The following is a 70,727-nucleotide window of genomic DNA, read 5'->3' as shown; positions in this document are numbered from 1 at the left end:
CTAGAATGAGCGACACAATCACCCTATACACAAGAATTCTTCTAGCCACTCAAGACCTTCATAGCAAAAAGATGGACCATGGGGGTCCGGCGAAGTCAGAGCTCGAGAAGGCAGGTAGAAGAGAAACATAGCTAAATCGTTAAGCTGCTCTCACCGGGAGCAGATAGGCATTTTATAGCCAGTCTAGAAGGATGAATCTAAGTGCCCGTGAAGCGATGATGCTCTTATAAAAGTTGTGAAGCATGGTCTCATGAGCTGACATAGGCAGTGACAAACAGTAGACCCTAGATCAAGATTCTCTACCCGTGACTGTAGACCCATCAAAGATGAAGACGTGATAATTTTGGAATAAAATTACTTTTATTCCAAAATTGGGGGGTATGTGTTTACACCAGAATTTGGAAGAAGAGTTGTAGGGATTTGGAAGCTCCTAAAAATCATGTCATCAAGGAATCAGCTGCGTGGAGATCGGAGCTAGTTGATTCGAACGCACCAGAATCGGCTTTCTTCATATAGCGTCAGCAGATGACGACAGAGGCTACGATCGGCGTTGGGACGAGACATGCTGGACTCTACAAAAAGGGAAAGATTAGAGTCCAAGTTATCTTAAATTAGGAATGTTTTCATTATGCCAAAGATTATATTGAGTCATATTCGAATAAGGATCATGTTTAGACTCCGGGTATAAATATCAAATCTCGGCTATTGTAAAGATCATCAACCAATCAAATACAAAGTCAATTACTTTTTTCAGCTCCGGCCACCCCTTAGGAGTAGGAGTAGAGTATATCTCGGCGAGTTCTTCAGCAAGTACGGCTGCATCAATTCGGTCGACCTCCACTGCTTGCCTGTAAGTACCATCATGGTTTATACATTTGTTCATATGACTGCATCGATCTGATTGACCCCCACTGCAACTCTGGTATAGGCTAGTTATCGACTCTTGTCTAATTCAAGTATGGCCTGTGTGATTCTGCCTCACACCCCACTGCTTGAATTAGATCAAGGTCAAGTTATCGGCTCTACCTTAGCATGGCAGTCTTTGGTAGATTCATTAAGTTACCGATATTGCTTATTGCTTTCATTATTTTTCTAATTACAACAATATCATTCTGCCCGATTGAGATTGATCTGGATTGGCCTTACATCTTGTTTAACTCATCGTTTGCTAATTTAAAGCTGATCTAATCTACATCTTAAGCGATGAGTTATGTTTTATTAGCTGTTTTGCGTTAATCTTAATCGTGCATAGCATGTGGTTAAGGCATGTCCGATCTTGAGTAGATCTATTAGCTGATGAAAACCGTTCCATGGCCCGTCATCGTGGCTAGTGGGATTCTACCTCTCACCCCACTGTTGGCACCATGGAGTGGGGATCGTTAGTTGGTAGACCCGTTCCTGAGAAGGCATGACCTTAATTGTGCGATATGCCTGAATCGGCTATTTAGCCGATATCGAATGCTTTCACGAACAATTCGCATTACAAGATCGTTGAAGTAGAGATAAGTTGAAAGATATGTTAGCCCCATGATCTTGTTATTGTATTACAGCTTGCATGATTCTGCCTCATGCCCCACTGATATTAGTAATGAGTTAGGGTCATCGAGTCTATTATTGTTTCTATGGCCTGCATGATTCTGCATCATGCCCCACTGGTCATGATGATAGATGAGATCTAACATGTTCATTAGATTTATCATTATTAATTGGTTAAGTGATGTTGAATTGTTTCTTTATATAAAAAGGAGTTCGATTACTTATAATCATTGGCTCAGTACAAACCGATCACTGCTGATACCTTATTGCCATTGATTAATATTTGCTTAAATAACATTTATCTTGAATGATAACCGATTCTTCTTATACAACCCCATGAGCTTTAACCGATTCATTCTTGTAAATATGTTGGGATCGACTATTTAGTCGATCTCCTCTCATATCGGCTCTTAGAGCCACACATTCAGAACTGTCTGGCAACACCGGCATGTTCCGCCCTTAATTACTGATGAGCTTTCTCTCCTTGTCAATTGTAGGGTCAAATTGACTGGCACATCTCGAGAGAATTGTGCAGGATCGACTACCCTTGCGCTGAAGCTAGGCGAGTCTGCTCCATCGAGCGGACCCTTCTGGCTTGCTGCGTGTGTCCTCGGCACATAGACAAAAATTTTGTGTCGGCACCTACAACAACGGGAAATAAAACCCTGAGTACTCAATTGTACTTAGCAAGACTTACTTGACATGAGGAAGAAAAGACTCTAAGGATATGCAAGGTTATCTGACTTGTGGGTTTATTGCATCTGCAGGAGCATTACTAAATGTGCGTCCTTATATTCAATTTTTATTAACAGCCATATTAGTTCATTAACCAACCATTCTATGTAAGCACCTGTGCTACTTTCAAGCAGGTGGTAAGCAATCGGATTTCCTTTTTCTATCTTTCATCTTTTAGTTCTTACTATGGTGCTAGACCACAGACAAGCCATACCAGATTTCTCAGCGATACACTAATCAATGCCCGCAGCTAGGTATCCTGAAAACACATGCCCCGCTTGTACCCCAGGCACAAGCAAGACCAACCCACTACCCTCCTGTTGTGGGGTCTAGGTCCCCATCCAAACTAGGACTCCAAGCCCCCACCCCAGAGTCCCGGACTCAGTGCGGTGCAAGGACCTCCTACCTAAAAACCACCCTGATAGTTGGTCTAGAAAGAGCCGGAACCCATAACAAGAGAGTAACAAGTCTTCACTACGCCCATACCCAAGTATGTGCTTAGGATAATAAATCTGTGACTTGCGTAGAGACTTATGCAACGGTCGGTCCTTAACCGACACAGACAGGGAAAACAGTGTAACCAAGCTATGTCCCATTGGCCGTAGGATAACCTCTTACACCCACCAATACCCAAACCATATCCCTACCTAGTCACCATTTTTCCTTTCCACCATTTATATTTGCCAAGTGATAACAATACAGCAATATATTTCCTATCTCTCACGAGTGACATGCAATCACTCGACTTCTACCAAAGTCCTATAGCATAGCATTCTACATGATTCTATAATACTTGTAAGACTCATAGGATAAAGATATATATGTGCAAGTGGATTTCATTCAACTCCTTAAAACTTAATCCACAAATATAATTTAAAGTGCAGAAAAGTAGCGGTTATGCACCGGGGCTTGCCTGGGTAAAATATAACCAAAAGTTAGTATTTGCATCTTCAGATCATCCACCATCAACTGAATAGAAAACTCATTGCATCATCTCCTAGAGAGAATACCATTACACCATCTTCGGATTCCCAATCATCCTTCAATTGATCCATTAATCCATTATCGTACCTATATGATATGAATTGATGCAAATGCATAGATGTAAATAATCAACGACAGCCGAAATGCTTAGAAATCTGATCATGCCTTACAAGCTAATGAGATAGCTCTAACGTTGGTCTACGTATCCCCGTCGTCAAGTAAGGTTTGTTCCCGAAACTATTTTCGTTTTACAAACCCCTAATTGTTTTTGACATTTGATTGATTAAATATATATTTACGCACTAGGGCTCATTTAGTTACCTTAAAAACTAATCCCTAATATTACAGTGAATACCTAATATTGCTAGGAACCTACTGTAAAAATTTTAGATCCAACACTATTACTAATTTATCACAATAATTCCTACAAGTTTATATTTTTACAATATTAAGTATCTCAAATTAATTATATAGCTTCCAAGAATACTATCAAACTATGTGAACAAAATATACTAATAGATAGATCATGATTTTAGGAGCCTAACAAAATTGGTTTCACTAGTTTTGGACACCTACACAATTTTATATTGATTTTACAAGTTTGCTTCAGCATTAAATTAGAAAATACATCAAAAATGAAAAAGGGCCGGCGGCAACTAAACTGGCCCAGCAGCCCCAACGTGGCCCATGACACGCAGGCAGCGGCCCATGCGTGGGCGGCACAAACCGGCCCAGCGCACGGACACGAGCGGCCCAGGCGTGGGCGGCGAGTAGGCCGGCAGCGCGACCACAGCCCAGCACGTGAGAGCAGGCCAGCCAGCGGCGTAGGCGACGCATGCGGCTAGCAGTCCAGGCGGGGCGGGTGCATGCGCGGTGCGAATGGCCACAGACCGGCCCAACGCGCGGGCGCGAGTGGCCCATGCGCGGCCTGCCCAAACCGGCCTAGCGGTTTTTGCCAAAACATCCCCAAGCTTCTACCTATTTCGTATGCTACCATTTCTACTATTCATTAGAGTCAAAAGAATTGCACCTAAACCCTTACCTTTGTTCCTATTCTCGTTTTCCCAATTCTAGGAGAGCCCGAACATGGGATGGCGCACAGGGTAGCCGGCCGGTAGCCAATCCCAGCCGAGGAAGACACGGCGGCGGCGGAGGATCACCCGTGGGGTGCGCGGGACCAACCTGCAAGCTAGGGTGCCCACAACACGGAAGAAGGTGGCCCACAGCAGCGGGGCGACGTGTGGTGGTGACGTAGCATGGTGACTAGACGTGGCTGCTGCAGGGGAGGTGGTGTGCCGGCCGACGGAGATGGTGGGACGGTGCATGGGGCACCAGCGGCACCGTAGCACGACCGAGGCATGCAGAAAGGCAGCATAGTAGAGCTCGCGCGCGCTCGCAAGAGGGGGTGCGGGCCAGGACGGTGGCATCCATGGCCACGTGGTGGCCACGGCGACGTTGGTGATGCCCGGCCAGGGCTGCGCTGGTGGGAGAGCGTGGCGGGGCTCCGACCAAGGTAGGCCTAGTGAGGAGGGGCGCAGAGGCGAGGGGAAAACGGCGGCAGGTGGAGACGCTGGCCTGGCCTGAGTGGATGCGAGCAATGAAACATCGGCGGCGCTTCTACACGGGAGAGGCAGCGGCCATGGGGCTTCGCACGCGTGCGAGGGGAAAGGGAAGAGGCGACGAACTGCGTGGCCACAACGGCGGTGCTCTAGGGCTCGGGCGCGCTCTCAAGGAGGAAAAAAAGGATGGGCGCCGGTGCAGAGCGCGAGTAGCAGCAGCAGCTCGAAGGTGACCGACCTGCTTGTCTGGTAGAGGGAAAAGTGGAGCAAAGACAAGCAGAGGCAGACAAGGATGAGCAGAGGCCTTGATGTTGCTGCAGGGTGAAACAACGGAACTGGCAGCTGGACGGTGGCGCTTAGCGGGGATGGCAGCAACTGAGGCTGAGAAAAGGAAGAGCAAAACAATGATTCGACAACGCGGCGCGACACAAATAAATTGGATGAGTGATTCCGAGCGGGGGACGCACTGGGAAAAAGGAGCAGCTGAGTCCGAGCGGCGTCGGCTAGTGGTAGAGCAGGCAGGGAGACGTCCCGTCCTCGCTGTGGATCAGTCCGCTCGCTAGTCAATAACTGAACCCCGACAGACAGCTTAACACAAGGGCGTTGTGTAGCTCTGCTAGCCACAGCAGTGTAGGTAAAATGAGCGGCTACAAACGTGCAACAACATTTGTTTTCCAAAACCCAAGTTGCGCTTTCATCTATTCGACTTGTACTTCAATTTTTTATTAAAGCCCCAAACACACGTTCTATATTATTGTTGCTCTATAAAAATCACTTTTCAAGCTGACTATTATTTATCAACACAACTACGAATGGGTTTTCCATTTTTGTTCCTTTTCAAACTAATTTTCAAACATCACAGCCATACTCGAACAAACATACTAACATACTCACGACGTTCTTACCTTGCTGATGGCATAATTTTCCTACCCACATTATATATCATTTTAACTCTCAAATATTCATTTTCCAAGCCAACTATATTTTTTTCAAACACGGCTAAAGCACTAAAGTTTGTTACTCGATATTTTAAATGCAACAAAAATCATGCTCTAAATTTTACTTAAGTAGTATATACCAGTCGTATCGTATTTTTGTTTATAAAATTTATTTTTTATGCTTAATCAAATAAACAAGCCATTCGCCATTTTATTTGCTATCAGACATTTTAAGCACTAGTCCATACGGCATACTAACTTGTAGAAACAAAATATTTAGGAACTAATTAACCCGTTGTTCAATATAATTCGCTAAAATTGACACTTTTAAACATTAGTTAAATTTTAAAATTCAAGAAAATCATTTCGATAAATCCTTTTAGGTCTAACCCTCAGTGCTAAGCAAGCTCGTAACACCAGAGGTGTTACAATTATTGTGGAAAAGCTTCAAAGAAACAGTTGTGGTGTCATCAGTGATGCATACCATAGTATAGCTTGACATGAGGCTTAAGGAATAGGCAAAATGAGGTTAAGGGAATTAGTACCTAGATTTAACAATGGTAGTCAACAACAATAACCATTTAAAGTAGTTAACTCCTAAGACAACAGGTCAAGTGTGCTGCCAAACACATTGACACTAAGTTATATGTTATAAAGGAGAAAATCCAGAATCATTTTGAAAGCATTGAGCACATAAGTACCGAGTAAGTACTTGTGGATCCGCTTACCAAAGGCTTACCACCTAGTGCATTCAGAGAGCACACAGTCAACATGAGTTTATGAGAAAGCCTATGATTTCTGGATACTAAGGGCCTAGTTGAGTATCAGTTTCAAAATAGAGATGTGCATTGTAGCTGTTAAATCCAATGGCAACTGACCATAACAATGAGGCACGATCTATTCACTGATCTGTGATAGAATGGGAAAAAGAAAAAGGAAGTTAAGTTCTAGTCATAAGGTGAGATAAGGGGGAGAATGTTAGGTTAATCTCCACGGCCAATTGGGCCCTTGATCCGTGCTCTGATCGGGGGCGCTCAGCCTTTCTACTGGCTGATGGGCCCCCATCGCGTAGCGCCGTAAAAGAATGGTGGGGGATGGGGCACAAGACACGAGGTTCACCATAGCCGCCAGCGCCCCACCGGTTTTCCTATCCCTAAGCTGATCTAGAGGACGTGCTGTAAGCGTCGGGAAGCACCATCGCCTTCGCCACTGCCACTAGACCGAGTCTACACTATTGCTACTATCGTCGCCGGCGCCATGGCTATGACTAGAGACTTGAGAGTCCGAGCGTCGCTGCGATACCATGGCCACGACATCGGTCAAGCGAGGTACATATGTTTTACCCACTAAATCTACACGTAGATAGTGCAAGATTTCCCACTACGTAAAAAACGATTTTTAGCAACGGTTTGATTTTTTTGTAGGGGCGGCTGGTGATGGAGCCGCCCCTATAGTGGCGTGCTCGGGTGCCCAGACACCATCCGCCCCTACAAATAGAACAGCAGGGGCGGCTGGTGATACGAGTCACCCCTACAAATGGGGTCTGATTTGTAGGGGCGGCTCAATCACCAGCCACCCCTAGAGTTGCTATTTGTAGGGGCGACTAGTGATTGAGCCACCCCTACAAATGCCCCCGTATACATAGCTCCGATTTGTAGGGGCGGCTCAATCACCAACCGTCCCTACAAATGACCCACATATAAAACAGCTGCAGCACCTTCATCCTCCTCGGGTCACTCACTCCAACCCATGAAAGAAAGGTGGGGAGACCTTGGGCACCTCCCAAAAATTGCTCTACTAAGGAGGGAAGGTTTTGGTCTCAAATCCTTTGGTGGAGAGGTTGTAGAAGGTAAGAAAATGCTATTCCACACTTTTTTTTGAAGTTTTAATGGTTGGTTAGTGAGTAATTAGAGTTTTGTTTCTCTCTCTCTCTTCTATGGTGCTTGAGCTACTTATGAAGCAAATTAGACCCAAGTTTTAAATATACTAGGGTAAATTAGGGAGGGGAACAAGATCATACTCTTATTTGGTTCATGTTTCTTGATTTTAGTGAACAATTAGTTAGTTTTATGGATGTTTCATGTGCATGTGGATCTAGATCTAGGGTTTGTTTTTTTTATTAATTTCATTTTTGTAAATTTATGTTTGATGAAATTGGACTAGGGTTTGTATGAAAGATATTGGGTAAAGTATAATTGTTGCTAATTGTTGTCTTTGAAATTGTTTATTGTAATCAATAAATATGTATTTTAATTATTTATGGATAAATGGCCCATTAATTAATTTTCCTCTACCATGGTGTGTTTGTATGCTTCATGTAATTATATTAGATTTATATTCATATATATCTGAGTATATACAATTATTCTCAAGTAATTATTACTTTGATTCATTTTTATATATATCTGAATAAGTAGTCCTTTAATATTTGTTTTGTTGTTGTTGTAAAAGATGGAGTACAAGAACTCTTGGATGTATGGTTCGTTAAGGTTCAAGGCAGGTTTCTGTGAAGAAGTGGATAAATTTATTGAAGCCGCGCCCCACGCTCGGCCCCCGGCGTCCTGCCCCTGCACGCCGACGACATAGGCTCCCGGTGCCCCATGCCCAGCCCCCGGCGTCCTGCCCCCTCACGCCGATGACGCAGGCTCCCGACGCCCTATGCCCGGCCCCGGCGTCCCGCCCCCGCACGCCGACGACGCAGGCTCCCAGCGCCCCGCGCCCGGCCCCCTGCCCCCGCGCACCGACGACACAGGCTGCGGCGAGAAGCAGCTGGAGGATTGCATAGTGGCCAAGTCAGTTATCTCCCGCTCTCTCTCCCTGTGCCTCTCCCTCTCTGATTTATGGATTAGATAGTTAGTCCCTTCTCTCTGCGCCGAGATTCGCAGATCTAGGAACCCATGTCGATTTGGTGACTATCCTCCCGCTGCTATTGGTAGTAAGGGTGCATGACCGAGATTTATCTGTGCTTCTCATCGACTGTCTTGCTTATTAGGACGCTAGTTGTTGCGGAGGCGATAGCTTGGATCCATACACATCCTATGGTGCTGTGAGTGATGACTTCTATTCAAAATGTTTGCTACGATTTTGTAGCTTGCTTGTACGGAGTACTGATAGATGCAGTCTTGTGCACTGTGCCGCGTGACTGAAAGAAAACTTACGGCCCTTCGCAGTCATGCCTCTGGAAATATATTGTTTTACAAAGATATAGCCAAATTTTGTTTGTGCACCTCAATCTCGTTGCGTGAAAGACAATTCATTCTGTCAAGTGCCCTGTGAGCTGGCTAGCTGAGAGGGGACTTGCTGGGCTAAATGTAGTTTTGAGTTACCATTACAAAGATCCTACTTCTTTTACAAAGAGGCAGGGTTAGAACCAGGTCATAATCCTCAACAGAAAATTAGAAACTGTTTGTCATTGAATGAAAAGGGCTGCATAATGTTTCTAGCTTGCTGGTGATGTTTCTTGTGGTTCTTATTTTTAGTAGATCAAAGTATTCATATGATGGGCTAATTGAAAGAGCATAATGGCTGAGCCTAAAACTATTGCCGGCTGAAGTAGAATGGTCTTCATTGCTCTTTTGCTGCATTTCAATTGAAAGTTCGCCTTAATATCTTATTTTTACACGTATGTCAAATCTGTTATAATAATCTGATTAGTTTGATGTCTTTAAAACCTTGTGTATACTATCTATTCTCCTACTTTTGATGCAGTGTTTGTATGTGTAATCCTTTAGTTGTTTTTAAGTTACTTTTAGTTGATGCTGAGTGGCTGAAGTTTGATTAGTATCAAGCTGCTATCAGTTGATCTCTGTGCTAACTAATCTGCATATTTGATTTCTAAATGGTGACTGTAGTCTGTATGCATATCACTTCTCCACACCTACCCTATGAACCTATTTGTGAAGATTTTATAGGTTCTAGGATTTGTTGTATTTTTTGTTTGAGTCCATGGAGGATGGAGTCAGCTTGCTTTGGCCTCACCTGGACGGGCGTCGTTTCGTCGGAGATTTTTTCTTTTTGTGTGTTGGATTTTCATTGATTGTCGTCGCTTTCTTCGCGGCCGCGGTAGACAGAGACGATGCCAGACGAGGTGGAGGAGGGGTGATGTGGGGATGTCTTTGTACGCATGACGAAGGAGATGGGGCGGGGTTGCCTGTTGCCTATTTCCTCTTACCTGTTGCCCATTTTTTTTAGAAAACTACATAACGTGAGCTTTTATCTATGCTTCCTGTTTTCTTTTTTGATCTACATGTATGGAGCTACTTAACTTATCTTCCATTGTGATGTATTGGTACTTAGCTTTTATCTACCCAATTGGTGGGGGCAGAGGATATATCTCCTTCAACTTGTATGTGCATTCTCAGAACATGACTGCAACTCTATATTTTTTTTATAATCTGCACTGCATCTTCAATATAAATATGAGTCCCTAAAAGTTGAACCTTGCCTCCAGAACTTCATCATTGTGATCATTGAAGACAGCTAACTGTCCTTGATCCTAGCTGCATTAGAACTGCATTCTTTTGTCTATTTTACTTCTGATTTTAGAGGAAATAATTCTAGATTCATCAATAAGCTATATATTTTTGAGTTATGTCTATCTCTCTGTGTCTGTCTCTCTGTTTTTCTCTTTATGTGCATTGTTTTTGATAGCTGCTCCTTTTTTTGGGGATCTCCGCGGTTGCTTAGAGTTGCTTAGAGTTGACAGCTACTCCTTTGTCTGTCTCTCTATTTTTCTCTTTTGTTAAGTTTTTTGGGGATCTCTTTTGTGCAGACCTCTATTCTCTCTTCTCTCACCTCTCTTCTCCTCTCTTCTATCTTCTCTCTTCTCTCTTGCTACTCCTAAGTGGCTGCTGCTCTTACTCTACTATTACCACTCTACTGCTACACTTACTCTACTCTACTACTTTCTACTTACTACTACTACTTGCTACTTCTAGCTACTACTACTACTACTACTGCTACTACTACTACTCCTCCTCCTACCACTACTACTACTCCTCCTCCTACTACTCCTCTTACTACTCCTACTACTCCTCCTCTTACTACTCCCACTACTCCTCTTACTACTCGCTACTCCTAAGTGGTTGTTGCTCTTACTCTACTACTACCACTCTACTGCTACACTTACTATACTCTACTACTTTCTACTTACTACTACTACTTGCTACTCTAAGTGGCTGCTGCTCTTACTCTACTACTACCACTCTACTGCTACACTTACTCTACTCTACTACTTTCTACTTACTACTACTAAGTGGTTGCTCCTAAGTGGCTGCTGCTCTTACTCTACTACTACCACTCTACTGCTACACTTACTCTACTCTACTACTTTCTACTTACTACTACTACTTGCTACTCCTAAGTGGCTGCTGCTCTTACTCTACTACTACCACTTCTTCTCTGTTTTTATTTTGCTTATATACTGCTGGTGTGTAGTGGCTGCTGCTGCTGCTACTACTACTACTACTCCTCCTACCACTACTACTACTCCTCCTCCTACTCCTCTTACTACTCCTACTACTCCTCTTACTACTCGCTACTCCTAAGTGGCTGCTGCTCTTACTCTACTACTACCACTCTACTCAACTACTTTCTACTTACTACTACTACTTGCTACTTCTAGCTACTAACTGTTGGCTGTTGTTGCTTTTTTTGCCAAATCTCCTAGGACTCGCCCAGGACTTGTTGTCCTGTCTTTTGCCATCAGCTGTTGCACTATGTTTGCTAAGCAGCTATTGGTTTTTTTTGCCAAATCTCCCCTCTCCTCTCCTCTCCTTTGTTTTGCCGATGATGAAATTGTCCAAGTCTATACATTATATGGAATATGAGCTGATGATCAAGAACTTGTGAGGAACTTGGCATCATTAGCAGCTGCCCCTACATTACCTTCTCCTCTCTTCTCTGTTATGATGCCTTGATGCTCCAAGTTCAAGATCAGATGATGATTGACATGTTTCTAAGGCCTCTACCGCTGCTACTAGTCTTTTTTTTGATATATTGTTGTTTTATAGGACTACTTTGGTTTATAGCCCTTTTTGATTTCTTATACCTTCTCGCATACCTAAAGCACACTTTCTTGCATCTATTAGAACAAAGCGTGAAATAATGTTGCGAACACTAGATAGTGCAGCCCGATGCCCGAGTATGATGAGCACCCAACCAATGAGGAGCAAGCACTAGAGGACCAGCTAACTCAGGAGCAGTTCGATAACGAGTTAGAAAAGGATCTAGAAGTGATGCTTACTCAGGAGCAGTGTGACGAGGAGGAAGGAGGAGCAGAAGGAAGAGCAGGAGAGGCTGCTAAAGGCGAAGAAGAAGAGGATGATGATGATGATGACTCAGAAGAGGGATATGAAAGTCCTGAGGATCCTTTCCCATGTGAAGCCAGAAGGAGGCCAATGGAGGAAGATTTGGACAAGGATTTTGACCCGAACGAGGAGGTAGGGAAAAGCCTTAGCTTGTAAATTTTGCTAAAGCTTTGGCTGTGTTACCTCTGCTAACACTTTGACCTGTCGTATATATAGGTCCCTCCTGAAACTCAGAAAAGACAACGTCGATGTCCATGACATCTCACTGGACAAGACAGAGTAGAAGAAAGGAGAGCAGAGGCAACAACCATAGAGACAGATCACGATGCCTCTGCTCCACAACCTCAAGACACAACCATGACTACCAAGCCTAAGAGGAAACGAGGGGATAGAAAAGGAAATCTATATCTAGATAAGGCATGCTATGTGATAACGAAGGTCGGGCCAGCAGGGGAGATCCTTGAGCTGAAGGAATTAAGAGGACGATTTCGTAATGCGATCGGAGCCCTAGTAAGAGATAAATTGAACCCAACAATCCCTAACTGGAAAGAGGTACTAGAGAACACAAAGAATGCACTATGGGATAGGCAGCTGAAGCTCAATTTTAGATTTCCGGAGGGTAAGCATGAATTGGTAAAAAAAATGCTATCAGGATGATGGGAGAGTCATTCCGACGTTGGAGGTCGGAGCTCAACACGAAGTATATCCAAAAGGGGTTAACTCCCTTCAATGAGTTTGGCAAAATAACTCCTAGTCAATAGGAAGAGCTCGTGGCTCAGAAGACTTCACCAGAGGCATTGGAGCTCAGTGCCCGTAACACCGAGCTAGCGAAGAGGAACAAACACCACCATCATCTAGGCCCCGGTGGCTACTATGCCAAGGAAGAACAGTTTAGGAAGATGGACGAAGAGGCCGCAGCTGCTGGGAATATTGATGTGACGAATTTGAAGGTACGCTCAAGGAACTGGATATATGCGAGGAGTACAGAATCATCCGGCAGTAATCTTAAGTTTGATAAGCTAGAGACCCAAGAGGCGGTATCAAGGATACTGAAATATGCTGAAGACAAGGAGAAGGGCTCATTCAATCCTTCCAAAGAAAGGGACGAGCTTAGCCTTGGCTTGGGAAACAAGGAGCACACAGGCCACACCAGGGGGCTAGGGAAACGGACGATCTGCAAGCAAGGATTCGAAGAGGACATGCACATGTACAAGAAACATGGCCGAGACCGAGAGACTAGTCTTGAGCTCCAAGTGAAGGCTCTAGTTGCGAAGGCGCTGGAGGAGCAAGGACTGTCTATGGAGCCACGGATATTAGTGACGCCGCCAAGAGAACTGGCATTAGTTGGCAGCCCTCCGAAAGTTCCTAGCAGCCAAGGTTCCACTACAGCCACAACCCCAGACGATCGCATACGGGAACCAACTAGTTGCACCTTTGTGTTTCTCAGTGGCCGGTAGAACACTGTGATGGAGGTGGCAACGGGTGTGGCACATCCTCTCGGTGGCTTACACTACAATAATAAGATACCACCGGACTACACTAGGGTCGAGGTGCATACAGTGAAGCCCAAGTTCATGCAGTGGAGGATAGACTACGCAACTCCCGAGGGGCTGGTGTTACTCGGAGATGTTATGGGGTAGTTCATCCTCTGGCACAAATGAGACATTATATTGACTGCTTCTTTGCCGCCTCCCCCTCTCCCAAATTTGGAGCGAGTTGTTGAGGTCGGGGAGATATTTTCACCGTCTCGTGACCCCCACATTCCTGAGATGCCACATTCTTCCCCACCTCCTAGCGAGCATGTGCCTGATGAGATGCCACAACCTTCTCTAGCTCGTACCGAGCAAGTGCATGATGAGATGCCATAGTCTTCTCAACAAGCACAACCCATACATGAACAACGAGTGCCTTCTGAAGAAGGCAATGCACAAGAAGATGAGGACGTGCCTGAATGGGAACTTCGAAAGAAGATTCCAATCAGCATAAGGTCAGTTTATGTTCCGATCAAAGACGTCTCGTCGGTGTCCACATGGTATTCCCATGACCAGTTTAAGCCTGAGAACCAAGTTAAAAAAGTCCCATCACGGGGTTCTGAGGAACTCCACCAAATTACAAAGCAGTATCCAAATGTTGATGCCATCGAATGGTCAAAGGATTGCCCGAAAACATATGAAAGAGGCAAGCCCTTCCTACCAAACCGGGACATCCAGCGCCTACTACTTGGAATGAGAAGGTTCCATGATTGGTACTTTCGTGTTCTCCCAACGAGCATAGATATCATACAAGCATGCTTCCCCACGGACACATTTGGAAGCCCAGCCAGGAAAATTGTCTTTAACTTCAATGACATGCACACATGCTTTCACCTAGGAGAAATGGAGATGAATCTAATTCGCACGTGATACCTGTAAGTCCTTGTCCTCCCGATATGATATGAATGTAATCTTTGAATTTTGTTGTAACTAACCCACGCCGTGATTTGTAGAATGCAAGTGCACATTGTCAAACAAATGCCAAGTGTGAAAGCCGGGTATGTAGACCCTCAAGCTATAGCCCAAACAAATTTTAATTACCCTAAACGGTGGACACTGGATGCCAAAGAGCTAGCTGCTGCAAAGACTCTTCGGGAGAAAGAGCGCATCCGTACGGCGAAACTAAGGGAAGAGTCCCTTAAGGTTGCGGCATACATTGCCATGGCTTTCAAAAATCTCTAACAACATTCTACTATATGGCTACCATACAACTTCGAGTAAGTTCAACTCTATACTTAAAGCTTTGTTCGATATATTTTATTCGATGCAAAAGAGCTTATCTAGTTCTATGATTAAATCTATGCAGCAACCACTAGATTTGTATAGCCATCGATGTCGGGAGGAGCATGGTATGGGTCTTTGATTCATTAGATAGGGACACGGTGACATACAAAGACTTCATATCGATTCTCAAGACGTATACATATCGACAATCCTCATTAGCTTATATGTTTGTATACATACTTGTAACGTTCACTTTTGGATACTAACAAGTTGTATTTGCTAAAATAATTTAAACATGGCATTTAGGTTCTATGTCACTAATCATCATGGAAGGCATGATCCAGCAAGGAAGGAAAAGCTGGCTATAAAAATATTATGTGCGGTAAGTGTAACTTACTTCTTCAGTACTCCGTTACATGGCTGTCAAAAGCATTACTTAATATTTTCATATGCAAAACACACAGTATCCCAAGCAGAGGCCTGGGAGTGTACATTGTGGATACTATATATGTTCTATGATGAGTAACACCGGTGCCTACAGGAGATACCCCTTAAGGGTAAGTTTAAACCTCTTCACCCGTAGTATAAAAACTTCGTACATGGTATGAAATACTAAACCAAAACTTGTTCTCTTGTAGTGGAGAGAAGAGAAAGGAATGAAAAGAGACCCATACAAGGATGGCCAACTCTTAGAGCTCGTCGGTGACCTTTGCAACTTCATATTGGACCAGATTGTACACGTCAGAGGCACCTACCATGACCGAGAGTCTGAGTTAGGTACAAATCCTCAGTACCAACACCTTCATGAGACTGAAAGGCTAGCTCTAGGACGTTGATAAGAATGTGTATGGAATTTGTATATTTAATGATGGATTGTATATATTCTTATGAATTGGACTTTTAATTGTAGTTTATAGAATACTCTTGTGCTTGTAGTCGTGGTCGCGGGGCGTTCGGTAACGCGAACGCGGTTTGAAACGTTGGTCGCGGGGCGTTCGGCAACGCGAACGCGGTTCGGAACGTTGGTCGCGGAGCGTTCGGCAACGCGAACGCGGTTCGGAACGTTGGTCGCGGGACGTTCGGCAACGCGATTTTAAATTATAAATTTGATTTTTTTGCGGAAAAACGTACTGTAGGGGCGGTTCTAGATTGAACCGCCCCTACAAATACCTGTTTGTAGGGGCGGCTGGTAATACGAGCCGTCCCTATAAATCGATTTGTAGGGGCGGCCGGTAATACGAGCCGCCCTTACAAATCGATTTGTAGGGGCGGCCTGGGAACCGCCCCTATAAATACATTATTTGTAGAGACGGTTCGGTAGGGGTGGCTGGCCAAATCGCCCCTACAAATGGTTACGAGCCGCCCCTAAAAATCGATTCGGTAGTAGTGTCCATCATCCATCAGTATCATGCAAGAAGATAGCCGGCCGGCCATGGTCCATGAGCCACAGGACTCCTTATTACTCTCCTTTCTCCTCTAGAGGTTCTGTCCTTTGTTTATGTTTTTTGCCACCCACAAATTCGAAACCAAAAACACAATTTTATAACGAGGAACAAGAAAAGGGGGCAAATTTAACTAAGCGATGATTTGATCCAGTTTCAAAAGTCGACAGTATTAAATTGAGTAAATGGAACGGACAGAATGAATGGTTGAGGGTAGCAACAATTTGATCGGTATGATCATGATCCACAAAAAATATATGAAAATGCAGGATAATTCCTTATTGGTTACTAGCGAGCGAAGATATGCGTGACCGGATGCATAGATAGATTGTCGTATTATTGATGGATCGACGAGGGAGATCTCAATGGGTCTGAGTCTGAGGCGGCGGCTCGTCGTGGTGGTGGACACCATTGCCATCCTCCTCCTCCTTTGCTTTCTGCTGCTCCTGCTGTTTCTTCTTGAAAAGCTTGCTATCCAGGTGCTGCTTGAATGTGCGGGGCGTGAACCTCGCGGGCTGATCTGCCGTGACGAGCTCCGGCAGCGGGCGCAGCACCACGGCGTCCGGTGGCGGCTCGGCGAAGGCGACCCAGGAGATGCGCACGGCGTCCCGGTTGACGAGGCCGCGGTGGAGGACGCTGGTGTAGCGGCCGTTGCTGAGGATCTCTAGGGCGTCGCCCACGTGCACGATGATGGTGCCCGGCTCGTCGCGCGCCGTGACCCAGCGGCCTCCGTGGAGCACCTGCAGCCCCAGCACGCCGTTGTGGAGTATGAAGGAGAGGGCGCTGACGTCCGTGTGGGCCTCGACGCCGATGGCCAGCTCGGCTGTGGGCACCTCGGGTAGTAGTTGATCTTGAACTGCAGGAGGAGGTCGAGGTCGTCCTGCTGCTGCCTCTGTTCATGTTCGTCTCCTGCCTCTGCCTGGGAGTGGGTGATGAGTGCCTTTTCTAGCGCGTCGCCGCGGTCTGGGCCGAGGAGCCCCATGGAGAGGATGGCGAGCAGCGTGGAGGTCAGCTCCCGTGTTCGGCGGCCGAAGTCGTGGGTGGCGGGGACGTAGTTGGGCAGGTGCGCGGGCCAGAGCGCGTGGTCGGCGAGCCCGTCGGGTTGCACCAGGTGGAAGAGGTAGTCCTCCCACTCGCGCTGCCCGGAGGCGTTGGTGGGGAGGCGGCTGCCGTAGCCCTGCAGGCGGCCGGCGGCGGGGTCGTTGGCGTAGGCCTCCTTGTCCTGGATGGGGAGGGCGAAGAAGGCGGCTCCGGCGGCGCGCAGGCGGTCCATGAGCTCGGCGGGGATGCCGTGGCTGGCGATGTGCACGACGCCCCAGTCGGCGGCGGCGGCGCGCACTGCCTCCACGCACGCGTCCCGCTGCTGCTGGCTGCTGCTGGCGCCCAGGAAGGGGGAGATGTCGACGACGGGGATCCGCGGCGCGGTGTGGTTGTTGGCATGGGTGCGTGCCAGGTGGAAGGCGTCCCCGAGGCCGGCTCGCTCGTTGGCGGGGCGGACGTACTCGAGCGGGATGGCGGAGAGGCCGCTCAGAGCCTCCACGCGTGCCGGCAGCTGCTGCAGCGGCGACAGCAACACCATCTAGCTAGTAATTCACTATTGCCGACTTTGGAGATTGATGGATAGATGGATGATCGTCGATGCCCGGTGCCATGCATCTCTGCTTCTTGAGATTTTATAGATAGATAGACACACACTTGCTGTTCTTCTGTACTGTAATAGCTGCAATGCAGTGTGGTGCATCGCGTGCATGCTCTGCTTTCCTTGCATGCCCTGTTGTTGTTACCTGCAATTCTTCTACAAACTAACTCAGGCTATTTCCAACGACAACATCCAAAATACAGGACATATTTATCTTTGGATAGCGCTATAGGCAAAAGGTTCAATACATATTCGTCATCTTCTTCAACAACGAGACTCAAAAGAAAATTCTTTCTGCAAATGAGTTTTCAGGAGAGATGATGCCTATATTTGTGTTGTGTCTCTCAGGCAACCCAAAATAGATATCATGTATAGATACTCTGTTGGAGACTGATTTTGAATTTCTTGCTATCTATTTTAGGTTTGGGTGTCCATATAGATTTCTCGTCGACGGCAGTCTAACGACACTCTTGTCTTCTGGTGGTTGCGATTGCGACGACGACAGGGTTTGGAGTGTTTGGTGTGCGGCACGCGCTGGTGCTGCACTCACACTCTCCGGCCCTGGCAACTGGATGGAGCCAGCTACCACCGGAACACGTGCCAATCCGACGGTCCGGCCGTCCGGGACGGCCTGGCCCGTCACAGCCGCACGCCCGCACCGGCCACACTTGTACATGTTGTCAAACTTGAGTAGCCTTAGTCCGGGTGTGGTTGTCAACTAAATATCTACTAGAAGATTCAAATAACTCAAAACTAGGAACTATAACATAGAACAAAAAATTTTAGGGATTTTTTGAAACAGTTTTAATTTTTTTCTTAGGCAAAACAAAATTTTCATAAATTTTATAATACTCCCTCGGTCCCAGAAAAAATATGATCCCATGATTTAAATCTTGTCCTAACATTAATGTAAACGTGAATTGAAGACCAGCTTTTTAGGTGGAACTCACCGATAAAAATAAGCACCACATGCAATTGGAAAAATGCCACACCGTAAGAACATTCTAGTATGGGCGCTGCTAGCGCCCGATCGTTCGGATGGACGCCGCGTCCGGACACTCGCAACTGTTGCCCGCCACGCATATGCATGCCGCTTCTGCTCGCCCACCCGCTCGCTGCTGTTGCCGCGCCTGCCGCCCAGGCCTCGCCTGCTGCTGTGGTATGCATGTGCATGCACGTGGGGGCCGCCGTGTCTACTTCGCTTCCCGCGCGCACGCGGGGACCACCTCCGTCTGCGCCTACTCCCCGCACCTGCTCATGTAACACTTTGCAACATGAAGAATTTGCTGCAATGTACGTCTGAAACAGATAAAACATTTAGAACATACGCTTGCAACATATGTGTATAACCACTACAACATATGCAATATCCAGATAAAACACTTGTAACATACATTTAAAACAGCTGAAACATTTGAAACATACACTTACAACATACATGTATAGCCCATGCGACATATACAATATTCGGATAAACACACTTGCAATATATGTTTAAAACAGCTGAAACATTTGAAACATACACATGCAACCAGCCTGTTCGCTGGTTGGTTTCTGAGCTAATAAGCCCGGCTGGTGCTGGTTTGTTGTGAGAGAAAACACTGTATCATGACTGATAAGGCCTGGCTGAAACCAACAAGTGAACAGGCTGAATATACGTGGATAGCCATTGCAACAACACCATATTTACTTTTGCAACATCCAGATTAAACATATGCAACATACATCTGAAATACATAAAACATACGGTTGCAACATGTGCTCATCTACTTGCTGCTACCTAATGGACAGGCATGGAGCCAGCAGTGGGGCTAGGGGGGCTCCAGCCCTCCTACCGCTCACGAGCAAGCGAAGCCCCGTAGAGCCGCCGTCTGAAATTTCAGCTGTAGATGTACAGGTAGAAGGGGCTGAGATTTGCTGAACCTCTTTTCTTGCTAATTGCCGTTGTTTAGCCCCTCCAAAAAAATTTCCTAGCTTCGTCCCTGCTAATGGAGGCTCGTTAACGTTGAGCTCGACGTCGGCGCGGAGCTCGTACACATGCAGAGTGGCGCGGAGGTGGTTGCCCACGGGCCACAAACCTCGGAAGTGGCTGCGGCAGGCGGATAATCGTGGCCACGGTGGGAGGCGCGTGGTCCGGAAGGACGGACGCCCTGAGGTTATCACTTAGCCCTCCGCAACGTAAGGTCTGAGTGATGCCTAGAATGGAGAGAGATGATTGAGAGTCACTCCTGCACGCTGTGGCTAGCGGAGCCAAGTTTCAGTGATGCCGAGAATTCTGGAAGCGGAGCAAGTACAGGCAGCGGTGCCCGTTTAGTAAAAAAAATACTTTATCGCTCAATCCATGCAGCTGCCGTTGTCGGCGTGTACCTGGTTTGCTTCTTTTTTTATTTGCCATGTGGGGCCGGTAGCAATGCCTCATTTGTTTCTGCATTGCAGCAGATGGAGAGCGATGCCGTTTTTCTGTGGTGGGACCCAAATTTTATTAGGCATCACTAGCACACTGGAGAAGGCCTTACGTTCTGGTATGATTAATTGCTCTTGAGTTCTGACGTGGGTTGAGAACGATACAAGAAGGGCACTTGCGTACTTTCACACTCTCACTAATCTAACTTAAAAAGTGAGATTTACATGCTTTATGGTATGAAAGGAGTATTAAACTAGATTTTAGGATCAATCCGATCGGCTGCCTTTGTTCTAGCGGCCTAGCGGGCAGCAGCCAAGAAAAAGATAGCCGATTAGACTGTGCATAACTTTTTCAAGAAAAAATATTTGTATATTTTTTGAATTATTTTTGTTAAGTTCATTGACCGCTGAACTATTAACACGACCAAGTTTACCACCCTCAAGGCTGACGTGGTGCTTCGTATAGGATGGCTGGAGTGGGCACCATGTACGCTAAACAACCATTTAGAAAGTTGTTTCTTTCGTGCGTGTTTAAAAAAAGGACTTCTTTCGTTAGCGAGCAACACACACAAATAGTGGAGAGGAAATTTTCTTTATAGAAGAAGGGAAACAAAAACAATATGTGGTAATAAAAACGGGATTTTTAACTCTTTGCCATCCTTAGGGATGACACTCCTTTGTTTGCCACCTTTGCGCGTATTCCTATATAATTGTCATCGCAAACAGTAAATCGCCTGCATTTTTACCATTTTCGCTGATGTGGCACGCCAGGTGGGCACGCTAGCGTGGCAGCGAGCCTGGAAGCCCTAACTTGACATGAGAAATGACCACGCTGCCCTCGCCTCCTTCTTTTGTCTCCAGCCGGCCTAGCCCGGGTCAAACCCAGTTCACTCCCGCAATCAAGCCTGTCTCCCCCCATTATCTTCTATGGTGACGGCGGCGCCGCCTCCCCTTCCCCTTCCTTGGACGCATGACGACCATACTAAGTACTGCCCGCACTCCCCTAAACCATATTTCCCCAATTTCGTTCCCCAATCTCGTATGCTAAGGTTTCGATTTGATTCAGGTTCGATTTGATTGGTGGTTGATTTGATTGTAGTGATGTTGCGGTAGCCCTTGTTGTTCATACGTATGCGCTAAGATGAAGTGGACTGCCTGCCCTCCTTAGTAAGTTCGATGTGCTGTAGTTTATGAGACCCCATAGTGTTTTGGAGTTGGATGTCTCCTAACTCCTACATGTTTTGTTTATGTGTTTATGATTATGTCAGGATTGATCCTGACAGTGCGTTTAGAATCATGTTAGCGTTGCTAAGTACACAGCCAATGTTGATTATGGATCTGTCGAAATGGATGACCAGGACCATGATGTTTGGATTGATCTTACCGGTCACTGCTCTATGTCTAAGTTTGTGGATGAAATGGCTAGAAAGATCATTTGGGGTAGGGACCAGCAGCTAATTCTTTGGGGGTCTAGACAAAGAAAGTAGGACAGAATGGAAGGTTACTACTGATGAGCAGTTCAGAGAGATGATAAAGGCTAGATGGGATGAGAAGGAAATGGATATGAGCTATGAAGTGCTTGACAAGGACAAGGTCTCATCCGAAAACAACAGAGATACAGGAAAGGCAAATGTGCCAAATGAGCATAGTGTTCATGCCACATCTGGTGTAACAGCAGAGCACAGATGATGCTTGTAGCAATCTAGACCATATTAAATCAGATGATGTTGTTATTGATTGGTCAGTTTTCACAATAATACCTGAGGAAGACTTGGATGGGGATGCTACTGTGTTAGTGGATGAGGAACAAATCTATAAAGCCATGGGCTTCAAAGCTGCAGATGAGGGGATAGCAGGCGGTGATGGTCCAACAGAGATTCCAGTGCTAGAGATTCCTCCTGAGTTGCTAGAAGAAATGGATGCAGCAGCTATCCCTATTGATGACAATGAAGCAATTGAACCCTAGCTTGTTTTTCTATGATAGAGACAATCCTGACATGTCTGTAGGCACACTGTATCCATTAATGTCTCAATTTAGATTGGCAGTTAAGCAACATGCTATATACTCAATGAGTTTGAGTTGGGCACTGAGAAATCTAACAAGTCAAGGTTCAGGGGATATTGTAAATCACAAGGATGCAAATGGATTAGAGCTAGAACTCAGAGAGATAACAATGTCAGGGTATATATTACTAACTATTTTTTGTAGACCATGTCACTAACTGTCGGGGACCTAATACCAGGGTACCCAATGAGGTAGGACTAATAACCATCGAACGTTGACGCTTCTAGTCAGACAAGAGCACTGCTACTCTTCTTGCCCAGGTGATGGAAGGTTGGTTCCGCCTCGCCCGACGGCTAAGGGCTGGCTTTGCCTCGCTCGACGTCCGAGGGAGGGCTCCGCCTCGCTCGACCCCCGAGGACGGGCTCCGCCTCGCCCGACCCCCGAGGGCTGGCCTCCGCCTTGCCCAACGGCTAAGGGCTGGCTCCGCCTCGCCCGACGTCCGAGGGCAGGCTCCGCCACGCTCGACCCCCGAGGGCTGGCTCCGCCTCGCCCGATGTCCTAGGATGGGCTCCGCCTCGCCCGACGATCGCACCCTGCTCCTTCCTAATGATAAGCATAGGGTACGACAGGACATTCGAGTCAAACGCAGTACTGGGGAACATGCCCTCCACGCCTACAAGAAGGTACCGTCAGTTTACGATGGGACGGGCGCTTTAGGCCCTTTCTGACGTAACAGTGCCTAAATAGTATTATAGGCGCCGACTTTTGTCCCACAGTGTAGTAGGCGCCGCCTTCAGTCCTCGGGCGTGGATACTAACACAGGCATACGACAGCCACTATGGTCTAAGATAGGAATCACCTCATCTACAGTGATGGGTGTATTGTCACTTCCCCTGTTACTCCTCGAGGGGTCACAGCTCGGCTCTCTGGCACGCCGCACCGTCCACCAGCGTAGGATGGGACACACCCACTTGCTAAAAAAGGCCAGGGCATGTCCTACGAAGATCAGCGAACATGCCACCTCTGACACAGTCTGCCGTATTAAGCAGGGTAGGCACAGGGAAAAAGGAAGATCTGGCTCCCTCGAAGGACCTTCAATACCTTTGATATTTTCCACTTTCTCTGATCTGTAACCCCTGCTCCCCCCTTGGTCTATAAAAGGGAGGGCAGGGCCCCCCACCAAAGGGGCCGACTGGGGAGAGATAAGTTCAACACACACACGATACTTCACACACGGCTGAGCAGTGACCAAGCTCTCGGCGACCTTTTTGATCATTCCATCAGAGACTTGGGACTCGTCCCTCTCTCGACCGTTTGTACCCCCTACCTCAAACCATTTTTGGTACTAATAACACGAGCAGCAGCAGCAGACTAGATGTAGGGACGTTCAGCCCAAACCAGTATAAACCTCGTGTCCTTTATGCACCATCCGGGCCTAACGCGCAACAATCATAAATTTACTAGCCGGTCTTTGTTCGAAACACCGACAGTTGACGCGCCAGGTATGGGCCTTTGCGCGTTCCAAATCAGGCCACGGATGGCTAACCACTAAATCAGCTAGGTTCCAGGCACACACGTGAGTTTCGGTGACCTGGACTTCATTGTCACACTGGGAGGAGAGTTGGCGCTGGCCCACGCGGCCGTCTAGTCTCTCCCCTCCATCAACTTCAACGACGGGAGGCTTGAGTGTCAGCCCGGCTTCTCCCTTGGACCACAGCCATCTAGGGAGGACCCACGCCGCCTCACCCTCTCTCCATAACACTCCGCATGGAGCACCCCGACCGCGTTTTCGTTCGGTCTCCTCAACGCCGCGGCGACCGTTAGCCACTTTGTGGCACAACGCACGATCTTGTCCCCCTCGAACAATGAGTTCGTAGGGATGATCGAAAGTGTTACGGAATCCCTCCACAGCCTCCTTGCGGAGGGGCCAGGATCAGACTCTGGCTCTGACTTCGGCAGGGGGAGCCATCATCCCTCCCGGGAATGTTTCATGGCGGAAACATCTGAGGGACACATCGAAAGCATTTCCACGCAGGAGACTACCCCGGGAGGCAACCACGGTGGCGCAACTGAGAGGGGGACAGCTGCCCCACCTCATGTTGGGGTGGAGCAGCTGAGAGCCCAAAAGCGGGAAATAGACGAAGCCAGACAATAGCTTGTTCAGGAGTACGAGAAGATCGACAAGGAGATCAGGCGCCGCGGAGATGGAGGGCACGCACATGCCATGGCCCGCGACGTAAACCGAAGGATCATTACCGATGATGAAACCCTTCCCTACTTTGCTTGGGCAAGCCAGAACATCGCCGCCGCAACGGCCTTGCTCCGTGGCCTTCTAGAGGCTGCAACGCCCGAGGATTGCCGGGCCAACCACGAAATCCACACGCTACTTGAGCATGCGGCAGCACAGCAGGCGGAGAGCTCGTTGTCTCGGCGACGCGAGCCCGACACCAGCCAGCGCACGCCCTCGGTATGCCCGCTAAGGATGCATCCATCCACCAAGCGCCGCAAGGTGATGGGCAGCGTGCTGCAATCCCGGTGCATCAATGTCTCGGCCACAGCACCCTCGACACCCGCAGACACACCTATAGTGACCTGAGGGAAGGAGCCCACCGCGGCTATCATCCTCGACGTGGCGGACGCTACGACAGCGGCAAGGGCCAGAGCCCGAGCCCCGGCCCCCAGGGCCTCAGGCCTTCAGCCGGCACATCCTCAACGCTGCATTCCCGCCAAGGTATCGACCACCTACTAATATCTAGAAATACTCCGGGGAGACAAACCCCGGGCTTTGGCTTGAAGACTATCGGCTTGCGTGTCAAGCCGGTGGTGCGGATAATGATGACTTTATTATCCGCAACCTTCCACTGTTCTTGGCCAATTCGGCTCGGGCATGGTTGGAACACCTACCGTCCAATGCAATCTAGAGTTGGGCGGATCTAAAGGAGATCTTCGTGGGAAACTTCCAGGGCACGTACAAACACCCTAGGAACCCATGGGACCTCAAGAACTATCGCCAGAAGGCTGGTAAGACCCTTCGTGGGTACATTCGACGCTTCTCCTAAGGGCAAGGCAAGGCGGGACGAGGGTGCCGGCGAAGGCACCTCCAATCGTTCCGCCAAAAGGAAAAACAAGAAGCAATGGTGCGAGGACCCACTCATGGCTGCTGCTGACCGCAAGGGTGGTCGGAAGCCTGCGGAGGGCGCTCTGAACCACTTCGAGAAAATGCTCGAGGGGCAGTGCCCGAACCATGCCTTCCCCGTAAAGCATCCACTCAAGGACTGTAGCCTCATGCGGAAGTTCCTGTCCGGAGGCTCCAACAAAGGGGAACAGGGGAAGGAACCTGCCCCCGCTATGAACGACGCTGAGGAGAAGGACGACAGCTTTCCAATGCCAGACGACTACTCATGATCTTCGGAGGATCAACGGCCTATGACTCCAAACATCATCAGAAGGTCACACACCACCAAGTCTACATGGCCTAGCCAGCTACACCTCTTTTTCTCCGGTGGTCGGAGTCCACCATAACCTTCGATCGGACCGACCATCCGGATGCCATCCCACACCCAGAAAGGTATCCGCTTGTCATCGACCCGATCGTCGGCCCAAAGCGCCTCACCAAAGTTCTAATGGACGGAGGCAGCGGCCTCAACATCATGTACGTAAAGACGCTCGATGTAATGGGCGTTGACCGAATGCACCTCCGCCCAATCCAAGCACCTTTCCATGGCATCATCCCTAGAAAGTAGGCCATGCCACTTGGACAGATCGATCTGCCTGTTACCTTTGGGGATCAGTTCAATTATAGGACTGAGACCCTCACCTTTGAGGTAGTAGGGTTCCCCGGAACCTTCCACGCCAACCTGGAACATCCATGCTACGCGAAGTTCATGGCCATCCCCAACTACACGTACCTCAAACTGAAGATGTCAGGCCCTCATGGGGTCATCACCATTGGCATCTCCTTCCAGTGCACCTATGAGTGCGAGGTCGAGTGATGTGGCCACTCCACGACAATCGTCGCCTCCGGGGAGCTCACCGCCCTCAAGGAGGAGGTCACCGAAGGAGCGCCCAACGCAAAGAGGTCAACTAGGTCATTTGAATCGGTTGAGGGCTCCAAGGAGGTCCTCATAGATCCTAGCAGCTCTGAGGGTAAAACGGTATGCATTGGTACCACGCTCTCCTCTGAATAGGAAAGCACGCTCGTCGACTTCCTCTGCGACAACAAAGACATATTTGCGTGGAAACCCTTGGATATGCTAGGCATTCCGAGGGAGGTCACCGAGCATACCCTAAAAATCCATCTAGGCTCCAAGCCGGTGAAGCAACGCCTACGCCGCTTCGACGAGGAAAAGCGTAGGGCCATCGGTGAGGAGATAGCGAAACTGTTGGCCTCTGGGTTCATCAGGGAAGTACACCACCCAGAGTGGTTAGCCAATCCCATCCTTGTACGAAAGAAGAATGGGAAATGGAGGATGTGTGTTGACTATACAGGCATCAACAAGGCGTGCCCAAAGGACCCGTTTCCTTTGCCACGCATAGACCAAATAGTCGACTCTACCTCAGGGTGTGAAACCCTCTGCTTCCTTGATGCGTACTCTGGCTACCACCAAATCATGATGAGAGAGTCTGACCAGCTCACGACATCCTTTATCACCCCCTTCAGATCGCTCTGCTACATCTCAATGTCGTTCGGTCTGAAAAATGCTGGGGCCACTTACCAGCGTGGTATGCTCAACTGCTTCGGGGACCTCATCGGGTGGACCATTGAGGCCTACGTCGACGACATCATAGTTAAGTTCAAACGGGCTAGCCACCTTGTCACCAATCTTGAGCAAACCTTTGCGAAACTCTAGGCAAATTGCATCAAACTCAATCTCGAGAAATGTGTTTTTGGGGTCCCGAGGGGCATGCTGCTTGGCTTCATCGTCTTCGAGCGTAGCATCGAAGCCAACCTGGAGAAAATCTCAGCCATCACAAGGATGGGCCCGATCCAGAACATAAAGGGGGTTCAACGGGTCGCAGGGTGCCTCGCCGCCCTCAGCCGATTCATCTCACGCCTCGGCAAACAAGGACTCCCCCTTTATCGACTCCTGAAGAAAGCCGACCGCTTCGAGTGGATAGCCGAGGCCTAGGAGGTGTCTGACAAGGTCAAACTACTTCTGACAAAGCCCCCGGTCCTAGTTCCTCCAAGCGACGGAGAATCCCTCCTGCTATACATAGCGGCCACCACACAAGTGGTCAGCGCCGCCCTAGTAGTAGAGCAAGAAGAAGAGGGGCACACCCTCAAGGTGTAGCGCCCTGTGTACTTCATCAGCGAGGTACTGTCCGACTCCAAAACCCGCTACTCCCAAATCCAGAAGCTCCTATACACCATCCTCATCACCAAGAGGAAGCTACGCCATTACTTCGAGTCACACCCTGTGATAGTAGTGACGTCGCTCCCCCTCGGTGAGGTCATCCATAGCCAGGATGTCATAGGAAGAACCACAAAGTGAGCACTCGAGCTGATGGATCAAGGCACCACGTATGCTCCCCAAACGACGATCAAGTCCCAGGTGTTGGCTGACTTCATCACGGAGTGGACCGAGGTCCAGACACCACCGACAGTCATCGATCAAGAGTACTAGACAATGTACTTCGACGGATCGCTGATGAAGAAGGGCGCCGGTGCGGGGCTAGTCTTCGTATCACCCCTCAGGGTCCGCATGAGGTACATGGTTCGGCTCCATTTCCCCACATCAAATAATGTGGCCAAATACGAAGCACTCGTCAATGGCCTGCGCATCGCCATCGAGTTGGGCATCCGACGCCTCAACATTCAGGGCGACTCTTAGCTGGTCATTAACCAAGTCATGAAGGAGTCAAGCTACCACAACACCAAGATGGCTACGTACTGCCAAGAAGTCCAATGGCTGGAGGACAAGTTCGACGGCCTCAAACTCAATCACATCCTGAGGCGCCTCAACGAGGCGGCCGATGCACTCACAAAGGCAGCATCCGGTCGAGAGCCAGTGCTAATAGGCGTCTTTGCCAGTGACCAACATAAACCGTCGGTGCACTACGAGGGGTCAGAATGGACCGACGATGGCCCATCTGATCCAGCCCCAGGGGCTGACCAACCGACCGCTCTGCCCGGCCCCGGTGTCATGGAGCTTGAAGAAGATCTAGCAATGGAGCTCGACCCTCTAGGCGACTAGAGAACACTCTACCTTGACTACTTCCTCCATGATGCACTGCCAACAGACAAGACGAAGGCCCGACGGCTTGCACGACGCGCCAAATCCTTCGTTCTTGTAGAAGGTGAACTCTACAAGAGGAGCCACACCGAGATCCTATAGCTCTATATTCCTGTCGAACAGGGGAAGCTTCTGCTGAGCGATATCCATGGTGGGGTCTGTGGTCACCATGCCGTGCCTAGAACCTTAGTTGGGAACATATTCCGACAAGGCTTCTACTAGCCCACTGTAGTAGCTGACGCCGAGCAAATCGGATGCACCTGCAAAGGGTGCTAGTACTACGCTCGGCAAACTCACCTCCTGGCCCAGGCGCTCCAAATGATCCCCATCACATGGCCCATCATGGTCTGGGGGCTTGATCTGGTTGGGCCTCTCAAAAAGGCATCCGAGGGCTACACCCACTTGCTTGTCACTATAGACAAGTTCACAAAATGGATCGAAGCTCGGCCGATCTCCGCAATCAAGTCCGAGCAAGTGGTACTATTCTTCCTCGACATCATCCATCACTTTGGAGTACCGAACTCCATCATCACAGATAACGGCACGTAGTTCACCGGAAAGAAATTCATTCGATTCTGCGATGAACAATACATCCAAGTCAATTAGGCTGCCGTCGCGCACCCGCGAACGAACGGGTAGGTCAAGCGCGCAAACGGCATGCTCCTACAGGGCCTCAAAAACAGGATCTTCAACCGGTTAAACAAGTTCGACGCACGCTGGGTCGCCGAGCTCCCTACGGTACTCTGGAGCCTAAGGACAACTCCTAGCCGGGCCACCGGCTACACACCTTTCTTCATGGTCTACGGTTCCAAGGCCGTCCTCCCGACGGACCTCGACTACGGAGCGCCAAGGATCAGAGCATATGACAAGCGGGGAGCCAAGGCATCCCACAAAGACGCCATGGACCAACTAGACGAAGCTCACGACATCGCCTCCTCTGTTCAGCCAAGTACCAACAGATGTTGCGATGGTACCACGGTCGATGGGTGCGGAACTGAGCCTTCAACGTTGGGGACCTTGTCCTCTGCCTCGTACAGAGCAATAAAGATCGCCACAAGCTCTCCCCACCCTGGGAGGGGTCGTACGTTGTCGCGGAAGAACTCCGACCAGGCACCTACAAGTTGAAAACCATCAACGGCAAGGTCTTCACCAATGCCTGGAACATTGAATAGCTACGTCGTTTTTACCCTTGAATAAACACATACTTCCCTTATCAAGTTTTTATCTTTAGAGTCCCCGACCTTAAGTGACATCCGACCCCTGCAAATTATGAGGGGTCGGACCTCACTCGGGGGCTGATATAAGTAATACAAGTATGTTTATCTTACAAAAACTGCCTGTGTTACCTTCGCAAACATTCTCTAAAAAGTTTTCCATTCTTCTCATAACAAGTCCTAAGGGCTAGGATTTCGAGAATCAATTCTGAGTACAACTGGTAGGACTGCGGGAAACCCATGCCCCAGCGGCTACGACCTCCTTGCTCACCAGCGTGATCAGAATTAATTCACCCGCACTCCTAGTTTTTGCGACCTGGACTATGAGATGAGCCGAAAGGCACAAAAACCTCTTATACAAAAGAAAAGAGGAAGCTAAAAAGCTATTTGCCATAGCGAAAGTCAAAAACTTATGTATTTTTCCGCACAAAATTAATTGCCTACAAAGTGATCCCATCACAAAAAGGACTAATGTATTCACAAATACAAAAGACTGTTCACTCGGGGACTCCCCCATAAACTTATTCGATTATAGTTTCTGACCAGCCCCACTACGAGTACTGCTATGGTCGCCACGTCACGCTCTCCATCATCGATGCCCTACCGTTCCGCGGGATCCCCGAAGGCACCAACCTCTACAAACGTCGAGCACCACGTCGGCGACTGTGGCGCCCCCCCATTGGGGCGCCCAGGGACTATGCCATCATCATCAGCCGCAAACCTAACAACGGCCCCCCCGTCGGGGCGCCCAGGGACTACGCCATCGTCATCAGCCGCGCCCCTAACAACGGTGCCCTCGCTAGGGCGTCCAGGGACTACACCATCTTCATCAGCCACAACCCTAACAACGGCGTCTGGGCAGGGGGCGTCTCCCACCGAGGAAAGGCCACAACGAACGATGGCAAGGCCGACGACGCTTGGCACCCTCTAGTGCTCCTCCTCCTTTGGCAGCAATGGCCCCTTCTCAGCAAAGGCGGCCTACACCATCTCATCTACGTTGGATGACCCCAGCTCGACATCGTGCTCTGGATTCACCGATAGATCTGTGAGCTTTTCTCTCCCTGGCATTACCCTCTCTCACTTAGGACCCACTGCGATGCATGAACTCATTTGGTGGAAAGGAAGGAGAAGAGGTAGCGGCTCTGAAGTAGGCGAAGGAGTGGGGCAAGAACTCCCCTCCCCCTCCCTATTTAAGGAAGAGGCGTAGCAACTAGGGAAAGGCAAAAGGTTGGGACGAAAAACTCTCTGCCTTCCCCTATTCATTAATAGGTGGGAGATCAATGCTGATGGGAATCTAAGGGGACGCGTCTGGACCAACGGGATGCGCTCTGACCGATAAGACGATGCTTGGGAGTGGCCCGCCACTAATGCACACTAGGTGCGAGAACCAAGGCACACTCGCATGTAGACGGCTCTCCGCTTCCCCAGATAGGACCATGGAATGACCCAATGGGGATGTCCCGTCAGGCCTCCTAGGTCAATCGAACGGCCTAGGTGAAACGATGAACGAACGGCCGCAGAAAGATAAGCACCTCTGTTTCCTTGCTTTGCGCATTAACTTCATTACTGAGTTTCCGACCCCAGCAACGGCAGGGGCACAAACATTGCTCGGGGGCTGCCGAGAGTGTCTACCTAGTTAGACATCCTCCTCGCCCGACCCCTCCTTATGTTTAAAACCGGAAGCACGGCGTGTGGGTATAAAACTTTGAATACAACTGGATGAACCGCTAGACCCTACGCCCCGACGGCTACGGTGTATTTGTTCACCAGCATAATCGAATTCACAGTTCCCCACACCACAAGCTTCGACTCCCACCTTCTCGAGAGGGGTTTGGGGGGGGGCCTCCTGTAGAATCTCCTTCGAGGAGAAACTGTCAGGTCACCTAAAAATCAATCAAACGACTCAGATCGCCACCGAGAGACAAAAACGAAAATGGCCATGTTTATGCAGGTTACACAGACCTCATCGTAGACGTCGGACCCGAACCCCGCATGGACAAAATTGGTAAAAGCTTCCCATCGCTCACACCACCAGGGTAACATTATCGACCCCCACTTTCGTTTCAATTAAATTATACGCTAAATCCATACATCCAAACGCTAAATCCATACATCCAAACGTTGCATATGAAAATCCCTGCATCCTAATGCTTCATGTCGCGTCATGAAGCGGCAGCCGCCTCACTCAATATGAGCGACAACCGACCGAGGTTTGAAGGCCGACTCGCGAAGGGCTCGAGGTCGCCTCGCGTCAAACAGAGCCAGGGGAGAAAAAATAGAGATGAGCCCCAGTGGCCTTGCCCAACCCCGCTTAGAAGCGGATAGGGACATCTCGACCTTTCTCGTTCGATTCAAACCCTAAGCCAAACCCATAGAATCTCCGTCGAGGAGAGGCCAACGGGCCACTTGAGCCTATCGAATGGCTTGGGCATCTGCCGGGAGGCGGGTTAAGAAGTAGTGAAATGCCACATGAGGGCTCTACCGACCCCGTCAGCGAATGATGGACCCAGATTTCATACGAACATACCCGTTAGCGAGCTCATTGAGCGTGACACTCGAGCCATCGAGGCAAGTATCATCTACTCAGCCCCTCCGGTTGCAGAAACCGAGGATGGGGTAACGCGTGAAACACGGCTGACCCCTATCAGACCCTAAGGGGCTCAGGGGGCTCAAGCCGCTCGATCCAAGATCAAGAGACCGAGGTTCGAAGGCTGACCGTGAAAGGTCTGGGGCTGCCTCGCGTCGAACAAGAGCTAGGGGAGAAAACGCAGATGAGCCTCAGTGGCCTTTGCCTAGCCCGCATTGAGACAGGTAGGGTCATCTCAACCTTCTAGTTCAATCCAGCCTCTAGCCGAGTCCATAGAATCCCCATTGAGGGGGAATCTGTTGGAAGGCGGGCCAAGGAGCAATGGAACGCCACCCGAGGGCTTTTGCCGACCCTGTCGCAAAGCAAACAGAATCAGATTCTGTCCGAACATCCCTGTTAGCGAGCTCATAAAGCACGTCACTCGAGCCATCGAGGCAAATGACATCGCCTCAACCCCTCCAATTGCAAAAAACCACTGATGGGGCGACAGTCGCGAAACAGGACGGCCCTTGACCAAATCCCCACCACGCGCGGGGGCTCGGGGAAGGCCAGACCAGCAATAAGTCCAAAACGCACGGTCGTGCAGCGATCGCCAAAGTCCTAGGTAAGGGGTACGCATGAATACAAACGTAAGTTCGCTACCCTCGCTCCGATCTCCAGTAACATCCGACCCCAACAACCGCAAGGGGTCAGACCTCACTTGGGGGCTAATAAAGGTACGAGTACCTCCTTTCTTTTTTTCGAAATAGTCATTACATCAGACCTTCTCCTCGCATCGAGACTAGCGACAAGGTTCGGGGGAACAGATAGGTAAGACTACAAAAAGCCCACGCCCAGATGGCTACGATAATTTTGCTCACCAGCGCAATCAAAATTTCCCCTAAACACCTTGGGTCCTACAATCTTAACAAATGGAAGGGTTGGATCGCGTAAAATCTTTCCTGATCGCGTAAAATATTTCCTCATTGTAAAAATGGAAGAAGGTAAGATCAAACAAACGAAACGAAATTGCGAAACAAAGTCACGAATCCATTTTTAGAAGTACCAACACTTGTTCACATATTACGGATAAATGTTTATCAAACTTATTCAACTAACTACTTCCGTGGAGGGAGAACCGTTTCTTTCAGCCTGTTCACCAGGTTTCGCGTGAGGGGAGTCACCGCCCTCACAATCTCGTCCAGCTCAGGGTCTTCATAGACAGGCATGAAGCCTTGGCTCATTACCTCCAAGTTGATCTCCCGATCATAATGAGAACAGGCAACAGCGAAGGCTTGGGTGATCCCGGTGTGAAAGGCGTCCTCCTCAAGCTGGCCCACCCATGTCGTGATACCAGTGGCACGAATCGGGAGGGAGCTGATCCCCTCTCCTTGCGCCACCTATAGGTCATCGTAGACCACCACGACGGCAGCACATAGAAGATCATGCTCATCACTTTTGGCCTGAAGGATCCCCCGCACCTCAGCGAGTTCCGTGGCCAGCCCGGTAGAAACTTCCTCGGCCTCTAGCCTTCGGACCACCGCATCTCCAAGATCTGCCCAGAGGGCCATGGCCTCCCGACGTGCCTCGCCGCGCTCTTGAATGGCCCGGTCACGTTCCTCGCGGGCCATGCTGAGCTCTGAGTGAAGTCTTTCTTTGGTCCGGCGCAGCTCATCTCGCTCCCCGCACAGCCAGGAGATCACCTTGGCATCCTGGTTCGCCCTCTACTGCAGGGCCATGGACCTTTCCTCGGCCTTCCGCCGGAGATCCCGCTCTATCTCCAGCTCAGCTAGGACCTCCATGGCCCGCTGATTGGCCTCGGCATCCTTCTAAAGCAGCTCATCTTGCTCCTTTCGGATCCTGGCAGCCGCCTCCTCGTCTAGCTTCATCCTCGCCGATAGGTCTTCAAACATCCCATGGATCTCCTCCGCGTCCCAACATGCCTCGGCCTCCTGCTACTAGGTGGCAGCAAGCTGCGCGCCCACATCTCCTCGTAGGCGAGCCTCCTCGGTAAGGTGATCCCTTTCCACTTTTTGCTCACGGAGGAATCGGGATTTGTTCCGGCTACGAGCAACGATACACTGAAAAGAGGACCGGTATCAAAAATACGAAAACACAAGAATACGCGAAGAAAAGAGAAAATGAGGGAGAAGATTCAGTGGATACTCGGCTAGTAGGAATGAGGATTTCACACAGGACGCCACTGGCCTGGCTCAAGGCATCCATCATAGCCGAGAACCCGATGTCGAGATTCTCCCGCTCCATGCTCTCGGCAGCATCGTCAAGCGAGAAAAGAGCCAACGTTGGGTCCTCAGCGGCCATCCACTGGAGCGGCGGCTCGCCCCGCGCGGGGGAGCGGCTGCCCCCCGACAACAGGGCCGAGGGCGACCTCTTGCTGATCCTCTCCACCACCGCCACGACGCCCGGAGACCCTCTGGCCATGTCCTCCTCCATCTAGCCCACCTCGGGCGCCACAGCCTGGGCCACAGGAGGCGCGGATTGCGTCGCCCCCTTGGATGCCACCATGGCAACATCCAGCCCCACTGGGCTTGTCGCGGTCGCGGTCACCTCCACCTGGGCCTCCGGTGGCACGGACTACGCCGCTCCCTCGGACAATGCAGCGGCTGCGTCTGACTACGCCTGACTCTTCAGGGTTGGGGGCAATCCGGCCACGTCCTCCTCCATCCGGCCCGCGTCGAGCGCCGTCGCTTGGGCCACTGGAGGCATGGATTGCGCTATCCCCTCGGACACCACTGTGGCGGCGTCCGGTTGCCCTTGGCTTGGAGCGGTCACGACCACCACCACTGGCGACACTGGACCCTCGGCTGGCGGTGTCTTGACCGCCACGGAAGATGCCGCCTACTCGACGACCACCGAGGGCGCGAGCACCACCGCGGGGGCCGCCGGATCGGCCAATGAGGCCGCTGCATCAGCGCCGCTCCTGCCCAAAACAGAGGCAACGTTGGGCAGCGCCGTTCGCCCCGCCTGAAGGGCAAGGCTCTTCTTGGGCGCCAGCCCCAGAGAGCGGCCCCGCCGCAAGAATCTGCAAGAGGGAAAAAGGCATGAGGTCGAAAGAGAAGAATAAAAAGGGGGAAAATAGGGGAATCAGTGGCCTACTCCGATGCCTTGGGGCAGCGGGAACATTTCGGGGATGAACCCCTAGACCCCTGCCCCGACTTGTCTAGGCGGGACCACTTCGAGCCTGCTCCCTCCTGGGCAGGGGGGCTCGCCTCCCTTATCTCCGAGAGCGCGGCGACGGAGCCGCCCCTCTCCGTCGATGCCTTAGGGGCGACGGCCGATCCACCTCCCATCCACTGATCCTCCAGCGACACCCTAGGTGGGGCGGCAGATTCTCTGGCTCCCACCGGCCCCGTGGATGGGCCGATGGTTCGGCCCACCTCCACCGATCTCACAGACTCGCTTCCCTCCGCATGGAACGGGAAGGGTCCCTGCATGGGTCAGTGGGCATCTGTCAGCATATCCTCTTCCACCAGGATGTCCCAATCCACACCGATGGCTACCTCATTGTCGTCGTCGTCATCGTCGTCACTACCTGTCTCTTTTCCTCGATCACGCGCTTGCCGCTTCCATAACAACTTCTTCCTAAGCTCCCTCAACTTTTTGTCCCACTCGGCCACGATATGGTTCACTTTCGCCAAGGCCCGATCCTTCTGCAATGGATCCGAGCTATCCTTGAAGAATAGTCCCCCTGGCTGGTCCCGCCATCCCTAAGGTCAGCTTCAAGGGGTTGGAAATTCAAGTAAAAAAGGAGTATGGAGAAGGAAAACTTACGAAGTCAATAAACCTCGGTTCCGACCGCATTGGGGGATGCCCCGGCACCAGGAACACGAAATCGAGGATGACGCCAGTGGAGTCCTTCGAAGGCTCCATCGCCTCCTTGATGTGCTACGCCACCTCGGATGGAGGCAACACCTCGTCGATAAGCACCGTCCCTTCAGACGACGCTCTGGGCACCATCTGGTGTAGGGGAAGCACGCGCACCATCAGCGGCGCCACCCTCCTCGCATGGTAGGCGCCGATGATCCCCGAACCCTTCACTCCCCTGTCCTTCAAAGTTTGGAGGGCAGCAAGAAGGTCGTTGATGTTCTTTTTCTCCTTGGTTGGGATGCCCCACCTCCATGACCCCGGGGCCTCCTTGATGATGCACCCGGAGAAGACTGGCAAAGGGGCGGCGGCATCATCCTTGACATAGAACCATTGCGAATGCCACCCCTTGTTGGAGGTGGATAGATGCATTAATAGGTACGCATCTGATCGGTTCTTGCGGAGGTGAATGCCGGCGCATCCCACTAGCGCGGGTAGCTCCTGCTTCCCGACCCGCCTCTTCAGAAGGTTGACGGCGAAGATATGCCGCCACAGGTGAAGTGGGGATTGATCCCCAAGAACCCCTCACACAGGGCGACGGATGCCGCAATGTGCTAGATCCCATTGGAGGTAAGGTGTTGCAACTCCACTAGGTAGTAATCCAATAGCCCCCGAAGGAACGGGTAAGTAGGTATGGCGAATCCCCGCTCATGGAAGTGGGCGAAGGACACGACATACCCTTCAGGTGGTGATGGCTCGTCCTCATCACCAGGCAGCCGCCACTCCTCGGCGGCAGTCAGCGGGCGAAGGAGGCCACGACGAACGAGGCCCTCCAGGCGCTGAGGTGTGATGCTGGATCTGCCCCATGGCTCCATTGAAACGATTGGGAGGAGGGTGGACATGAGTTCAATGGCGGTTGTGATGCGGGTGTGAGCTTGGCGACAGCCGCGATGCGAGTACGGGAGGCTCTGGCGATTGGCGGTGGAGGTTGACGATGCGAAGGCAAAAAGGTGAAGTACGGAACCTTGGGGGCGAATCTCATGGTTTTATAGGGGCAACAGACGTGACAAGGGCAACCATCCATCTCGATCTCCGAGTCTGCCATGACATACCACCGCGTCACGCTGCGGGATACGCGCCAGCGATCCCTATCCCTTCCCACCAAAATCGCGCTGGATGGTTTGTCTTCCCGAGCGGATCAAACTCTTTTCCCATAGAGGGGACACGGGTCAGAAGATATCCCCTCTGGCCTGTATAGGCCCAGAAAGCCCAAGGGTCGGCCCAATAGTCTCGATGGCCATCCCAACAAGGGATAGGACCATGAGCGACTAAGATGCAGGTACGCGAACATCGGTAGGGCCTCGTTCCACGATCGAGCCCCAGCTAGGCAGACCCTGGATGAAATCCCCACGAACGGGATACCAGGGTTCCCTTAAAACTTTCTAGTTGACAAAAACCGAATCCCACAGCCTTACCCACGAAGGATCCGAAATTACCCCCCGGGTGGTTCAATCCGAATCACCCAGGGGCTCGGGGGCTACACTCGACGGGTGCGCTCGCGCGCACCCTCTGACGAATCGACATACCCTCTGGGCGATTCTATCTGAATCACCCGAGGTCTCGGGGGCTACTGTCGGGGACCTAATACTAGGGTACCCAATGAGGTAGGACTAATAACCATCGAACGTCGACGCTTCTAGTTAGACGAGAGCACTGCTACTCTTCTTGCCCGGGCGACGGAAGGTTGGTTCCGCCTCGCCCGATGGCTAAGGGCTGGCTTCGCCTCGCCCGACATCCGAGGGAGGGCTCCGCCTCGCCCGACCCCCGAGGACGGGCTTCGCCTCGCCCGACCCCCGAGGGCTGGCCTTCGCCTCGCCCGATGGCTAGGGGCTGGCTCCGCCTCGCCCGACGTCTGAGGGCAGGCTCCACCACGCCCGACCCCCGAGGGCTGGCTCCGCCTCACCCGACATCCTAGGACGGGCTCCGCCTCGCCTGACGATCGCACCCTGCTCCTTCCTAATGATAAGCATAGGGTATGACAGGACATTCGAGTCAAACGCAGTACCAGGGACCATGCCCTGCACGCATGTAGGAATATACCGTCAGTTTACGATGGGACGGGCGCTTTAGGCCCTTTCCGACGTAACAGTGCCTGAATAGTGTTGTAGGCGCCGACTTTTGTCCCACAGTGTAGTAGACATCGCCTTCAGTCCTCGGGCATGGATACTAACACAGACATACGACAACAACTATGGTCCAAGATAGGAATCACCTCATCTATAGTGACGGACGTATTGTCACTTCCCCTGTTACTCCCCGAGGGGTCACAGCTCGGCTCTCCGGCACGCCGCACCGTCCGCCGGCGTAGGATGGGACGCACCCACTTGCTAAAAAAGGCCAGGGCATGACCTACGAAGATCAGCGAACATACCACATCTGACACGGTCTGCCGTGTTAAGCAGGGCAGGCACAGGGAAAAAGGAAGACTCGGCTTCCTCGAAGGACCTTCAATACCTTTGATATTTTCCTCTTTCTCCGATCTGTAACCCCTGCTCCCCCCTTGGTCTATAAAAGGGAGGGCAGGGCCCCCCACCAAAGGGACCGACTGGGGAGAGATAAGTTCAACACACACGATACTTCACACATGGCTGAGCAGCGACCAAGCTCTCGACGACCTTTTCGATCATTCCATCAGAGACTTGGGACTCGTCTCTCTCGACCGTTTGTACCCCCTACTATGAACCATTTTTGGTACTAATAACACGAGCAGCAGCAGCAGACTGGACGTAGGGACGTTCAGCCCGAACCAGTATAAACCTCGTGTCCTTTAGTGCACTATCCGGGCCTAACGCGCAACAATCATAAATTTACTAGCCGATGTTGGTTCAAAACACCGACACTAGCAATTGTGCAGGAGCGCGCACAAAGCTAGCAAACTAAGGAGTACCGTCCGTAAGGATGACAAAAAGTTTAAAATCCTAATAAAAACAGAAGAGCCTAAAAATTCATAAAATTAGGGAAAAACGGGTCAAGCAAGGGAAATAGAGCTCTAATTTTATTTTTCCCTTAATTAAAAGGGGTGGAGCAAGGGTGGAGCTAGCTATTTAGTGGAAAAGAGATTTTCAAAGGAGAGCTAGTAGGAAGTGGTTAGTCGAGCAAAAAGAATAAATTTTTTTTATTAGCATACATATATACTCGTGGACATGTACATAACTTGATGGAATATATATTGTATTAGTATATACACCGCATCTCACAAGACACAAAACTAATTAAGGTACCTAGATCATAGTAGATGAAAATGAGATACATACATAATTGAATTATAGTATTGATTGCAATGACTGTAGATGTTAATCACCGATCAACTATTGCCCTGTTCGTTTGGCTTATAAGCTGTACTTTTTAGCCAACGAATAGTTTTTTTTTTCTCGTAATAAATTGGCCAACAGTACTTACAGAAGGGCCGCGGCTAGACTAGGTAGCTAGGACCGTATTAGGACTACTAGTGTCATTAGTCATGGATGACAACGTAACAGATTGCGCACTGCACCGTACTACTCCGTATGTACCATCATCCACCATTATTGATGGATGAAGCTGAAGGTACGATGGATCTTCAGTTCACTGGACGTGGGTGGCGCACTGTGATGACTGGGAGGGGAAGGAGGACCCCTGCTCCTGCAGCTGTCCTGGTGGGAGTGGGATCGCCGGCGCTTGCAGCAGAACGGCGGCGATGCAGTCCACGGTGAGGCCGTGCGTGGCGGACACCCAGGCGGACACCTTCCAGCGGAGCTGCCCCTGGATGCGCACCCTGAGCAGCGCACGCTCAGGCGGCGACGACGGCGACCTCCAGCTCCCGGCGGCGGAGTTGGACGCGTGAGCATGGCCGACAGAACCACGTCGCCCTCGGGCTGCTCTAAGGGCGTGGGCATCAGCGGCGCCGAGGGGCACGCCGGCGTAGGAGGCGGTGGCCTGGAGCTGGTCGTAGAGAGCGGTGGCGCGGGCGTTGGGGTTGTGGGCGGTGAGCGCGGCGTCGACGGTGATTATAGTAGCGGCACCGGCAGAGGCGTTGGCTACAGTGGCGGTGGCGGCGAGCAGGGAGAAGCTGGGGATGGAGGGGCGGAGGGTGAGCCACAGGATGAGGGCCAGCGACAGCAGCGACGCCATGGTGGAGCAGACGGCGACGAGAGCCCGACGACGTCGATTGCCGTGGTGATGGTGGTGGTGGTGGTGCTTGTGCGGACGGGAGGAGGACCTGAAGCAGTCCCTTGGGGAATCCTCAGGATCACCCGTGATCAGAGACATCTCCCTAGCTAGCTAGCTCCTTTACTTAGTTTGGCTGCTGCGCATGCGCATGATGCATCATATAATGCTCTGCTCTTGCAGCGGCTGGATGGTGATGGATGGGGCGATTCAGGACCAGGAGATGCTAAAAAATAAGGATAAAAATAAAGTTGTAAAAGTTGGCCGAGACGTGGATCGGAGATAAAAGAAGGATGAATGAATGAACGAACGACACTCTTGCATGGCGTAAAGCTGAAGCACAAGTCACAGGGCAGGCTCCATACTACATCCGAAAATCATCAACATATAGACAAGTAGTAATTAGACTTGTCTTGATCCAAAAAAGTACTTTCACCGGGACGTAAATTTGTTACATGCTCATTCATATTCTAATATAAAAGTATACAGTGGCGAAAATCATATTTTGGAGTTCGTGTCCATGTCCAAAACGTCGCAGTTTGCAAACCGGCAGGACGAGGAAGCATCGGCTAACACACGGAACAGAGCTGAAACTGCAATCATCATCATCATCACTGTTATATCACATAAGAACAAGGGTATGTAGTCCCTGTCTTCCTTTCCCAAAAGCCCCTGCAGCTGCAGGATTCCATTTCCATGGGTGTGCTGTGGTGGTGGTGGTCAATCATGATTCATGCCATGCCAGACAAGAGACAAGATCATAAAGGCAAAGCACACAGACATACAACGCAAGAAAAAAAGCTAGTGGATCAATTGGAATCCACCCAGAACATTCACACAATTTCCCATCTAGTACGTCTATCTACACCACTGTGTTATTGATAACGCTGCCCTATGTTTTTTTTATATAAAAGACAAGTAATATTCAGACTATAATTGATTTCCTCGTTGCTGGATTCTACGGGTAAAACTAAAAAGCATGTTTCTCAAAGAATATGCTGTTCTACCATGTCAGTTCAGTTGAAAATATGCTCCATCGCATTGGCAGGGATTACCCAAGGTCTCTCATCTTCTTTGCCAAACGAAAAGGATGGATGCATTATCATCTTCTTTGCCAAACGAAAAAGATGGCAGCATTTTATTGACTTGTCTGCACTTTTCACTAGCTCTTAGACTACGGGAGACAAGATGAGGTGAGATACATGCTTCTCACTTCTCAGCATCCAACTCCTGATCCTGACTCTCATTAGCATCAATTCCTGACTCCTGAGTTACCTAATTAACCACAAATAACAGTATCCATCACAATCATACCTCACTCACTGACCCAGCCTGCGCACCATGCTCTCCCAAGCATATAAAGGCACATACGCAAAAACAAGAACAATATACATACAATAAGCTCCTAATCAGCAATCACCCGCAGCTTCCACCGCCGTCAGCATCAAACTTCCCCATAATACAACATAACAGGTAGGGAGACTAGCACACAAGCATTCTATAATTCAGCACAAGACCTGTACAAGAAACTGTCGTCAAAGCATCTGTGAATTGAGAATAATGAGTAAATATCCCCATCAACCAGTTCACATTCGAAAGCAACTTTCTGCATACATCCCGATCGAGCCATTTGGTGTTTTTTCATCACATGCTCAACGCACCTCCAGATGCACAAAAAAAAAAAAAAAACGCTCGCTCATGTTCTTCATCAAAAGCTAAACGCACCCCCAGACGCACAAAAAGAAAACACCTGTTCATTGTCCAACGAGCCTTTGCTTGCTGCTCACAACCTGACTGCCACACAACCATCACTGGGACCCACTGAACTTGGCCATCATCTTTGCGATGATAGGGCCCACCTTGGGATTCGCTTGGTGCTTAGCAAAGTTGGCAGGATTGTTCATCACTGGAATCAGGCATTAAAACAATGGGTCAAATCAATGATGTGTACATTGATTCTATATAGCCAAGTAAAACAGGCAGGTGAAATGACGCAGCTCTGTCTTTAACATACTGGGTCAAATCACTGTCACTGAATCTATGCGCAAATGAAAATTCCATAACCAAGAAAAACAGGTAACAAAGCACAGCTTCACATCTCAACATAAAACCACTGAATCTGCATGTAAATTCTATAACTAAGAAAAACAGGTTGCACAGCGCAGCTTCATGTCTTAACAACATACTACTGTTAGCAAGGGTCTCGTGTGGAAATGCTATGTTAACTATATCTACCTGTGCTCGAATGGGACTGTTATAGTACATGGATCATTCAAATCGCTTGATTGATCACGCAGGTTTCTGTCGCTAACTAGCACTGTTTTAAAGTAGATTCTTCTTAAATCACAATCAAACCATTTTAATCACACTACCAACAATCCTCACAAGCATTGTTCATTCTGATGCCCAAATATAGAAATAGTATATATAACATTAATTTCAAATAACAAGTAAGAACCTATGTAACTCCGCCTATGTTGTCTCAACATAGCAGGTCCCAAGCCCTGGTAAAGGAGGGGGGTTGTGATAGGCGTGGCGAGCCAACGTTAAATCTAGCCATTCTAATAGAGATGAACAAGTAAGAACCTATGTAGCACTGCACCAGAATTGACGAAGACATTCAGATACCACAGCAAATAGGAAGCCAAACTTGAAAATAAACTAGCATCACAAGATTGGTGTGGGAAACCAGAAACATACCATCTTGCAGCGCCGCCATGACCTCTGGGTCACTGAATGCTGCCATCAGGTCAGGGTCCTGGCAAACAAAGAAAGCAGATCATTGTACAAAAGGGAGATTCATGTGTTGTGGATAAAAAATAACATAACCAAGCAAGGCAGCAACCCGTTAATCACTTACATTCAGGATTTTACTCATATCAACATTTCCAGGCATGCCACCCCCAGGGAAACCTCCAGGCATGCCACCTCCAGGGAAACCCCCAGGCATCCCTCCAGGGAAACCCCCACCAGGCATGCCTCCAGGGAAACCTCCACCGGGCATCCCTCCAGGGAAACCTCCACCGGGCATCCCTCCAGGAAAGCCTCTGGGAGATGCACCTCCTGATGAGCGACTTGACGATTGCTCCTTCCTCTTGGCCTTGTCATAAGCAGCCTGGTAAAATAAAACACAAGGCATTTGGTTCAGATGTAACCGTAAGAAGCATCCTCCAGAGGGAAATGCATGGAGGCCTTCCTTAGTGTGAATTACCTGTGCCTCTGCACGTCGACGAAGCCGATCACGGTCCGCTCTCTTTTCCTCCCTCTCTTTTCTCAGCCTCTCATACTTCCTGCGATGTTCCATTATCTTGTGAGCATTAGGCTCCACCTGCAAGATTACCGAATACAGAGATAATGAGAGTAGTTATTACCGAATACAGGATAATGAGCTAATAAGCTTGCCATGCAAATTATAAAGCTAGTTCTCAAGAAATTCACCCTCTTGAGCACAGCACTGATCTCCTCGTCATAATCCATGTTAGATGCTGTGTGCAGATCACGAGCAGCTTCCTCCCATTTGCCAAGCATGGCATATGCCATTCCACGAGTTTTATAGCCTTTTGCAGAGTCCGGGTTGATCTGGGGGGTAGAAACAAACAAAATGATAGGTTAGGTGCATCATGTCCAGCATTTTAGGTCTCAAGTATGCCTATTGGCATCTTCTAAGAATGTGTAACATAACATTTTTGCTCAAGGAAAACACAAGAAATACAAGATGACACAGAGCTATCACCTCTAGAGCAGCATTGGCATCACGAATGGCAGCAGCTGGTTTCTTCATTTTTATAAACACAGATGCTGTACAAACATAAGAATTCCCCAACATGATTAGTGTCTGTGACGAGTGATTCATCATGCATTGGTGGTTGCATTTGGCATGTAGTGTCTGCCGCTTACCTCTAGTACCATACATGATTGCTGAGAGTGGATTCAGCACTATTGCGTTGGTAAGGTGTTCAATAGCATCTTCGAGTTTTCCTGAGATGACAAGACCAACAGTGACACGGATTGAAGAGTCGTACATGATCGAGATGGCGATAAGCCAAGGGCCAGAAAAGGATCAATTCCGAAGAGAGTGGGAGGAAGGAGAGTACCTTCAGACATTGCTTCCATAGCCTTGCCTTTTGCTTCTTGAGAGGCATCACGATTTTCCTCAGTCACCTCCACCGAAGGATCTCCCATCTGCCATGGCAAAAACGGACTTAGCAGCACATCTCCCTTGCCGCTAGGATCCTCACAGAAGGGAAAGGGAACATGTTAGTGGCAAGAGGATGGAGTAGAGGCTACCTTCTGTGGTGGGTCATCATGGTCAGACTGTACAATGTCTCCTTCAAGCTCAAGATCAGACTCAACAATCTCTTCATCGACCTCGTCTGGCTCAGGAGTGGGATCTCTCATATCCAGATCGTCGTTGTCATCATCATCATCATCATCATCATCAATGTCGTCCATGGAAGATCTCTGCAGTGCATAATTGTAAGAACAGACAAGGACTCAAGAAAGGACCTTGGACGGCCAGCACACGACAAGGAAGCCATAAGTGTGGTGTGAATGCTACGGAGTGGGAAAAGCAATTCAGTAATTTTTTTTCTCTGCGCCCTAGTAATTTCATTGAAGTGCCATAAAAAATATCACATGCTTTGCAAAGAAGAAGATTCTTTGGCTGTAGGTCTTATTTACTCTCTTTTTTTTTTTGGAAAAAAAAAAGGATTCGAGCAGGTAATTAGTCTCTACTACGCGGGGTGATAGAGGAGAAGATGGATGGGTAATGTTACCTTGGGCTTGTCGAAGGAGGCGGCGGCGGCGGCGGGAATTTTGGCACCCAGACTGCAAAAAAAGGTCCTCCGATCAGAAGGAATGAAGGATGATGGGGGCGAATCGAAAGAAATAGCGATGAGGGAGGGGAGAGGAGGGGATGGGAGATGGACCTCTGGAGGTAATCCCGGAAGAAGGCGAGGCTGGGGTCGGCGAGGAGCGAAGGGTCCTTCTTGCACGCCTCGACGAAGTCGCGGAGCTTGGAGGCATCCATGGTCTTGGTTCCGTTCCCTTCGCTAGGGTTTAGTTAGGGTCGTGTTCCTTCCTTGTGCTTTTTGATGGAGTGGAGAGGGAAGGGGGAGGTGAACAAGTCACGTGATCGGCTGGCGGCTGCTCCTTCCTTCTAGTGCCTTCTACGCTGCCCCGCCCACTGTCAGTGGGTAAGTATGGGCTGCCCTTCTTCCTCTCTCCTGAAGGCCAGGCCCATGAAAGGGAAGGAAAGGAAAGGGAAGTCAGCCCACGAAAGGGAAGGGAAGGGAAGTCACGTGACAAGCATGAGGAGTTGACTGATGATACTCCTCAGCCCACTGCTCAGCCCCCCTGCCCAGCACGGATCTCATCTCTGCATCCAATTTCTCTCGCTGGAGCACACCAGAAGCAGCATCAGGTGACAGGGAATGGGATCAACAACAATGTCCCTTCCATCTTTCCCCGTCGTCCTCCTGCTCCTCCTCCTCGCCACCGCCGCCGCCGCCGGAAGCAACAAGGCTGAGGAGGAGGTGGACGACCTCCAGTACCTTATTGACAACTCCGACGACATCCCCGCCAACGAACCCGACGGGTGGCCTGATGAGGGCGACGACGACGACCTTCTCTTCCAAGATCAGGACCAGGACCTCCTGGGCCACCAGCCGCAGATCGACGAGACCCACGTCGTGGTCCTCACCGCCGCCAACTTCTCCTCCTTCCTCGCCGCCACCCGCCATGTCATGGTTGAGTTCTACGCCCCCTGGTGTGGCCACTGCCAGGAGCTCGCCCCGGAATACGCCGCCGCCGCCGCGCATCTCGCCGCCCACCCTCACCAGGCCGACCTCGCCCTCGCCAAGGTCGACGCCACCGAGGAAACCGACCTCGCCCAGAGGTACGACGTCCAGGGCTTCCCCACCATCCTCTTCTTCATCGACGGCGTCCCCAAGGACTACAACGGCGCCAGGACCAAGGACGCCATCGTCGACTGGATCAACAAGAAGCTCGGCCCGGCCGTGCAAAATGTCACCAGCGTCGACGAGGCCGAGAGGATACTCACCGGGGATGACAAAGCCGTCCTTGCCTTCCTCGACACTCTATCCGTACGAACGAACCATTACCCTTCTAAATTATTTTTGGAGTATTTTCTGTTCATCACTTCATTTTAGTTCCTACACTTTGACAGGCACTAACCACCTTTCAAATCCAATTATTATTGAGTTTAACTGACAGTGTCCGTACAACACATCTTAAACCTGAAAGGCACAGCAGCTAGTATAGGATTTTTCTCGGAGGAAGAAACCAAGCCTGCTTCTTATTATATATGCTAGTTTTTTTTTTCATCACACTTGAATAATATAACCTGCAAGTGAGGTTAAATGTTCTACTTCCATGTCCTGAGGACCAAAGTTAGTGGCTGAAAATAGCTCGCAACAGCAAAAATGATTAGTAGATGATGACTTGTATGTTGAGACCGTGGACCCTTTTTTAATTATTATTGGAACTTCCTTCTTTTCAAATGCTATATAGGGTGCTCACAGTGATGAGCTTGCTGCTGCTTCAAGGCTGGAAGATAGCATCAACTTTTATCAGACTACGACTCCCGATGTTGCTAAGCTTTTCCACATCGATGCAGCAGCAAAGCGGCCATCCATAGTACTGCTGAAGAAAGAGGAGGAGAAGTTGACCTTCTATGGTAGGTGTCTTCATCTCTAAGTCATTCTAGATTTCAGTATCAGCCTTCGTTTCAAAATTTTTTTGCACCTATTAACAGATATAATTCAATGTGCATGATGCAGATGGGGAGTTTAAAGCATCAGCCATTGCCAATTTTGTGTCTGCTAACAAGCTTCCTTTGGTTACCACACTAACTCAAGAAACTTCCCCTTCTATTTTTGGCAATCCAATCAAGAAGCAGGCATGTCATGTTGCCTACTATCGGATCTCTTTTCTGTATTCTAACATTGTTTTGTCCATATACTGTTCCTTCACTGAGATACTGTCTTTGTTTTGCAAGTCAGATTTTACTATTTGCTGTTGCAAGCGAGTCCTCCAAATTTCTGCCCATCTTTAAGGAAGCAGCAAAGCCATTTAAGGGAAAGGTAATTCTTTCTGTTTGTTAGAATTTATATTTGGTAATTAGGATTGTAATCCAGTATTGTCGTATGTGTCTAGGGAGGCAACTTGCCCCCAAAGTCTCTGTACTCTATATATACCGCCCAAGAGGCTCAATCAGTCTAATCACACGCTATTAGCCTCAGTCTGACCATTTGCGATGCTTCTGCTATGTCTGTATACCTCCCGAGAGACTCAATCAATCTAATCTCATGCGATTAAGCTCACTTACATTGTTGACCCACTGATTTTGTTTGGACCTCTATCCTTTGCTTTGTTCTATGTTCAAGTTATTCCAACTCTTTGGTTGTTTTTCCTTGTCCTATTTTTTTTTGTTCTTAATACTTCTTGGTGTGAGTGTTTTGTGAATCATTGATTAGGTGTGTTCACGTATATGCAGCTATTATTTGTCTTTGTGGAGCGAGACAATGAGGAAGTTGGTGAACCAGTTGCCGACTACTTTGGTATTACTGGACAAGAGACCACAGTAATACCTTTTTTTCTTACATCATTAACCTGGTTTCATGTCTTTATATTATTATTTTGTAAATTCCAATTGCATTCCTCTGCAGGTTCTTGCTTACACTGGTAATGAAGATGCTAAGAAATTTTTCCTTGATGGTGAGGTGTCACTTGAAGCCATTAAGGTAATTGCTGAAATATATTATGCACCGTATGAGAAATAAGAACTAATGGACTAGTGCTAATGGTTAACAGTGAGTGTTCGTCATGTTACTAATTTGAAGCTGATTTGTGAGTTTCACTAACCATTACTTGACTTGGTTTTCTGTCCATGTGTTTTTCTGTTGAGTAAAATGGATCAACGGTGTCATGTCCAGGCCCCCTAAGCACCGTAAATGCAGATTTGGTCCCAAAACTTGTTAAGTGTGCTGTGTGCCACTTGAGTGCAAATCTTCTTAGAGCGCCCCAACAATGCCACCTCAGCTCCTAAACTCTATCATTATCCTTGGTGCCTGGAGCATTTGGAAACACCGGAATGACTGTATCTTCAGTGGGGCTGCACCAAGCATTGCCACGGTCTTGAGTCTAGCTAGGGATGAAGCTCATTGGTGGTGTATGGCAGGAGCAAAGGGTCTATCCTTGCTCACTGCTAGGGGCTTTTAGTTTTAGCTCGCTCGGTCGTTGTACTTCCAGAAATATGTGATTAAGACTTAGAAAACTGGGAAGGTGCGGAGGTGTGGGCGTGTGTGTTTGGGTCTATGTATGACTCCTTTTCTTCTACTAATACAATGATACGCAGCTCTCCTGCGTGTTCGAGAGAAAAAAAAATGCCACCTCAGCTGGCCATATAGGATCCTTGTCATCATTTTGCATATGTGGAGGGGAGAAGGAAAGAAGAGAGAGGAAAGCTAACTACTAGTTAGTAGCTAGTCTATAACACACTTAAAGAAGCGTCAGCATTTAATACCCCTATTATATGTAGACCCGTATTTTTTTGAAGAGCGTGCTATAGGTAGTCCATTGGAGAGCTAATGTACTGTGCTCTCTATTTCTTACATGGACAATCTTATAGCTAGTAACTATCTACACTGTTCGAGGTCTCTTAATGAATTTGCACTTGCCTATGTGGCAAACCAGTGTGATCCTCTCTCTCTCTCTCATAGATAGGCACACCAATCCCCTAGTTTCAGTATTTTGTCACTGATGTGGGATTCTGCTAGTACTAGGGAGGTGGGACTAGGGAGTTGGTGACATTTCTTTACAAAACCTCATCTATTTAATACCTACAATATTTCGGCTCTTGACAGGACTTTGCTGAAGGTTTCTTGGAAGACAAGCTTACACCATTCTACAAGTCTGAACCAGTACCTGAATCTGTGAGTCTCAACTCATGAAAATTATCTGATATATCCCTATTCTTCACAAAGTTCGCATTACTGAGACATTGTACTTGTGTTTCCACACAGAATGATGGGGATGTCAAAATTGTTGTTGGGAAGAATCTGGATCTAATAGTTTTGGATGAATCAAAAGATGTACTTCTGGAGGTCTATTCTTGGCACTTTGGCAGGCATTTAAGAAAGGACATCGGCATGGTTGCCCCCACTTTGTGGGCTAATTTTCCCTCGCTTTTTTTCTTTCACTTTGCACCGTTGCCCCAGCTGTTCTCAATATGTTTTCACCATTGCCAATACTTTGCTTACACAAACTAGGGGCAACGGTGCAAAATTTCAGGAACAGCAGGGGCAATGTTGCAAAGTGACAAAAGGAGCGCAAACTCAGCTTTAGGCACAGTGGGGGCCAGCCATGCATTTATCACTTTATGAAAATAGGACTTGTTTGTTACTAATAATGACATGCCGTTTGGATGTAGATATACGCACCATGGTGTGGGCACTGTCAATCGCTGGAGCCTACTTACAACAAACTAGCCAAGCATCTACGTGGCGTTGACTCCCTTGTGATAGCTAAAATGGATGGTACTGCCAATGAGCATCCACGTGCAAAGGTTTGTATTACTGCCTTCGATGGTTGATTTTGGCTGACCATCCGTTTTCTTGAAAATGGTTTGGCTTTAGGATTTATAAAAACTGTAATGCTAGAAAAATGTGTTTTAATGACAATATCTATAGCCAATGCCAACTTTATAATTTTGAACATATCTATGTTCATATTTTGTAGTGTAGTGCAGCACGGATCTAAAGCTAGCATTAAAAAAAACACCATCAAAGGGAGCACTAAGTTTGCAAGGCACTGCAATGTCTAAAGTTTGCTGGCTATGCCATTAGTAGTCATGACACGTGAACATCATTTGCCTTTCTTTTTTGCTCAAAGTTGCATTGTCTTATGATGGACAAAAGAATATATGGATCTGTTCCTGGTCTGCTGCTTTATGCATGCCAGAGTGTATTTACTTCCCACCTCTGTGCCAGGGTAGTGCAAGCGGTAGAGTCTTACCGCCTGTGACCGGAAGGTCCCGGGTTCGAGTCGCGGTCTCCTCGCATTGCACAGGCGAGGGTAAGGCTTGCCATTGACACCCTTCCCCAGACCCCGCACAGAGCGGGAGCTCTCTGCACTGGGTACGCCCTCTGTGCCAGGGTAGTATGGTACTATATGTGAATCAGTATTTTGGTAAATGGTAATTTCCAAGCAATGCCAAGGGGAGCTTGTTAACTTAGATTTTTTGATCCAGTACTTGTGAGAGAACCTGGACGCACGATGACACTATGGATTAAGGCCTATGAATCCTATGATGCAGCTTATTTGCTTCACTTGCCATTCCATACATGGTGATGCTTTTGAGTGTTTATCACAAGCAAGCACTACTTTTTCTCTCTGCTGGACACACACATGCACAAAACAAAACAAATAGTTTTTGTTCGATGTTGCCACACATGCCCTCATCTTTTTGTCACATATATATAGCTGATACAGGGCTATTATTCTATTAACCTGCCCATGATCAGTGCGGATCCCAGAAATTGTCTTGGACCAGGGTTGACTCAGTTAAATTAGTCTTAGTCTTTTGTGATTTTATAACCTTCTACACATTTTATTAGTAGCTCTAGTGATGTTTTCTTGTCCAAGACCAGGGCTGCAGCACGGGCAGCCCGGACCGTAGATCCACTACTGCCCATGATATCCTCCTAATTAATGCAGTTAATGGCTCATATGATCTGTCCATTATTGTCGTTAACTACAAGCTGAAATCTAACTAGCACTAGTAGCAATGAACTTAGATACTAGCTGGACTTGGACACATGATTATTTCGAACAGCTTTAAGTGTGGCTCTTATTGTAGACATAATTTGGTAGTCTGCTTAGGTTGTCTTCTTGAATTTCAATGCATGGGAAATGTGATTAACTGTTTGCTGATATGCATTATGTTCAGTTTTACTACCATATTTGCATGATACAAATCTGACACTTGGGTTCCTGTTACAGTCTGACGGATACCCAACGATTCTCTTCTATCCAGCTGGGAAGAAAAGCTTTGAGCCTGTAAGTGCTTATAACTCTATCGTTTTACTTGTTGATGCGTGGTATCTGTTAGGCATTAATCACATTATTCTCAGCAGTGCTATCTTTATGCATTGTTGGGACTGCAGCTAAAACAGAAGCGCCTATCTTAGGTGCAATATGAAGCTAGCTTACTCCTGGCTAACATGATTCTTGCATTGACAATCCTCCATACCTGTAAACATTTCGTGATTTTTCATGGCGGTTATGCTTATTTATGCCCTACGGACTATGGTGTAGATCACTCTCTGTGGTCGAAAATTCAGTTCACTGTTAGTATTTAGTGACGTGAGGAATTGCAGATCCAGTAGATTAGTGGTTAAGATCAAAAGAGGAGCTGAGAAATGGCCACGAAACACCATGGCTAGCCAGTAAAAGAGTTTATTAATTGTTTGTCACATAGTCTCGAGCTTCTCTGAAAAAACCAATTTGTAGTTTTAGGAGAAGCTTAGCTCTCCTCAACCATGTATTAGTTGACCAGGCAACAGGAAAACGTTTGGGGTCGCATGCATCTCCTAAGGTATGAACATTGACTGATTCCATGTGTTGATTTGTTTTTGCTATACCTTTTCAGATCACTTTTGAGGGGGAGCGGACAGTGGTAGATATGTACAAGTTCATCAAGAAACATGCTAGCATCCCTTTCAAGTTGAAGCGCCAGGAGTCAAGAACCGAGAGCACTCAGACGGAGGGTGTGAAGAGCTCTGGTACGAACCTGAAGGACGAACTGTAGGGCATTGAAGTATCATACATGGCAAGGATCACCGTTGATTGGGTGTTTCTATAAACCCTTCCTGGTCCTTGCCTATATACTACACCCCTATCAATCTATCACGATTTCCCGAGACCTATTCGCTCTCACATGTAGCTGATGGTTGGCTGTTAGTTTTGAGGTGGATGTGGATCCTCCTCTGCAATCTTCCCTTCCCTTGCTGGATGACGAGGGAGGAGAAATCAGTACTAGTAGAAGAAGAGTGGTCAGCTTGAGGATTTAGAGGAGTGAAATTGGAACAGATCGGCATATATATAGTCAAATAAAATTAAATATTTTTCCCTTTATCATGCTTCTGTTTTGCTGTCTTTACTTTGCTTTCAGTTTTGAAGAAAGATGGTGCTCGGATTTATACCATATAGATGGAGGTCACGGAAAACAGAAGGTGCGTGGAGCTATGAATTATTATATACTCCCTCCGTACTCGTATTAGAGGTCGTTCTGGGCGAGCCGCTCATTTTCGCAAAGGAAGTCGCCCAGGCTGCATGGGGCACCAGATGGACACGTTAGCTCCGTTCCCGCACGCCCGCCGCCAGCATGGCTCGACAATGAATTAATCACGGCTCTTCGTTTTGTGCACGCTCGCTCGTGTCAAGGCTCTTCATCATGCGCACTCTTGCCTCCCGTAGCACGCACTCGCCGCCAGTTCGTCTCCCGCAGCACATGCTCGCCGCTGGCGCCATGAAGCTCGCTCGCGCCATGGAGGAGGTGCTGGACTCCGTCGAGATGCTGGACACCGTCGAGCAAGCGCTGGACAACGTTGAGGTGATGGACTCCGTCGAGCAGACGCTGGACAACGTCGAGCCGCTGGACATCGACGAGGCGGTGGACTCCGTCGAGGTGCTGGACACCGTCGACGTCGTGCCGGACTCCGTCGAGATGGTGCCCGACTCCGTCGAGTCCCTGTGTCCTCGCTGCGGCACTTTCCACGCTGGCGGCGCCTTCGGAGAAGCCTGCTTCCAAGCTCGCCGCCACACTCGCAGGTGTGCGCGTTGTGGCCTTTTACATGAAGACTACGATCTGCCAGCAAGGTGGTTGCATGGCATGGAAAAGTTTGATTGTGAGTTCTATGTTACTGATGTGGAGAAACTTCAAATGGATGGTGACACAATACTGCTACCTGACGACGTTATCAAGAAGTTGGACGAGATCTACAATATGAAGAAGTTGGAAGATGCAAAGATGAAGCAAGATGCAAAAGAACAGTAAGATACATGTCCCATTCTGTCGACTTAACATGCATGCAAAAACTAATTTGCTACTAATAGTACTCTTGCTTCGGCTAGCATGCTGCAAAGACTAACATGCTTGCATCTCTTCTTCTAATTTGCTGCAGAAAGGCTAGCAATGGCTTCGGCTAGCAATGAAGCTTCACAAGAGATTTGCAATGGCAGCCTATCTTCTCTCTCTAGTTTTTCTTTTTGCATGTGAGGAATCTTCAATTTGTTGCATCCTTTAATCTTCATGGCTTCCTTCAAAATAGTTTGAAGTGTTACAAAAATCTTGTTTGCTTTCTATGGAGAGTACTCTAGGAATGCCTAAAAAATGTGTTGAAGAAATCAATCAATTAGTTGTTCAAGAAACAATGAAACAAGTGCATTATCTTGGTGTATGAAACAATTGATCATTACCTGTTGCACTGCTGGAACTAGATCGTTTATTGTTTTTGTATCCTTCTTGTATAGAATTGCTTGAATAGCTCGAAAAAACTCCAAGTCTAGAATGTTAAAATCCAGAGAATTGGGTGGTTGACAAATGAGGCGAATATCAAACCCTTCTTGCTTAGCGGCCTCACAAAAAAATAGGATCATCCAATTGCAAATGGAAAGGTGCATTGTCTTGTTGTATGAAAATTGACTTGTTGACAGTTTCTTTTGGCCATTTGGCTCGAATGGCAGGCATCACTTTGTTTACCATGAAATCTCTAATCATCTCTCTTGTGATTGAAGTAATTGGCTTGATTACTAGTTCTCCACGAAGACGATTTTGACCCCTTCTAACAGCATGTCCATAAGTGATAAGTGGAAAACAACCTATTTTTCCATAAAAACACACTCTCCATTCCTAAACCTTGGCCGAGCAACAACACACAAGAACATGAGCCTAGAGATGTAATTCTTGTTTTTACAAGTTCGATGTGGTTCATCTTCCTCGGGTAGCAAATAATATTTCTCAGATTTTTGAGAGAGGTAGAACCATTTTTCATCAATGTACACAAAGTCAAAAAAAACCTTAAATCTAGGATCATCAACCAAACCCTGCTCAATCATATCAACACACCACTTCAACCTAGTCTTCTTGTTAACATCTGTGAGGTATGGTTTAATGCTACTAGAGTGACGCCTAAGCAAACCTTTTTTTCAAATACCTTTGTATCCTAGCTTTGCTCATACCAAGTTTACTAGACACATCTTCTATGGTCATTCTTTGCTTGAGAGGAATGTTGCGTAGTAGTTCCAAATCAAGAGGGACTACCTTGCGGCCACATCTACCCTTCTTTTTACTTGCAACCACAACCGGAATATTTTGAGCAAGTTGGTGAATACCTCGCTTCCATAGGCGCTGAACTGATCGAATGTGCAGTCCAAATTGGTCAGCAACAATTCTTGTATCCTTCTTGGCTAGTTTCTCATTCTTGCTTCTAGCCAACAATGCTTGATAAACTTGTTTTCTAACGTCTTCTGTCATTTCTTTTCTTCGATGGTTTGCTTCAATGGGAGCAGCATGTTCTAGTAAAAGAAAAAAATGAATCACTTGTTAGCCACAGCTTACATTAAAAATAAAAAAAAACTAAAAGAACAAACGGAGAAGAAATTATCAGCCACTGCACCAAATTCATCTAGCGGCAGGTTCAAATCAAATCATGTCAAAATTAGAAGCAATGATATGAGAAACGATTGAGAGGAAGAGATAGCACAGTACATGCACAAGAGAAGAAGTAATACCGTTGCCATGCTCCAACGGAGGGTCGTTGAGATCAAGCGCAGCATCGCCATCGTCATCTGGCTCGTGCAGAGCAAAGCCAATGTGGCCGTCGTCATCTTCAGGCTCATGCAGAGCAAAGCCAGTGCCGCCGTCGTCATCTTCAGGGTCGTTGAGATCAAACTCAACGTGGTCGTCGTCGTCTTCGGATACAGGCTTGTTAAGATCGAACATAGGAAATGAATCGGCCATGTGTAGCTAGACTAGAGAAGATGGCTCAGTACATGAACAAGAGAAGAAGTGGCATGGAGAAGAGAGAAAGCAAGTTGGCACAGTAAATAAGCACTCAGGTGACCCCAAACGTCGGTCATGCAGCCATCCACCACCCATCAGCCATCCAAACGAGCGCGTAGGCAAAAACGCGCCATAGTACGAGCGCCACGACAAATAATTAAGAAAACGAGCGCCATGCAGGCTCCCCTCCGCGCGCCATGCAGTCTAGGCCGAAAAAATCGAATCTGAGCGCGCACCATGCACGGCAAAAACAGTGTCATGCAAAATGAAGACGGCAGCAAAAAAAGTGCGGCGGCCAGGAGTCGAACTCGGCTAGCCAGAGCCAGCCTCGATGCGCTAGCCATATGAGTTGGGAAGTTTTCTCGTATAGAATGCACCCGCAGCCCTATTTAATAGGGGCAGACTGAAAAAAATACCCCCTAATTAATCACTTTTTGGTATGCACAAATATGTCATAAACGACCTCTAATACGAGTACGGAGGGAGTACACATACAGACAAACAATGCTAGCTGGAGCTGGAGCGAACTCCCATGGAATGGAATATATATACAGAGAGATCTGATGACGACTGGATGATACTATAGTGAAGGGGAGCGCTCTATGCATGAGCAGGAGGCAGAGCGATCTCAATGTCTGGCTCCGCCACTGCCACTGCCATTGCCACTGGTGGCCCCCCGTCCCTGGAACTGGAACCATGGCCCTGAGCGTCGGCAGCTGTAGCGGTTGTGGTGGGCGATGCCACAGCGTGCCTGGCCCTCCATCTGAGAATCCGGAGGAGGGCGGAGTTGGTGCAGATGGCGACGCTGAAGCCCGCGAAGGTGGACAGGATGATGGCGATCACGGCTTGCATCCGCACCTGCTTGGATTGGTTGATTGGTTCACACACCACAGCACAGCACAGCAGGATGATGACATGATCAAATGCGTGGACAGTGGTAGAGAGATGCATGGACCTAAAGTCTAAAGATGATGGATCAAGCTAGGTTCTTACGTATCTGTAGAAGATGTGCGTGAAGAGCACAATGAAGAGGAACTGCACTGCAGAGTAGATCCATACATATCTCCTGGACACCATCTTTGCTGTGGTTAGGGAGGAGAAGAGGCCAAGGACGCAGGCGAAGGGCAAGGAGATGGCCAGAGCCGCCGTGCCATGGTCGCCGACCTGCATTTCCATTTTCATTCTGATCAGCCGCTGTTCCAGGAAGGAGGAAGCAGAAGTAGAGAGAGCAGGCAGCAAGCAACTGACCAGCAGCTGTTCCAGGAAGCAGAAGTAGGCGAGCATGCTGACGATGACGAGGATTGGCGTGCCGTGCCACACCCTGTAGCTGCTGTATCTGCTGGTGGTGGTTGCGGTAGGATCACCAGCACCACCATCAGCTTGCGTAGTGCCCTGCAGCAGCTGCGCCTGTGCCTGAGCCAGAGCCACCGCGGCCTGAACGACGGATGGTGGACGGGCAGGGTCGTCAGGGTCCGGCAGGCGCCGCAGGGTGACTGGAAGGTTGAGCACCTCCTGGCTGCACACGTCGCAGGTGCCGTTGCCCTTGATGCTGAACCACTTGATGGCGCAGGCCCTGTGCGCCAGGGCCAGCTCGCCCTTGCAGCAGCACTCCAGCTTGAGCACCGCCTCCTCCGACAGGGCTACCATGCAGATGCGGCACACCGCCTCCTCGGCGGCGATATCTTGTTCCTCCTGTTGTTCTTCTTCCTCCTCTTCTCCTCCGGCTGTGGCGCTTGCGGCCTGATCTAGAGGAGGAGGAGGATGAAGAGGAACACGCAGCGGAACCAGTCTGAGCCGCCTGAGAGAGCTGGAGTCTGCCACTCTCCTCGACCCTTTTCCTTTTGCGGTGCTGCTGAATCGCCTGGCGACGCTCGTAGCTGGCACGGACTGCGAGCGGCATACCTGCTTCAGCTTCTCCTCCTCGTCCTTGCTCTTATCCTTGGCAGCACCAGCACCGGCACCGGCAGCAGCAGCAGCAGCATCATGCTCGAGTTGGTGTTGATCAATAATGTAATCCTCCAAGGTGGAGCTGGACAGGGATGCGCCGGCGGGCGCCCATATTCTGAAGTTGAAGATCTTGGAGAAGGACAGCGACCGGCCGCCGCCGCCGTCTGCTTGCTGGCTATGACATGCTTCATCTGTTGATCTCAGGCTGCGTGCTGGCAGAAGGCAGCTCGTCTGCTTATGCTTATTCCCGGTGGGTGAGGACGAGGACGAGGACGAGGAGGAGGAGATGTCGTCGTGGTTGACTTCTTCTTCTTCTTGATGGCCCTGCACCTGCACCTGCCCCTGATCATCTACAGCTACAACAGATAATAATAATGTGCCGCCATGTTCCAGCATGGAAAGGCTGCCATCGTCTCCCATCGGCAAAGTGGAGCCCTGCGCGCACAGGCAGCAGATCGAATCAATCGAATAATAGGCTAGCCTGCTGGACGGATCGAAATTAAAGGCAGCTCTGATGAAGATGAACATGGAGAGAGCTCCAGGTCGAGCTCGAGCGAGCAACTGATGGATATGATGGGTGTTGGATCGACAAGGAACGATGGAAGCAGCCCACCCACCCCACCCAACGTACCTGTGGTTTATGATGAACCATGGCGACGCGACCTGGAGCCTGGAGGAGATCGGAGGTAGCTGTGTCTGTGTGTGTGGCGAGCTCGATATCGAGGCTGGAGCACGAGCAGTGACGGCTTGCGACGACGACGATAGGATTGCAATTGCAATTGAAGAAGAAACCATGCATCATATATCATCATAGTATCATGCACCCGGCCACCTGTGGATGTGGCTGTGGTGCTGCTGCTTGCTTCCCCAATTAATCCAATCCAGAATTAATAATAATCCCTGGTACGCGTACGGTACTGCCACTCATGGATGGTATTATTGGTAGATATCTAGGTTTAATTTCCATTGAAAAGCAGGTTGTTTGGTTGGTTAACCGTGGCTGGCATGTCACTCGATCACGCGGGCGGCCGGGGCGTTGCTATTATTTGGTAGCGATGGAGGGAACTGAATAGCTCCAACTACATGAGCAAGAGCAATGCAATTAAGCGGTGGATAGAGACGACGTACGGTTCAGACGACTATTCTCTAGCTAGCTAGCTCATCTATCCAGTAAGCTAAGCTAAGCAATCAAGCAGCTTGCAGGACACGATCGACGGCGGCGTGGTTACGATTACGACTTTGGGATGATGGAGCTACATCAGCCAGCTACTAGCTCTCTAGCTGAGTGGGAACGGGAGAAAGAAACAACCAAGCTGCTGCCTGCCTTCTGGTAGTTAGTGTGTGTTCATTTTGACATCGAGTTGGCTTCGCACGCGACGCGACTGTTGAGCGAGACCACGACACTGACACGATTGACTAGCTAGCTAATTGCAACTACCATCTCACACTCACACTTTACTCTCTGCCTGGCCTGCTCTTTTTCTTTTGTTCAATTCGCACGCAAAATTATTTTGGGTGAATATAATTCCGACTGATTCGGGGGAACCGGTCGGTCGGTCGATTTTGGAAGAAACCCGGCCACCCTCATTCTGGGAGCCTACTTCTTCCCAAATTGGCTAAGCCGGTTTACGAAGCTTTATTCAATTGTAAAATTGGGTTTCATTGTGTTTTAGTCGTTGAGATGATCGATCGAGGTGCACATATATACACCCTGTTCGCCTAGTTGGGGCTGGGCTGGAAGTGGCTGGAGTGGGCTGATCATTTCAGCCCAAACCAGCTGGTATATATACCAGCCAGGCCGCTGCTGGTCTCCCTCTCCCTCTCCCATTCGCTCGCGCCACCCTAGGGTTCCTCCTTACCAGCCACCTCCGCAAACTCCGGCATCGCCCCCTCCCCTCCGATCTCACGCAGCGGCCGCCCTCAACCTCGCGCCATCCCATCGGGGCTCCCCCATCCGCCGCAGCCAAGCTCGGCCCCTCCTATCGGACCTCCCACAGCCGCCGCAGCCAAGCTCAGAGCCTCGCATCGGACCTCTCGCATCCGCCGCAGCCAAGGTCGGCCCCTCCCATCGAACCTCCCGCATCGTCCGCCTTCCACCTCTCCCACTGCACCTCCCGCATCCGCCGCCTCCAACTCCGGCAGTCAGCCTCAGTCGTATCCCCAACCGCACTCACCCTTCAGATCCGCCCGTCTCCGAATCCGTCCTCGGCATCATGCTCCTCCAACCAGCTCCGCCCGTTTGTCGGTCGCCGCTAGGGTCGTGGCCGCCAAGGTCGTCATCGTCTCCACCGCCACAACCGGTAAGACTTCCGGATCTGTGTGCATTTCCTTTGTGAAATGGTCTGCCCGAGGATGGAGTATGGGGTTACGACGGAGATTCGCATTTAGGTCTATGGATTTTACAAAGTTATAGTTCTGGTACATTTATTTATCTTTTCATTGGATTGTAGAACACTAATTCAAATCGTGTTTTGAGAACTATTGAACTCGGCTACGTTTGCGTGCAGTCTAGTAGGAAATGCTCAGGGTGACCTTATGACTTACATTAACTATAGTAATAAGCGCCATTGCTATTAACTAATCTAGATAGTAATATATACATTCTGATGAGGCTGTACGGTAGCAGCAGATTAGTGTCATGGCCTATCTATGGTTTGCAAAGCATTTTTAGTTAGATAATTAATATGGTGCCTTTGATCAGACAAGTTAGAATACATATAATCATGTTTTCTTAATATTAGGTCTCGTCATTTGAGGTTAATCCTTGAACGGAAGTCTATGTTTGTAAGGATATTGTTTTTATTCGGTGCTATGAAGCCGTGCACTTGTGTTGCCTCTGTAATGCACATGTTCATACATTTCATAACTTACTTTGTCGTATTCCTTCGTTGTAGGAACCTTTGTGCAGTACCATCTGCGCACCGCTCCCTACGCTGGCACTGTCATCCTCGTCGTCCTGCTCGCCTACTGCACGACCGCGGTACATCCTACGTCCGCGATCATCCAATCATCCATTCAAGGTGAGTTCAACTCCGACCCTTTCTCATTGGACTTAGTTTTTGTGTGAGCGCGTACATTTCTGCTTGCTACTCAATCCATGGTCCTACTATACACAACCGATGCGTACATTGCTGCCATTCAACAGATGCATGATCCATGTGCGAACTGAAAAACAACGCATTCCAAACTGCTGCTCGACATCTGTCAAAATGAGAAGAACCAATACAACTGGTGTAAACAGGGCCCAAGTAAGGAAGGGTGGAGGAATGTGTGCCAGGGTTGTAGGAATGCAGGGCTGCCGTACGACGAGAAGTAGATCCGCAACAAATTCACTGACATGAAAAAGAAATTCCTCAACTGGCAAACCCTACAGAACAAAATAGGCCTCGGGCGGGACCCTACCATAGGAGCAGTTGTGGACAAGGACTTGGCACCCAACCACACCGAAGGAGGTAGCCACGAAGCGGTAATGCCTCTTCCCTTTCCTTTGTCATTATGCACTAATCCCAACATGTGGTCTTATTTGTCCTTTTCCACTAATCCCAACATATGGTTACCATTATGCAGGAACCGAGTGCAGATGCAGGAAACTTTGGAGACCCCCCCTCGCCCACTTCGATGAACTATGGGCCCTTTTCGGGGATCATCATCGGGAGAGGGGGACATTCAATGTTGTGGGTGGTGTTCAAGATGTAACACGCACTCCCCCAGGACACCCTTCGTATCGTTTGGCCATTCTAGTGCCGGAGCTTCCTCCAAAAGGGCCACGACGGACAATGAAGTCAACAGCCCAAAGAAAGCAAAGAGGTCGAAGGAAGTTGGAGAGTACTTGGCCGACATATCTGACAACATTAGGGCTAGGAGTGCAAAGCCCACTGAAGCAGAGGAGATGGCTGAGGTCATGCAAATGCTACATGACGACGGTGTCTCCCAAAAGTCAGAGCTGTTCCTTATGGCATGTGACCTTTTTCAGAAGAGGGGGTGCCGCGAACAGTACAAGAACATCGATGATAGAGAAGATCATCTCACTTACATCACCTGCACCTGGAAGAATGGCAGAAATGCCGGCAGCAAATAGCGTCCCCGATAAGCAGTCGCGTGTTTGAGTGAAGCCTACCTAGTTTGTTGTAACACCCTCGGTGTTACATTGTACAGTTTTTCGCTATCACACTACATAAGCATCATATTTGTGTATACATGTTGGTATTATAGGGTATAAAGCAATTTTTGAAACTTGAAGCGTTCATTTGAAACAGGAAACGAGATTACATTTCATGCCGCATGGTGTTACTTAGGGTTCTTAATGATTTTTTATTGAACAGAAATGCTATAGGACGCGTATGTGAACTTTCATAAAGTTGGTAGTATAAACTTCATAGGTGACGGTGAAATACTTGCGGTCGGAAATGGGGTTCGCTAGCTAGTGTGTCAGGTAGTTTGGGAAAGGAATGCGACGCGAAACCATTCGAAGTTTAAGTCATTTCGCGTAAGTTTGAAAATGGGTCGACGAAGCCATGTTCGGCAATTTTTGTAGAGCGATCGGGTTAAGAAGTGGCGAGATGTTTTGGCACGGTTGGCTAGCCCTAGGTACCCTTTTGAGTGTAGAACAACTGGTTTGGCGTTTGGAGCATTCGGGTTGGAGTTTTGAGCTGCTTTAAAAAGCGTGTAGGTCACCTATTTGTGAACTGTGCCAGCGCTGGCCGTGGTCACCCTGCTCGGCTCTCGGTGTTGCCGCGCCAGCGCTCGTCGTCACCGCGTCTACTGCCCTGCGAGCACACCATGCGCGGGACACTGCACCGGTCGTCCTCGCCACTAGCATCGCCCTATGGACCATGCCGCGCTGCTGCCTTGGCATGCCGTGCAAAGCTCTCGCTCGCGCCCTACCACACGGTCCCGCATTGCTGCACTGCGCTGCACTGCCGTCGTGCCTGTGTGCACCGGCCACGCGCATGGCTGCGCTGCTAGCCAGGGTCCCTACTGCTACGCCCTGGCACGCGCTCGCGCACGCACGTGCACTGCACCGGTGGGCCCTGCTGCTCTGCCCGTCGTCGCGTCCGCTTGCGCCGTTCTGGTGTCGCCGTTCGCCAGGCACGCTCACGAGCACCACCTGCGCATCCCTATTGTTGTTGATGTAGCGTAGCTACACCCGCGTGGGAGGGCCGTCTAATTTCGCTAGCACGCCTGTGTCCGCTGCCACGTTTCGTCGCTACCTTCCTGGTCCTGCCACCCTCTGCAGCGATCAGTGTCGGGTCACTGTCGGCGTGCGTACGGTGCTGTGTGGTGATGTCTTATGCACGCCTCACTGCTCCCCATCGCCCGTGCGCGCTTGTACCTTGCGTTGACGGCCATGATAGTGTCGAGCCAGGCCATGGTCTTCGCTGTCGCCTTGGCCGGCGGGGCCATTTCCTTTGATTCGCCGTGATGGCAGCACCATAATTCAATTAGTTGCGTCCTCGGCCCCACTGGGTAGCTAGCCGCACAATTGAGCCCACCTCGCTGCTTGTACCGCCGCACAGTGCCTCAATTTGGAATCGCCGCTCCGTCGGGTCCTTAAGACCAGACAGGCATGCTTCGTCGGCAGGCCACCTATCCAAAGCACCCCATGGTGATTCCTTGCACCACCGGCCTCGTCTCGTCCTCCTAAGTACCCCACGCACCTCGGCCGTAACACTACCGTAGCCCAGCTTTCCCTGACACGGCCGTGCCATCGCCGTGCGCCGCCACACCACCCCGCGCGCACATGGCCAGCTCAGCTCGGGCCATCTCTGAATGAATCACCACCTCGAAGGGTTCTGTGGTGAGTCACTAGAGCTCACTAGCTACCTATTTTGCCCCGGCCTTGCTGACATTCCCCGGAACTACATCGCTGTGACTGCAGGACCTCCGCCACCATGGTTAGACCGTGCTACTACATCCCAGCTCACGCTTCCTTTGCCCGGCACTTCGCTTTCGCTCCTAGGTAAGGGTCGGCTTGGTTGTTGGGGAGGGGAAGGTTTGCTATGGCTGGCGTATGCCGCCGATGCTAGCACCGTCACGCCAGAGCGCGTGCGCGGGTGTCGATGATGTAGCTGTTGTGAAGGTAGGGTTTTCCAAGGGTGTAGCTGTAAAATGGAAGACTAGCGGAATAGTGCGTTTAGCGCTTGTGGAAATACAGGGTAGTCCGAGGGGGTTTCTGCTTATTGTTCGGCGCGCGTAGGTCTTTCCCTCCGTGGACCGCCGCCCGACTGGGCCGCGCCCCGCGTGGGCCGCGCTGCGCTTGCGCACGTGTCGCGCCATTGTGGGCCAAGCCACGCAAGTTGGGCCACAAGTAGAAATCGGTTTCTTCAATTTCCAATAAAGTAGAAATGCTTATTTAATTTAGTTATGAGCTGAACTTTGATAAATTGTGGTAAATTGTGTAGTTGTCCAAAAATAGTGAAACCAATTTTGTTAGATTCACAAAATTACCATCTACTTGTTAGTATAGTTAGATTACAGTTAGCTGTGACGATGGTAGGGTCATAAATTCAAACTAAGATCTTAGTATTATGTGGATTAATAAGTGTAGGAATTTTCGTGGTAGATTGGCGATGGATATAGATATAAAAATTTTACAGTAGGCTCGCTAGGTTATTATGTACTTGCTGTAAATTTTGTAGCCTTAGAATGGGTTGTGAAATAGAATAGCTATTACCCTTGCTTTAGCGTATATAGCGTAGATCAGCGTTAGGAGTAAGAATACATGTAGTTGTTATCATATTGTATGCCATAAGTCAAATTTGTTATTGGCAACGATAGATAGCTTAATGCTGTGGTCAGTAGCACTAGCTTAGTGGTTAAACCGATGTACCTTTATTTTAAGAGTTGTTGTTGCTATGTTACTAAGCATTGCATCATCATTTCATGCATGTAGATCAAGAGCTGGTAGATTTCGTGCCCATCGACGAGCAGGAGTACGACGAGGTGATTGAGGAGTACGAGAAGGAGATCCTGGTGCAGGAGGGAGCCCCGGAGCCAGTTGGTGCTGACCTTACTGACCCATCACCTACCCAAGGCAAGCCCCGGTGTATAACCCCTATTTTTATGATCACTGAATATATATATGATGTGCATTTAAGCTACATGCATTTTATGGAAACTAAATGCATAAATATATCTACCTATGAGTCCTACTAGTATAGGTCGAGTAGTTGCTATGCTTATCGGTAGCGTGAGTAACCTGCCATTACTCACAAGTAGGTGATGATTATGAACACTCATGATAAAATGTTGTAAAGATAAATGGTGACCGGGCATGGATATGGTTTGGGTATTGGTGGGTGTAAGGGGTTGTGTTCTGCGGCCAGTAGGGCATAGCTCGGTTACACTTTTTCCCTATCTGTGTCGATTAAGAACCGATCGTTGCATATGACTCTAGGCAAGTCACAGGTCTATTGTCCTGAGCACATACTTGGGTATGGGCGCAGGGAAGACTTGTTGCTCTCTTGTCGTGGATCCAGCTCTTTTCGGACCGACTGATTGGAGGCGGAGATGGTGGAGGTCCTTGCATCGCGCTGAGTCTGGGACTCAGGAGTGGGGGCTTGGAGTCCAAGTTTGGACAGGGACCTAGACACCCAGGATAGGACAGTGATGGGTTAGTCCTGCTTGTGCCTGGGGTACAAGCGGGGCATGTGTCTTCGGGGCACCCAGCTGGGGGCATTGATTCGCGAATCGCCGATGTTCTGGTACGGCTTGTCTATGGTTTAGCACCGTAGTAAGAACTGAAAGTTGAAAGGAGAAGAAATGGAACTGATTGCTCAACTCTTGCTTAAAAGTAGAACAGGTGCTTATATAGACTGGCTAGATGATAACTTAATACGGCTGATAATAATAACTATCGATAGAAAATTTTGGTCCCATGCCAAGGACACACGCAGCAAGCCGGAAAGGTCCGCTCGATGGAGCAGATCCGCCTAGCTTCAGCGCAGGGGTGGTCGATCCTGCGCGATCCTCCCGAGACGTGCCAGACAATTTGACCCTACAATTGATAAGGAGAGAAAGTTCATCAGTAATTAAGGGTGGAACTTGCCGGTGTTGCCAGACAGTCCCGAATGTGCGGCTATGAGAGCCGATATGAAAGGAGATCGACTAAATAGTCGATTCCAGTATATTCATGAGAATAAATCAATTAGAGCTCATAGGGTTGTGTAAGAAGAATCGGTTATCATTCAGGATAAATATCATTAATCAAACAGATATTAATCGATGACAATAAGATATCAACAATGATCGGTTTGTGCTGAGCCAATGATTATAATTAACCGACCCTTTTTTATATAAAGAAACAATTCAACACCACTTAACCGTTTAATAAAGATAAATCTAATGAACATGTTAGATCTCATCTATCATCATGACCAGTGGGGCATGAGGTAGAATCATGCAGGCCGTAGAAATAATAATAGACTCGACGACCCTAACTCATTACTAATATCAGTGGGGCATGAGGCAGAATCATGCAGGCCGTAATACAATAATAAGATCATGGGGCTAACATATCTTTCAACCTATCTTTACTTCAACGGTCTCATGATGCGAACTGTTCGTGAAAGCGCTCGATATCGGCTAAAACAGCTGATTCAGGCATAACGCACAGTTAAAGTCATGCCTTACCAGGAATAGATCTACTAAATATCAATCCCCACTCCATGGTGCTAATAGTGGGGTGTGAGGCAGAATCACACAAGCCATGATAACGGGCCATGGAACGGTTCTCTAGCTAATAGATCTACTCAAGATGCAACATGCCTTAACCGCACGTTATGCACGATCAAGATTGATGTAAAACAGCCGATAAGACATAACTCGTCATTTAAGGTGTAGATTAGATCAGTTTTAGGTTGGCAAACGATGGGTCAAATAAGATATAAGGCCGATCTAAATCAATCTCAATCGGGCAGAGTGATATTGTTGTAATTAGATAAACAATGAAAGCAATAAGCAATATCGGTAACTTAATGAATCTACCAAAGACTGTCATTCTAAGGTAGAGCCAATAACTTGACATCGATCTAATTCAAGCAGTGGGGTGTGAGGCAGAATCACATAGGCAATACTTGAATTAAATAAGAGTCGATAACTAGCTTATACTAGAGCCACAGTGGGGGTCGACCGGATCGATGCAGTCATACGAACAGAGGTATAAACCATGACGGTACTTACAGACAAGCAGTGGAGGTCGACCGGATCGATGCAGCCATACTCGCTGAAGAACTCACCGAGATCTACTCTACTCCTACTCCTAAGGGGTGACCAGAGCCAAAAAAGTAATTAACTTGTATTTGGATTGATTGATTCCTTTTACAATAGCCGGGGTTTGGTATTTATACCCGGGCCCTATGCATGACTCCTGTCTAAGCATGACTTATTACAATTTTTTGACCCTAGAGAAAACATTCCTAATTTAAGATAACTTGGACTCTAATCTTTCCCTTTTTGTAGAGACCGGCATGCTTCGTCCTAGCGCCGAACGTAGCCTCTGTTGTTATCTGCTAGCGCTATCTGTGGAAAGTCAATTCCATTTTCTGCATCTGAATCAGCTGGTCTTGATCTGCACGTCATTGATTCCTTGGTGACATGATCTTGGGAGCTTTTGGGTCCCTGTAACATCTTCTTCCAAATTTTGGTGTAAACACATGCCCCCCAATTTTGGGACAAAAGTAATTTTATTCGAAAATTATCATGTTTGTATTCCTGATTGGTCCACAGTCATGGGTAGAGAACCTTGATCTGGGGTCCAATGTTTGTCGTTGCGTGCGTCCACCCATGAGCCTATGCCTCAAAACTTTTTACAAGAGCGTCACTGCTTCATGGGCACTTGGATTCATCTTTCTAGGCCAGCTATAAATGCCTATCCGACCCTGGCGAGAGCAACTCAACAATTTAGCCATGCTTTTCTTCCATCTGCTCCCTCGAGTGCTCCCGGTTCCGCTAGACCCTCCATGGTCTATTTTATGAAGATTTCAAGCGGCTAGAAGAATTATTGTGCATAGGGCGATTGTATCACTTATTCTAACGCCTCGTTGGGCAAGAAGACCAGCCATTGTGGTTAGAAGAATTCTTGTGATATCACCTGAGTCTTCTCTCTATGCTCACAAGGTTGTTCTAGTGTTTGCAAGAGCTAGAAGGTGTGATCATCTTCCCCTTGTTGCTCCTTCAAACGCCCATCGGGACATCCTTAGGTTTCTTTCCCAAAGTTCCTCAATTTATCGAGAAATCTGTTGAGCATATGTTAGGCGGGCGAACTTTGTTCTTTTTAGTATAATTTATTGATGGGCCAATGTGACTTGGTTCACAATGAGTGTCGGCCTTGTGGAAATCTGGACTCCCTTCAATCCAAAAAAGTTCTGGTGGGTTAATCTCTGGTCATTGTATCCACCCAATGATATTTTGTAATCTAGGGAAGTAATAAATTCGAGTCCGTTATCTCTTCGTTATCCGTCCCCTTAATTTCCGGAGTGTTGATCCATTTTCGTTTTCCGATTTCAATTTCACACCTTCATCGAAACCTATCTTCTTGCTTTCTCGGGCTATATATACGGGCTATGGCCGCGAATCAAAAAACAACCCTCTTCGTCTCAACCCCTCTTCGTCTTCAGTACATCCTGTGCCTTTCTTTAGGTTTGAGGTCATGGAGAATAACAAGAGGTCTGCTGAAGAAGCCCTCAACAGATCCACATCATCATGCCAACGCCCTCATCATCAAGAGGACATGGCTTGGGGTGCTCCCATCGCCTCGGATCGAAGGTCCAATTCTACCCAGCCCTCGGGGTCATCTTTGGCACCAATCCACCGCCAGCTTCCTCATCACCCAAGGCAATAGATTAGTAATGACGATCTACTAGCCTCCATCGATCAGACCGACTAGCATCTAGCCAACTACCTCTCCCTGGCGGAATCAGCTTTGGCCATGATTGAAAACCAATCTCCCCCCAAGGTTGGCCTGGTGAGGGAAAGGTTGGCTAGGGCTGAAGCTAGAATCATGGGTGAGATGTCTGCCATTATTTCTCTATTTCTTCTTGATTTTACCCTCAAGATTTCTGAGCACTCTTTCCTTGAATATTTTGGATCTAACTGCTCAGTTGGAGGGTCTTCGATCAGCCGCGGATCATGCAGCGGGATTTGTTAATGCTAGGAGCATTGTTCTGGTGGTTCGCTTGCATGACATCCTGAATCGTGTTAGGGAGGTCGCCCTTCATGGCGTTCGTCATGGCGCCGCCATGGCGTTGGCTGCTGCACAAGCCCGTTCGGGCCATAATCTTCGGCTTCTTCCTCATGGTTTTCCAGACACAGTGCACCCTGGGGAACATGAGTGCTTGGTTGAAGATTTTATGAACGCCGCCGACTCTATAGCTTTCAATACTCTGGCCGACGATATAGTAGGCAAAGTGTTTTATGGCCCATAGCTTGTAATAGGTGATGTTTAGCAAATAACTTCCTCACCTTAAGTGGTTTCCCATTGTTTCGTGCTTCATACCCATCACTTTGTTTGTGTTTGCTTTGCTTCTATAGGCGATATACATCGTATCGGCTTTTACTCCTTTGGGTTCATCTTTTGCACTAGAGGCGATATCTTTTCAATATCGGCTATTAAATCTATCGACCGAATAGATCTTTATCAAGTATTGATCCAAACGCTAGGATAATATTTCTTTAAATATTTCCCATTGATTGCTTGGCCAAATTCTTCCTCTCCTTTTAATGTTTTCAAAATATAAGCATTACCAGGCGCACAACGTTTGATCCGATAGGGTCCTTCCCAGTTAGGTGACCATTTACCGAATTTACTGTCCTTTGATCCGATCAGCAATTTCACTTTCCAGACCAAGTCTCCTTCAAAGAATTGCTTAATCTTGACCTTTTTATTATAATATTTCGCAACCCTCAGTTTATTGGCTTCGATATTCTCAAGAGCACGCAGTCGAAGGCAACTCAAGTCTTCCAAATTGTCTATCATAAGATTCTTGTAAACCTCAGCTGACATATCATTCTGTAGTGTAACACGCCTCGATCCAGTCTGAACTTCCAAAGGAAGAATGACATTGTGGCCATACACAAGTTCATAAGGTGACATTTTAATTGATCCATGGTAGGCCATCCTATATGCCCATAGTGCTTCATTTAGCATCGAATGCCACTTCCTTGGCTGTTCCTCGATCTTTTTCTTGATCAGCTTAATCATAATCTGGTTGGACGCCTCTGCTTGACCATTAGTCTAGGCATAGTAAGGGGAGGAATTCAATAGCTTAATCCCCATACTGGCAGCAAAATCCTCGAACTCTTCTGATGTGAACATTGTCCCTTGATCGGTAGTTATAGTTTGAGGAATCCCAAAACGATACACAATGTGTTCCCTGACAAAATCAATCATGTTCTTTGAGGTTACCGTTTTCAAAGGAATTGCTTCAACCCATTTAGTGAAGTAGTCTGTTGCTACCAATATGAACTTATGTCCTTTGCTTGAAGGCAGAAAAATCTGGCCAATTAAATCAATTTCCCAACCTCGAAACGGCCATGGTTTGATTATTGGATTCATGGCTGATGCGGGCGATCTCTGAACATTACCAAAATGTTGATAGTCCTGACACCCCTTGTAATATTCAAAACAATCTTCCAGTATCGTTGGCCAGAAATATCTAGTTCTGCGAATAATCCATTTCATCTTATAAGCCGATTGATGAGCTCCACATATCCCTTCATGCACCTCACCCATCAACACCTTAGCTTCTTCTTGGTTCAAGCATTTGAGCAATACCCCATCGACCGTTTTATAATATAACTGATCATCTAACAAAACATACTTAGCCGATTTATACCTTAGCTTCCTGGTAACTTTCCAAGACGGATCTCTAAGGTAAGTGGCTATTTCAACTCTCCAATCATCACTTGAGGTTTCACTACTCAAGACTTCTTGAAACACTCAATATCTTGATGCACTTTGAGCTAGACGGTTAGCTTCTTGGTTTTGTGCTCTCGGAATATGTTGGAAAGAGATATGAAGAAATCCCTTGAGTAACTTTTGGCACTCATCGTAGTATCCTTTCAAAGTTTCTTCTTTGCACTCATATAGGCCGATCAATTGATTAATAATTAACTATGAATCTCCAAATACTTCAATTGCTTCGGCCTTTACTTCATGAAGAAGTTGCTGTCCCATAAGAATAGCTTCGTATTCCGCTTGATTGTTTGTAATCATTGGCTCAGTTGGAAGAGCGAACTCAAAACTTGCCCCCTGAGGTGAAATAATAACAATACCAATGCAACCACCCTGCTTACATGATGACCTATCAAAGAACAGCGTCCACGGCATCGTCTCTACATAACTAATG

General features: G+C 48.6%; 4 protein-coding genes and 2 pseudogenes across 7 annotated transcripts; 2 read left to right on the top strand and 4 right to left on the bottom strand.

The window, feature by feature from the left end:
- Positions 1–16,415: 16,415 nt before the first annotated feature.
- On the bottom strand, positions 16,416–17,954 carry LOC136470860 (leucoanthocyanidin dioxygenase-like; annotated as a pseudogene).
- Positions 17,955–39,313: 21,359 nt separating this feature from the next.
- Positions 39,314–40,513, bottom strand: LOC136470859 (NDR1/HIN1-like protein 26; annotated as a pseudogene).
- A 1,366-nt stretch (positions 40,514–41,879) lies between these two features.
- Positions 41,880–45,499, bottom strand: LOC136475493 (FAM10 family protein At4g22670-like). The gene is made up of 11 exons (XM_066472971.1): positions 45,278–45,499; positions 45,125–45,176; positions 44,637–44,810; positions 44,444–44,531; positions 44,247–44,327; positions 44,083–44,147; positions 43,788–43,928; positions 43,561–43,677; positions 43,210–43,464; positions 43,050–43,107; positions 41,880–42,255 (listed from the first exon to the last, which is right to left on the bottom strand). Exons 1-11 carry the CDS (start codon positions 45,376–45,378, stop codon positions 42,158–42,160), a joined length of 1,230 nt encoding a protein of 409 aa, XP_066329068.1. The 5' UTR covers positions 45,379–45,499; the 3' UTR covers positions 41,880–42,157.
- Positions 45,500–45,670: 171 nt separating this feature from the next.
- Positions 45,671–52,508, top strand: LOC136475492 (protein disulfide isomerase-like 1-4). Its single transcript, XM_066472970.1, has 11 exons — positions 45,671–46,453; positions 46,881–47,046; positions 47,150–47,268; positions 47,372–47,452; positions 47,866–47,952; positions 48,038–48,112; positions 49,235–49,303; positions 49,394–49,474; positions 49,801–49,935; positions 51,372–51,428; positions 52,021–52,508. Exons 1-11 carry the CDS (start codon positions 45,782–45,784, stop codon positions 52,177–52,179), a joined length of 1,701 nt encoding a protein of 566 aa, XP_066329067.1. The 5' UTR covers positions 45,671–45,781; the 3' UTR covers positions 52,180–52,508.
- LOC136475491 (uncharacterized) lies at positions 52,449–58,459 on the bottom strand. Of its 4 annotated transcripts, XM_066472966.1 has the most exons (7): positions 58,013–58,459; positions 56,683–57,816; positions 56,428–56,598; positions 55,164–55,356; positions 53,850–54,947; positions 53,339–53,756; positions 52,449–53,238 (listed from the first exon to the last, which is right to left on the bottom strand). In XM_066472966.1, the coding sequence occupies exons 1-5, from the start codon at positions 58,181–58,183 to the stop codon at positions 54,562–54,564; spliced, it is 2,055 nt and encodes a 684-aa protein (XP_066329063.1). In that variant the 5' UTR covers positions 58,184–58,459; the 3' UTR covers positions 52,449–53,238; positions 53,339–53,756; positions 53,850–54,561. The 4 variants fall into 4 exon arrangements, with proteins under 4 accessions (XP_066329063.1, XP_066329062.1, XP_066329064.1 ...); XM_066472965.1 differs by having other exon boundaries at positions 52,449–53,756; XM_066472967.1 differs by having other exon boundaries at positions 52,449–53,690.
- LOC136475494 (uncharacterized) lies at positions 52,825–53,670 on the top strand. The gene is made up of 2 exons (XM_066472972.1): positions 52,825–53,423; positions 53,555–53,670. The coding sequence occupies exons 1-2, from the start codon at positions 52,825–52,827 to the stop codon at positions 53,577–53,579; spliced, it is 624 nt and encodes a 207-aa protein (XP_066329069.1). The 3' UTR covers positions 53,580–53,670.
- Positions 58,460–70,727: the final 12,268 nt, after the last annotated feature.

The sequence above is a fragment of the Miscanthus floridulus genome, chromosome 8, assembly GCF_019320115.1.
Source record: "Miscanthus floridulus cultivar M001 chromosome 8, ASM1932011v1, whole genome shotgun sequence".
NCBI lineage: Eukaryota > Viridiplantae > Streptophyta > Magnoliopsida > Poales > Poaceae > Miscanthus > Miscanthus floridulus.
This window is presented reverse-complemented; position numbering and strand designations above follow the sequence as displayed.

Coding starts and splice junctions, on each gene's coding strand:
- LOC136475493 (XM_066472971.1), bottom strand. CDS start 45,378: ATGGATGCCTCCAAGCTCCGCGACTTCGTCGAGGCGTGCAAGAAGGAC. Junction 44,148..44,246: donor AATCATGTATGGTACTAGAG/GTAAGCGGCAGA, acceptor ATGTTTGTACAG/CATCTGTGTTTATAAAAATG. Junction 43,465..43,560: donor GTCGACGTGCAGAGGCACAG/GTAATTCACACT, acceptor TTATTTTACCAG/GCTGCTTATGACAAGGCCAA.
- LOC136475494 (XM_066472972.1), top strand. CDS start 52,825: ATGCGCACTCTTGCCTCCCGTAGCACGCACTCGCCGCCAGTTCGTCTC. Junction 53,424..53,554: donor AAGCAAGATGCAAAAGAACA/GTAAGATACATG, acceptor AATTTGCTGCAG/AAAGGCTAGCAATGGCTTCG.
- LOC136475491 (XM_066472965.1), bottom strand. CDS start 58,183: ATGATGCATGGTTTCTTCTTCAATTGCAATTGCAATCCTATCGTCGTC. Junction 55,357..56,427: donor CGCACATCTTCTACAGATAC/GTAAGAACCTAG, acceptor GATCTTAACAAG/CCTGTATCCGAAGACGACGA. Junction 54,948..55,163: donor TCCGTTGGAGCATGGCAACG/GTATTACTTCTT, acceptor TTCTTTTACTAG/AACATGCTGCTCCCATTGAA.
- LOC136475492 (XM_066472970.1), top strand. CDS start 45,782: ATGGGATCAACAACAATGTCCCTTCCATCTTTCCCCGTCGTCCTCCTG. Junction 49,304..49,393: donor CTGAACCAGTACCTGAATCT/GTGAGTCTCAAC, acceptor GTTTCCACACAG/AATGATGGGGATGTCAAAAT. Junction 51,429..52,020: donor GGAAGAAAAGCTTTGAGCCT/GTAAGTGCTTAT, acceptor ATACCTTTTCAG/ATCACTTTTGAGGGGGAGCG.